Genomic DNA, 72,089 nt, shown 5'->3' with positions numbered 1-72,089 from the left:
ACAATTAGATTACAGAAACACACTGGACACTATATAAAACAGTAATAGAGTGGATTTTAGGAATTTACAAACACTTTTAGTAGGTTCACACAGGGGATTCCTGACAGGCAGGGAGGGAGATAAGACCTACCCTGAAAATAAGCCCTACTGTGTCTTTTGGTGCCAAAATTAATATAAGACCCGGGCTTATTTTCGGGGAAACACGGTATCTATCTAAAGTTTCTTTGAAGTCAAATCTTGATTGAAGTGTGGAATAGTTGTTCACATAGGCTTGTTACTTCCAGTAGTTGTTTAGCTGAAGAGGTCTTCAAAGGCAGAGATAGAAATCTTGCAACTGAAGAGGTGGGAAACTGATATCTTCATTTTGACCATCTGCTTTATTACCAATATATTTTTATATTAAAAATATATTTTATTTATAACTAAAATGGCTGTTCTCTTTTCCCTTTCAGTAGCTAAATACATATTGGCCTAAATATATGAACAAATTTGATTCTTTAAATTTTTTTGTTGGATGTTTTATAGCAGAAAGTAAAAAATATATATATATTTTATTTACCCACTTTAAGACCGGAAGATTTGCCCCCTTAATGACCAGGCCCTATTTTGTGATTCGGCACTGTGTTACTTTAACAGACAATTGCGCGGTCGTGGGACGCTGTCCCCAAATAAAATTGATGTCCTTTTTTTCCCACAAAAAGAGCTTTCTTTTGGGGGTATTTGATCACCTGTGCGATTTTTATTTTTTGTGCTATAAACAAAAAAAGAGCAACAATTTTGATTAAAAAAACAATATTTTTCACATTCTGCTATATGACATTCTCAATAAAAATTGAATTTAAAAATCAAATTTTTTTTTTAACATTTTAGGCCAATTTGTTTTCTGCTACATATTTTTGGTAAAAGAAAAATCGCAATAGGCGTGTTTTGATTGGTTTGCGCAAAAGTTATCGCGTCTACTAACTACGGGAAAGATTTATGTAATTTTTATTGTTTGTTTGTTTTTTTACTGGTAGTGGTGGCAATCTGCGATTTTTTGTGGGACTGCGACATTGCGGCGGACAGATTGGACCCCTGACTGATATTTTTGACACTTTTGGGGGGACCAGTGACATTACTACAGTATGCACTGTTACTGTAATAATGACACTGGCAGGGAAGGGGTTAACATTATGGGTGATAAAGGGGTTAAATGTGAGCCTAGGGGAGTGATTCTAACTTAGGGGGCGTGGCTTCTGAAATGACCATAGAGACATGTGATCCTATATAGAAGGATCACATGGGCTCTATAATTATTGAAATAAAATTATATATTGCTATATATAAAGTTGTGCTCAACCAAAATACACTTGAGTGAAACCAGATATTGGTCAAAAATAAATATAAAGTGCATGAGTGATTCAAATAGAATACATGTATCAAAATGTAGTGCAGATTAGGACAAAAAGTGCAGATGCAAATAAATATATAAATGTGGAATCAAGTGACAATCCACAATAAATATATATATATATATAGATGCAAATAAATAATTTAATAGATAAATGTGCAAACGGGTGATGGTCCACAATAATTATATAGTGACAGTCCACAGTGAATGACAGTCCAATAAATAAAGTCCAATACACAATTATATGGAAGGTCGATATAGTAGCAGCAAATTCAGCACTTCTTAATAATGAACTCCAGCACCTCCACCAAAAACACAGGATCACTCGGTGTGCACTAAAATGTTCACCAGATGAGGTAGACCCCTTATTACAGGGGGTCAATTCAGGCATGGAATCACAAGTAGAGACAATTACAAGTAGTAAATTTGCCAGTAACGACCAGTAGCCAAATATCCAATGGGCACCTCCAATACACCTCTAGATATCCACCTATGTATATCCTTATCACAGTGAATTTATCTCTCAAATGACGTGATTTGTGAAAATAAGGAGGACTCTCATAGTGAAGTAAGTATGGGAACAGATTTAATGTAAAAATCAGATGCACTTACAGTACATATATATGGCTTGTTTCTGGCACAAGAAATACAGAGTCGCGGATTCCAGGTGAGAACGCCGCTTCTGCGTTCCACCTAGGTTCCACCGGGAGCTGGAAATAGCGTGGTAGCGTGATTACGATCCAACGTCCCGACACGTTTCGACCGCACCTAACTGACGTCATCAGGGTCAGCGGGGGTAGGAGTGCGCCGCGGGCAGCGCGTGCTCGCCCCCTAGCCTCCTGAGAGCGAGCGACGTATACCTACGTTGCTTTGCCCAGGAGCGGCTGCCTGCCGCAGTATATCTGCGGTGGGCGGTCGTAAAGTAGTTAAATTGTTGATCTTTTTTTGTTTATAGCACAAAAAATAAAAAACACAGAGGTGATCAAATACCACCAAAAAATATCCTATTTGTGGTAGAAAAATGACATAAATTTCATTTGTGTACAGTGTTGCATGACTATGCAATTGTCAGTTAAAATAATGCAGTTCTGTAAAGCAAAAAATGGCCTGGTCATGAAGGGGGGTAAATCCTCCAGAGGTCAAGTGGATAAACAATACCTTTTGTATTTAGATAACTAGTACTATTGAAGGCTACTTATCTAAGATCTGTTCACACCATGCAGTGTGATGAAGCGTACGTGTTCCTGCGTGAAGGACAGTTCATTAATTTCAAAGGGCTGCCCTACGTGTGAGAAATCTGCAAAAAAGTCCCTGACACTTTTTCAAAATCACGCCGCACTTCAGCAAGAGCACGCATTGGCAGATGCGTGGGGGTGCCAAATAATGGCACTACTGCACTCCTGCTAAACGGCAGCTCCTTTCTATGCAAGTCAGGAAAGTGTGCGATTTTGTGCACCTAGCCTACAAGTTTTCTTGTTGTGGTTAAGATATATATATACTGTATATATATATTGATGTCATACATTGGTGCCAGTCCCCACTCATGACTGCAATCCCCTAAGTTAACCATTTCAGCTCCGGAAGGTTTACCCCCCTTTCTGACCAGGCCATTTTTTGCGATACGGCACTGCGTTGCTTTAACTGACAATTGTGCGGTTATGCAACGCTGTACCCAAATAAAATTGATGTCCTTTTTTTCCCACAAATAGAGATTTCTTTTGGTGGTATCTGGTTACCTCGACTGTTTTTAATTTTTGCGCTATAAAACAAAAAAATACCAATAATTTTGAAAAAAAAAAAAACAATATTTTTTACGTTCTGCTATAAAACGCACCCTATAAAATTTTTTAAAAAAATCAAATTTCTTCATCAGTTTAGGCCAATATGTATTGTGCTACATATTTTTGGCAACCAAATCCCAATAAGCGTAAATTTATTGGTTTGCGCAAAAGTTAAAGCATCTACAAACTATGGAGTAGATTTATGGACTTATGGAAATCTTGGAAGAAAACCTGTTAGAATCTGCAAAAGACCTGAGACTGGGGCGGAGGTTCCCCTCCCAGCAGGACAACGACCCTAAACATACAGCCAGAGCTACAATGGAATGGATTAGATCATGGGTGTCCAACCTTTTGGCTTCTCTAGGCCACATTGAGTGTAGAGAATTTTTCTCGGGCCGCATATAAAATATATACTATAGTTAAGGTGTATAAGTAATAAAACGCTGCAGCGTTACTGCTGGCAGGTAGTGCTGGCGGGTAGTGCTGGCGGTTACTGCTGGTGGATAATGCTGGCGGTTACTGCTGGCGATTACTGCTGGTAGGTTAATGCTGGCAAGTAGTGCTGCTGGCAGGTACATGCGGGTGGTTACTGCTGGCAGGTAGTGCTGGCGGGTACTGCTGGCGGTTACTTCTGGTGGGTAATGCTGGCAGGTACTGCTGACGGTTACTGCTGGCGATTACTGCTGGCAGTTACTGCTGGCGGGTAATGCTGGTGGGTAATGCTGGCGGGTAATGTTGGTGGGTAATGCTGGCGGGTAATGTTGGTGGGTACTGCTGAGAGAGAGAGAGGCCTGAGAGAGAGAGAGAGAGAGAGAGAAAGAGAAAGAGAGAGGGCTGAGAGGGGGGGCAGAGAGAGAGGGCTGAGAGAGGGGGGGATAGAGAGAGGTGGGGGAGAGAGAGGGAGCGGGTCTGCGAGAGGGAGGCGGGGGGCTAAGAGAGGGACAGAGGGGCTGAGAGTGGGTGGGAGGGGGGCTGAGAGTGGGGCTGAGAGTGGGGGGGAAGGGGGGCTGGGAGAGGGAGGGCTGAGAGGAGAGTGAGGGGGGAGATGAGAGAGACCCCTAGCCCTGTCCCTAGCTGCAGTCCCTCACCATTGTCCCAGAGTGTCTGTTTGCAGATCTGCAGGCCAGGTCTGTGTATAATAAAAGACAGTACCATCCATACCATGATGCCAGTCTGTCTCCTTAATCTTCCTCCACTTCCAGTGGCTCCCGCAGTAGCCTGCGCCTCCTGCCCGTCTTGTGTCACACGTTTGTGCCCCCAGTCATCCTGTCCTCCAGGCCTAAAGTTACAGTGAAGAGGAAGTTGAAGCAGTCCATGCTCTGGAAGCACAGGGTACGCTGCGCCCGCTCCTTCTCACCTCTTCAGGGGGCGGGGTCAATGAGGAGGCGGTGCCACGGTGGAGCTCTTCTCCTGAGTCCCAAGCTCTCAGGCTGCCCGCACGGTGCTGATTGCTGCTGCACCCCCACAGACAGCTAGACAGCCAGATAGAGGACGAGGTGCACTGCCTAGCGGTAGAGCTGGCCCTGGGTGGGCTGCATTGCCTGCGGCCCGCGGGCCACAGATTGGACATGCCTGGTTTAGATCAAAGCATATTCATGCTTTAGAATGGCCCAGTCAAAGTCCAGACCTAAATCCAATTGAGAATCTGTGGCAAGACTTGAAAATTGCTGTTCACAGACGCTCTCCATCCAATCTGACAGAGCTTGAGCTATTTTGCAAAGAAGAATGTGAAAAAATGTCTCTCTCTAGATGTGCAAAGCTGGTAGAGACATCCCCAAAAAGACTTGCAGTTGTAATTGCAGTAAAAGGCGGTTCTACAAAGTATTGACTCAGGGGGGTGAATACAAATGTACGCCACACTTTTTGCATATTTATTCATAAAAAAATTTGAAAACCATTTATCATTTTCCTTCCACTTCACAATTATGTGCCACTTTGTGTTGGTCTATCACATAAAATCCCAATAAAATACATTTACAGTTTTGGTTGTAACGTGACAAAATGTGGAAAACTTCAAGGAGTTTAAATACTTTTTCAAGGCACTGTATACTGTATATATATTATTGCAGCTCATTTGTGTAATGTGTGCTTTGACGTGTGTTATAGTATAGAGCAGGAGTCTCCAAACTATGGCCCTCCAATTGTGCAGGAACTACAATTCCCATCATGTCTAGTCATGTCTGTGAATGTCAGAGTTTCACAATGCTTCATGGGACCTGTAGTTCCCCAACAGCTGGAGGGCCGTAGTTTGGAGATCCCTGGTATAGAGCAACCTCTGCACTCCGGCAAGTCTCATGAGGCTTTGAAAGACTGACAGCCTCAGCCATGATCCCCACAGGCAGAGGCCTGATGGGATTTTTGTAGTTTAACCACAGTTGCCTAGCCCTGGCATGGGGTGTGCTGTCACCAAGCTCTAAGAATGAATGCCATTGCACGTATACAGTGCATTACTGCATGCGTTATGATGTGAGTGAACCCTCAGGGTCCATTTACATGTTTTGCAGTGTGTTAACACATGTTGCACATTAACATTAGCTGCATTATTGTGGAAATGAATGGGCTGACAACATGCAAAAATTAGACAGGACCCATTTTTTATAACGCAGTGCACTACTGTGTGTCGCCAAGCATTGTGGCAGTCTAATACAGGTGCATTGCCTTAGAACGATGGGGAGCCATTCAATATAAATGCAGAATTGTAGTTGTGCATGTTATAAGTGTTATCGTGCACACTGCAACCTCAATGCAAAAATTAAATTTGGCCCTAATAGCGTGTTCCCAGAATTCATTCTCACTTATCGCCAGATGGGGGTGACAATGATAATCATCCCTGCGAGTCAGTGCACTAGTAAAAGCAACAGATGGTGGTGCTTTGCTGCCACCTAGTGAATGAAACTGGTAACTCATTTGAGTTCAAGGCGATGAATAGCAGTAAACCTAGTGACCAACAATTAGGTGGAGTATATGATTGGTTTTGGAGCAGGTATCAGAGTGATAGGAAAGTATTTTAAGTGCATAAAAATGTATTCTCAATGAGAATTATTATTTACCCTTTTACAGAATTTGCTCTCATACAGTTATTAGTTCATTCAAATAGGAAAAAAAAAAATATATATATACATACTGTGTTTATCTATATATATATATATACAGTGCATTGCGAAAGTATTCTGCCCCCTTGAACTTTTTGACCTTTTGCCACATTTCAGGCTTTAAACATAAAGATATAAAACTGTAATTTTTTGTGAAGAATCAACAACAAGTGGGACACAATCATGAAGTGGAACGAAATTTATTGGATATTTCAAACTTTTTTAACAAATAAAAAACTGAAAAATTGGGCGTGCAAAATTATTCGGCCCCCTTAACTTAATACTTTGTAGCGCCACCTTTTGCTGAGATTACAGCTGTAAGTCGCTTGGGGTATGTCTCTATCAGTTTTGCACATCTAGAGACTGAAATTTTTGCCCATTCCTCCTTGCAAAACAGCTCGAGCTCAGTGAGGTTGGATGGAGAGCGTTTGTGAACAGCAGTTTTCAGTTCTTTCCACAGATTCTCGATTGGATTCAGGTCTGGATTTTGACTTGGCCATTCTAACACCTGGATATGTTTATTTGTGAACCATTCCATTGTAGATTTTGCTTTATGTTTTGGATCATTGTCTTGTTGGAAGACAAATCTCTGTCCCAGTCTCAGGTCTTTTGCAGACTCCATCAGGTTTTCTTCCAGAATGGTCCTGTATTTGGCTCCATCCATCTTCCCATCAATTTTAACCATCTTCCCTGTCCCTGCTGAAGAAAAGCAGGCCCAAACCATGATGCTGCCACCACCATGTTTGACAGTGGGGATGGTGTGTTCAGGGTGATGAGCTGTGTTGCTTTTACGCCAAACATAACGTTTTGCATTGTTGCCAAAAAGTTCGATTTTGGTTTCATCTGACCAGAGCACCTTCTTCCACATGTTTGGTGTCTCCCAGGTGGCTTGTGGCAAACTTTAAACAACACTTTTTATGAATATCTTTAAGAAATGGCTTTTTTCTTGCCACTCTTCCATAAAGGCCAGATTTGTGCAGTATACGACTGATTGTTGTCCTATGGACAGAGTCTCTCACCTCAGCTGTAGATCTCTGCAGTTCATCCAGAGTGATCATGGGCCTCTTGGCTGCATCTCTGATCAGTCTTCTCCTTGTATGAGCTGAAAGTTTAGAGGGACGGCCAGGTCTTCGTAGATTTGCAGTGGTCTGATACTCCTTCCATTTCAATATTATCGCTTGCACAGTGCTCCTTGGGATGTTTAAAGCTTGGGAAATCTTTTTGTATCCAAATCCGGCTTTAAACTTCTCCACAACAGTATCTCGGACCTGCCTGGTGTGTTCCTTGTTCTTCATGATGCTCTCTGCGCTTTAAACGGACCTCTGAGACTATCACAGTGCAGGTGCATTTATACGGAGACTTGATTACACACAGGTGGATTCTATTTATCATCATTAGTCATTTAGGCCAACATTGGATCATTCAGAGATCCTCACTGAACTTCTGGAGAGAGTTTGCTGCACTGAAAGTAAAGGGGCTGAATAATTTTGCACGCCCAATTTTTCAGTTTTTTATTTGTTAACAAAGTTTGAAATATCCAATAAATTTCGTTCTACTTCATGATTGTGTCCAACTTGTTGATTCTTCACAAAAATTACAGTTTTATATCTTTATGTTTGAAGCCTGAAATGTGTCAAAAGGTCGCAAAGTTCAAGGCATATATATATATATATATATATATATCCATGCATACAGTATACAGTATAGCAAAATTTGAAAACTGGGGGTTGCAGCATACATAAAGTTTAAATGTTTAAATGTCAATCGTCATAAATAAACTTTATGTATGCTGCAACCCCCAGTTTGGAACAATATACTGAGCCTGCAAGGCAGGGCTTTGGTTGCATGCATCAGCTATAATAGTTGCAAGATAAAAATATTTTGATCTAGCGCCAGGACAATCCAAGGCTGTATTAGAAAACAGTACTACACGGACCCTAGCAATCAGAATTGGAGAACACATAGAAAATATACGCAAAGGATTTAGACAACACAGCTTATTAAACCATTTTAGGCTGTGTCATAATCAAGATCCTTCTCTATTGTGGTTCTGCGGGATCAATAGAGTCCATAAACTTTGGAGAAGCTCGGACATGAGAAAGAGAATTTCGCAAAATGAAACGCAATGGATTCACCAGTTAAAAACATTAAAGCCACTAGGACTTAATGCAGACATAGACTTGAATTGTTTCCTAAACAATTTCTAAATAGAGGAAAGCCATAACATTACCATCTAATAATAGGTACACATCACACCAACTTCCCCCATACATGGCATTCATCTATATTTGTTTCCTCGTACAACAACACATGGGTGTAGAGTATCTCCACACATTCATTTCCCCACCATTAACAAAAACAGGAAATAAATACCCACTTATCATAGTATAATAAAAGATACATCTGATCGGAGATTCCTGGAAAAGAAAAAACAAATAATATATATATTTGGTTATTAACCACTTGCCGACCGCCGCAAGTACATATACTGCGGCGGTCAGCCCCTCACAGGCAAAGTGACGTACCAGTACGTCACTAGCCTGTGAGGCTCTGGGGAGCGAGCGCGCGCCGCAGGAGGCGCGCTCCCGCGCGGTCACGGACCCCCCCGCGCGTGTGAGCGGCGGACCCGATGTCCGCCGCTCACTCACGATCGTCCGTGACTAGTGTAAACAAGTCACCTGTCATTCTCCCCTGTGTAGGAACAGTGATCATACGGTTCTACTATGTAGGACCGTTGATCATTGTTCCTACACCACAAGCCACAGCCAATCACAGTAAGAATCACGCCCCTAGGGACACACACAGCCCCTCCCTCTCAAATAAAGTTAACCCCTTCACTACCAGTGTCATTTTACAGTAACAGTGCATATGTATAGCACTGATTACTTCAGTAATGTCACTGGTAACCCCAAAAGTGTCAAAAATGTCAGTCAAGGGTCCGATCTGTCCGCCCCAATGTCGCAGTACTGCAAAAAAAAAAAATCGCAGATCGCCGCCATTACGCGTTAAAAAAAACAACAACAAAAATGACAAAAATCTTTCCCTTTGTTAGTAAACGCTATAACTTTTGCGCAAACCAATCAAAATACGCTTTTTGCAATTTTTTTTACCAAACATAGGTAGCATAAAACAAATTGGCCGAAAATGTTAAAAAATTTTGATTTTTACATTTTTTTTTTGGGGGAATTTCATATAAAAATGTGAAAAATATTGTTATTTTTGCAAAATTGACGCTCGTTTTTTGTTTATAGCGCATGATCAAAAAAATCGCACAGGTGATCAAATACCACCAAAAGAAAGCTCTGTTTGTGGGAAAAAAAGGACGTCAAATTCGTTTAGGTACAGCGTCGCACGAACGTGCAATTGTACGTCACGCAGTGCCGAATCGCAAAATACCCCCTGGTCAGGAAGGGGGTAAAATCTTCTGGGGCTTAAGTGGTTAAAGGTACCAAAAGGCTGTAAATATTATAAGATGACACTTACCATTTAAGACACCCTTGTTCAACTGCATGTACCCCGTTGGGAGTCCATTCTAGCATATGGTACCTGCAAGGGAGTTTATTCTAAAGTAGCACCAGTTATAACCACTAGATGGGGACAATAAGATAATTAATATATAAATAAATAATAAATATATTGGGTTATTTAAGGTAACAACATGCTACATCCAGTATAAGTAGACATTTTTTGAATACCCTTATTCCATTGCATGTACCCCATAAGAAGTTAATTTAAACATGTAGTACCTGCAATGGAGTTTATTTTAAAGTAATACTAGTTACCACCACTAGATGGGGATATAAAGTTTTTTTTACACTTACAGCCTTTTGTGTATTAAATGAATCCATTGTAAATGTATTATAAATTATTTTAGACATATATTGTCAGAAATGTTATTGATTCACAAAAGGAGAACAGAAAATAATTTTTATGAAATTGATACAGAATATGATGTTCGTTGTTTGTAAGTGATGGTGCTGTTTGCTATTTTGAGGTAAAATTTAAAGCCATCTACCTGCATGATATATAGCATTTGTTGCTGTACATGAGGGTCACATTAATTCAAATGACAGGGTCATGTATATCCACATATTTTTAAGCAAATGATTGGTGTGTCACTTCAAAGGAATGCATATATGCTAGTCTCTAGCAGTACACCAGTGCCGGGTTTATATTCATACCCCGATTTTATATTGTTGTATTTTATTTTTGATCTTTTTTATAGATTTAGAGCTTAGTGTGTCACATACATGGGCATTATATTTTGCGGCTTAAAAAAGGCTTGGACTCGCCCCGCAGCGACCATACACATTAAGATGCTGCAACAAGATCCACACACAAATAGTTAAACCATTAGGAGGGATCGAAAGAATTACTCAACCAATAGCAGACGAGTAAGCCTTGTATCTAGCCGTCAGGACCGGTTTGATGTAGACTTCTTGATGACGCTGTAAAGCGAAATGCATTGTGATCTACGATACACCCGGAAAAACTGAGAGTCAGCGACGTCACTTCCGCTTTGTCTGGAACGCACGCCCACTGCAGCCACGCTACAAGGGCTGCATAGGAAATTCCATTACTGTGCAGAGGGACAAGGTGTGATTGTCACATACCCCTAATGTCAGGGTACAAACACCAGGAGAAGGGCTCTAGGACCCAGCAGCGCTATTAGCACTTTGGCAGGAGAAGGACTTTAGGACCCAGCAGCACTATCAGCAATTTACCTGGGCCTATATAAGATCAACCAGTGATTTTAGTTGCTGGTTGATCTTCGGCTCCTCCAGTGTGTTATCCTTGTGATATTCCAGTTCCTGTCTCTTGTTACCGACCCGGCTTGTCCTTGACCTGTCTCCTGATTGCTTCCTACCTCGGCTATCCACCTGACCACATCTGCTCTGATATCCACCTGGCTCCTGATCTTGGCTATCCACCTGACCACGTTTGCTCTGATATCCACCTGGCTCCTGATCTTGGCTATCCACCAGACCACGTTCCAGTCTCAGCATTATCCAAGTCCTGCAAACACCTCACGGGCGCCACCTGTCTGCGGATTGCAATCCAGCACTCCAGCTGTACTCTGGATCCTCCTGCACACAGTCTAGCAGGCGACCCGTGCTACTTTGGGCCTGACCTCTCCTGTTCTCATCTTCATGGGGGTCTGGAACTTAGCCACAAGGGAAGCCTTCTCTCTCCATTGGCCTCCAGCATCAGGTACGTGAAAGTATCAACCAGCCAAGATGTCCGGGGCTGAGAGAGGTGCTTCCGCATTAGAGGCCCTATGTCAGCAGACTCTTACACAAGCAGTCCAGAGCTTACAAGATAGCTACTATCAGCTAGAAGGACGCCTTCACTCCCTCACTACCTCTATGACTCCTGTGGATCCAAACAAGCTACTAGCTCCACTGCCTCCGCTCCAACGGCCAGTTGTTCTGCTACAGCTGCACCTGCTATGGGTTTACCCCTTCCGGAGCCCAGAGTCCCCACTCCTGCTCGCTTTTCTGGTGACCGATGGAAATTCAGGGCTTTCAAAAATGCTTGTGACCTTTACTTTGCCCTGCAACTAAGGACTTTTTCTCTTGAGACTGTCAAGGTGGGTTTCATCATCTCGCTTTTGTCAGATGAGCCACAGTCCTGTGCTCATAATCTCCTTGAGCAAAAGTCCTGGATTCAGTTGCCTCCTTCTTTGAAGCTATGGCTACCCAATTTGATGATCCACAACGGACTGCCACCGCAGAGTTGGCCCTTCATGCTTTGGTACAAGGTAGACGACCGGTGGAAGATTTCATTGTGGAATTTCAAAAGTGGTCAGCTGATACTGGGTGGAATGATGCTGCCCTAAAATACCAGTTCCGGCAAGGCTTATCTGAGTCTCTCAAGGACAGGTTGGCTAGGATTGAGGCTCCCGCCTCATTAGAAAGTCTCATCCAAGTCTCATCCAAGTCTCTATCCAACTAGACCAACGACTGCAGGAGTGAAGGTCCGAACGCACTCAGGCCCTCCGACCCCCATGGGTAATGCCAAAGGTTCCAGGACCAACAGTCCCAGTCTCTGTTCCCCAGTCCATGAATACGTCTGATGGGGAAGCCATGCAAATTGGCCTACTCCGCCCTGCTTTAACCCCTGAAGAGAGAGCACGCAGACGACAAGATAACTTGTGTCTCTACTGTGAGGCTTCGGGCCACTTCCTTCGCAGTTGTCCTGTTCACCCAAGTAAGTCCAGCCTTCCACGCCCCTTGTACCTCCTGTTGCCTGTGACTGTATCCGCTCATTTAATTCTTCCCATCTCTCTGCAGGTGGCTGGAAAGGAAGTAAAGCTGCGGGCGATCATTGACTCTGGAGCCTGTAGTTGCTTCCTGGACATCAACTTGGGCAAGAAATTGCGCATACCCCTGAAACTGAAGGAACAAAGACTTGATGTACATTTAGCAGATGGCACTGCTCCTAGCTCTGGACCAGTCTCTCAGGAGACTATCCCTGTCCTTGCCACAACAGAAGCAGGCCATCAGGAATTACTCCGCTTTGATGTAATCAGGTCTCCTATATTCCCAGCCATTCTAGGGATACCCTGGCTACGGGCCCACAACCCACAACTGGACCAAGGGGGAAATCATCTTCTCATCTTCCTACTGTCGCCAACTCTGTGGCGTCCCCACGCCTGTCAACTCTTCAGTGTGTCTCTCCGTTCAACCTACACCGGATCCCTGTCATGTTGTTCCTTCAGCCTACCTTGACTTCCTTAATGTTTTTGACAAAAAAGGTGCCGATGCCCTGCCCCCACATCGGTCCAACGACTGCCCAATTGAGTTGCTACCTTGTGCAGAAGTACCCTTCGGACGCTTCTTTCCTTTATCCGAGCTGGAGCTGGAGGCCCTCTGACAATATATAGATGAAAACCTTGCCAAAGGATTCATCCGCCCTTCCTCTTCACCTGTTGGAGCTGGCATTTTCTTCGTTGAGAAGAAGGATAGTTCTCTCAGACCATGCATTGATTATAGGGACCTTAATAAAATTACTATCAAGAACAGATACCCACTCCCTCTCGTCCCTGAGTTATTCCAAAGGTTCTGAACAGCCCAGGTTTTCACAAAGTTGGGCCTATAACCTGGTTCGTAATATGGAAGGTGATGAGTGGAAGACCGCCGAGTACCTTGCGATGCCCTTCGGGCTGAGTAACGCCCCTGCGACATTCCAACATTTTGTGAATGATATTTTCAGAGAATACCTTTACCTGTTCTTAATCGTCTATCTGGACGACATACTAATTTTCTCAGCCTCGCTTGAACTCCATCAAGAGCACGTCAGAAAAGTGTTAAAGAGCTTAAGAACCCATGGCCTATCTGCTAAAGCAGAAAAGTGTAAGTTCGAGAAACAATCTATCCAGTTCTTAGGATTCATAATCTCCATGAAAGGGATTTCCATGGATCCTCAGAAGGTATCGGCAATCTTGGAGTGGCCTGCACCTTCTGACAAGAAAGGGGTCCAGAGGTTCGTGGGCTTCGCTAATTTTTATAGGAAATTTATTCTGAATTTCTCAACTATTATTGCCCCGATCACCCAGCTCACTTGCCTGCACTCACACTTCTCCTGGAACCAAGATTCTTAAGCGGCTTTTGAAAAAAACGAAAGGCTCTCTTCACTTCTGCTCCCGTGTTGCAACACCCGGACCCAGCTCTTCCCTTTGTCCTTGAGGTGGACGCATCCGAAGTAGCTACGGGAGCCGTGCTCTCTCAGCGTCAAGGCCCAAAGGCCTTTTGCTCCAGGAAGCTGAATCAGGCCGAAAGAAACTATAACGTCGGTGACAGAGAACTCCTGGCAATTAAAGTCGCTCTCAAAGAATGGAGGTACCCGCTGGAGGGTGCTAACCATCCGATTATGATCTTCACAGATAACAAAAATTTTGAATATTTAAGATCTGCAAAACGCCTATGACCCCGACCAGCCAGGTGGGCCTTATTCTTTTCTAGATTTAATTTCCACTTGACATGCCACCCAGGTTCCAAAAATGGGAAGGCCGATGCCCTGTCCAAGATGTTTCCCGAATCTACTGAATGTGCTCCTCCAAGCACTATCTTATCTGGCCAAAATTTTTTGCTGATTCAACCCAACCCAAAGGCATCCATTGAACAAGCTTCTGTATCTTGCCCCGAATCCGAACATGACTCGTTAAGGAGGCAGGGTGGATTACTTTGGCACCAGGACAAAATCTTTGTACCTCAAGAAGCTAGGTCTCTGGTTCTCAGGACATTCTACAACCACCAACTTGCAGGGCACTTTGGGGCCCTTAAAACTAACTAGCTCATTCAGCGGTCCTTTTGGTGGCCTAACCTCAGTCGGGACTGTAGATCCTACGTCAAGTCATACACGATATGTCTACGTAGCAAAAGCGACAAAGTCAAAGCCTGGGGGTTATTAAGACCCTTGCTCATCCCTAATCGCCCCTGGGAAATGATTTCTATGGATTTTGTTTGTTGATCTTCCTCCCTCTGAAAGATTCACTACCATCCTGGTTGTGGTAGACCGATTATCTAAAATGGCCCACTTCATACCAATGATTGGTACACCCTCTGCAGCGGAAACCGCTCACACGTTTATCAAGGAGCTCATAAGACTTCATGGACTACCAAAGAACATTGTTTCGGATCGGGGGGTGCAATTCACCTCTAGGTTTTGGAGAGCCCTTTGTAAAGCCTTGGAAGTGGAACTCTGCCTATCATCTGCCTACCATCCCCAAAGTAATGGGCAAACGGAACGCAACTAACCAAACCCTCGAGCAATACCTCCGCTGCTTTTCAGCTTTTTCCTAAGATGATTGGGCATCCCTGCTTCCGCTGGCGGAATTCGCCTTTAATAACTCTGTGCATTCAGCTACAAACCAGTCCCCATTCTGGGCTAATTATGGATTCCTCCCTGCTGCCCTGCCTGAAATTATGCCTGAAACTTCTGTACCCACCTTGCAGGACAGACTTCTTTTCATTCAAAACAATTATCAGGTCCTCCGGGAATCCATACAGAAAGCCCAAGTGAATTACAAAAAACACTTTGATCGGAAACGGAGGGGAAATCCTTCCTTCAAGGTAGGGGACAAAGTATGGCTGTCTACTGCCAACCTGAAATTGGCCTGCCCTTTACGGAAGCTAGGGCCAAGGTATATTGGGCCCTTTCGGATCAAACAGGAATTTAACCCAGTGGCTTACGAACTATCTTTGCCTGACTCATATAGGATCCATCCGGTTTTTCACACCTCCTTGCTTAAACCAACTGTTCCAGATCCATTTCCAGAGAGCGGAGCCACCTCCGCCACCAGTGACTATTGGTGAGGATACAGAATTTGAGGTAGAAGCAATCCTGGACTGCAGGAAGCGAGGGAGACAAACCCAGTTCTTAATTAAATTGAAAGGGTATCCACCTGAAGAAAGCTCATGGGAACCAGAAGCCAATGTACACGCCCCCAGAAAATTGCCCAAATGGGCACCCGGAGGCTGCCCGTCAGGGGGGGCACTGTCACGGTACAAACACCAGGAGAAGGGCTCTAGGACCCAGCAGCGCTATTAGCACTTTGGCAGGAGAAGGACTTTACCTGGGCCTATATAAGGAAGCCTGCCAATGATTTTAGTTGCTGGTTGATCTTCGCCTCCTCCAGTGTGTTATCCTTGTGATATTCCAGTTCCTGTCTCTTGTTACCGACCCGGCTTGTCCTTGACCTGTCTCCTGATTGCTTCCTGTGTTCGACCTCGGCTATCCACCTGACCACGTCTGCTCTGATATCCACCTGGCTCCTGATCTTGGCTATCCACCTGACCACGTTCCAGTCTCAGCATTATCCAAGTGCTGCAAACACCTCACGGGCGCCACCTGTCTGCGGATTGCAATCCAGCACTCCAGCTGTACTCGGGATCCTCCTGCACACAGTCCTGCAGGTGACCCATGCTACTTTGGGCCTGACCTCTCCTCTATCCTCAGGGGGGTCTGGAACTTAGCTGCAAGGGAAGCCCTCTCTCTCCATTGGCCTCCAGCACCAGGTACATGATACCTAAACTAGCAGCTAGCGCTTTCACTGAGTGCCAGGAGGGCACTGCAGATTGTAAGCATCCACTTTTTATTTTGCTTTTATCAACTTTAAATAACTCTGTGGACCGTCTGACATTTATCAAAATTAATCAGTTCTGAAGCAACTCTGAAGCCCCTGATGGCGATGTCACTGCTTAGGTGTTTTTGGGATGTGGAATCTCTGTGTAATGGTGCTGGTGGCTGAGCCTGCGTGCAGAGGTAGCCTCGTGGGATCCGGTAAAACAGGAACACGGGTGGGTCACACTGGTGGTAGACACGGGCTAGCCCGAGGTGCGGAGTCTAAGCGACAGCAGGTCTTCACCAGAGTCTCTGATGGTGAGGATGGATTTTGCTGCGTGCTGAACACCAGGTGGAGGTCCTCAGGGTTGCCCCACCAGGAGGTGAACAAGTCCAGAACCGGAAGCAGATAAACCGATAAGGATAAGGCAGGAGAGTGGTCACAGGAATGAGCCAAGGTCAGGGCGGGCAGCGAGCAGACGAAGTAGTGGACAAGCCGGGAGGTCGATCACGAAGTCAACAGGTTCAGGATCAGAAGTACAGGTAAAGCTGCAGACAAGGCAGCAAAGACACAGTGCTGCTGAGGTGTTTAAATAAGGCAGCCTATTGCCAATTACTGCAATTAGTCTGCACTAGGTTAGCCCTTAGGTGGCAGACTCATGACAGAATTTCAGTGTGCACAGGGAGCGTTCCTAACATTCTGAAAGGCTTCTAGACTGCCTAGTGTTTTGGGTGTTGATTTTATCTGGAAGAATTTTTTTGGTGTAGGTTTTCATGGGCACAATTAACACCCAAAGACCAATTTGTTCTAATAAAAATTATAAGAAAAATTCTATTTTTTGGGGGGTTCTGGACATGCTACAGAGCTGAAACTTCACAGGTACACTTTTAGACCCCCCAGACACTAAATCCAAAGATTTTTTTTTTTTTTTTTTAATTTTTTCAATAATTGGCTCTCTATCAAAAATGACAATTTTTAAGAACTTTTTTTGTGTGATTTAGTGTCTGGGGGGGGGGGGGGGTCTAAAAGGTGTACCTGTGAAGTTTCAGCTCTGTAGCATGTCCAGAACCAGAAAAAAAAGATAATTTTTCAGTAGAGCAGGGATGGTGGGACCCTCCTTTTACACCTATATGATCTTTTTTTTCTGGTTCTGGACATGTTACAGAGCTGAAACTTCACAGGTACACTTTTTAGACCCCCCAGACGCTAAATCCAAAGACATTTTTTTTTTCATTTTTTCAATAATTGGCTCTCTATCAAAAATGACAATTTTTAAGAACTTTTTTTTTGTGTGTGATTTAGTGTCTGGAGGGTCTAAAAAGTGTACCTGTGAAGTTTCAGCTCTGTAGCATGTCCAGAACCAGAAAAAAAGATCATTTTTCAGTAGAGCAGGGATGGTGGTACCCTCCTTTTACACCTATATGATCTTTCTTTTCTCGTTCTGGACATGCTACAGAGCTGTACACTTTTTAGACCCCCCCGACACTAATCCAAAAAAAGTCATGCCTTCCTCCAAAAATGCCTGATAAATATATAGAAAATAAATAAATAAAAGCAGACTGATATACCAGCCCTAAAAAGGGCTTTTTGGGGTGCTGTCAGGATGCTGTCCTTACAGCAGGAGTGGACACATAACACTGGCCTAGCTAATGATTTCCCTATCAATTCAGCAGCAGCACTTTCCCTGCTCTCACTAACACTGCTTCAGAATGAATCTAGGATGGATGCTGCCTTTGCTTTTTTATAGGAGGTGGGATCATCTGGGAGGGAGGTATGCTGATTGGCTGGAATGTGCCTGCTGAATGTGAGGTACAGGGTCAAATTTTGCCTCAATGATGAAGTATAGGGGGCGGACCGAACATCTCATATGTTCGCCCGCCGAGGCGAACGTGAACATGCGAAGTTCGCCGGGAACTGTTCGCCGGCGAACAGTTCGGGACATCTCTATTCATCAAGTGTACCTCTATAGGGTTACAGTGTGAAGGAGCCACAGACACCCAAAGACCAATTTTGCCTCACCTGTTTGGCAGGTACATATCAGTTCAATTTTTTTACAGCAAGGCCAATTCTTGCTGTCATCAAGATTACCTCTATAGGCTTACGGTGTGAAGGCACTTTCAACACCCAAACACCAATTTTTCCACACCTGTTACTGATACAAAGGCTGCGGAAGTCACCAGAATGTAAATTCTGGAAAGTCACCGGAATTTATCCAAAAAATCTCTAATCTTTTTCCCAGTGCACAACATTGTGGCCTCATCATACAGACTGGCTCCCCAAGCCGTTGTTTACAAAATAAAGAAAGCTTGCAGGGAAAATTTCATTTTTTTTTTTTTTGGCTTTATAAATGCAATTATTTCTGCAGCAGCTTCTTTACACATTACAGATGTGCCACTTTACAGGTAGACTAAGGGGATCCCCCAGGCACTATATTGAAAGTAATTTTTCATTTTTATTGTTATTTCTTATTTTAATGCTTTCACTTTAAGCATCAGTAAATCACTGCTCATTTAAAAATGAAGTTTTTACAACCTTTTTTTATTTTTATTATTGATACATGTTCTCCAGCGCAGTATCCGGACCCCTATAACCATTGTATGCCCAATTACTTGCATATAAACCTTCAAAATGGGCACTTTAAATTTTTCACATTTTCAGAGGGGTTCGTTATTCGGCTCCAAACTTTCGTTCGTTCAAAAGTTTTGGTGGGAACCGAACAGGGGGTCATTCTGCCCATCCCTACTCATGTCCAGCATATCAGAGATGTCAGTGGTGGAGGCGGGCAGAGCACATCTGCGAATGAGATCCCAGCAGGGCGGGCACTGACAACAAATTCTTCTGGGTGTGTCACATAGAGGGAATCAGCCAATTTATATATTACAGTAAAAAATAAAATGGAGATCTGAATAGCAAAGTTAATGTTCTTGAGTTTATACATTAAAATGCTTGACAGAGTATGAGCATATCTACAGTATATCTTTCAATCTATCTATATTTAATAATTATATATATATGAAATGAATTTTATATATGCTCTAAGTCAGCCCTCAAATTTTCCACTCGCCTGCTCTCATTTTGCGAGTGGAAAATTATGTAGGGCGAGCTCCGGGAGCCGCTCAGGGGAAGAGAGGAGAGGAAAGCCGACCTGCCGACGGATTGGATAATGTCAGAGCGGCGGATCATCCCACTGTAACAGCTTTAATTGTAATTGCCGGGCGCTCGCCGACACACACAATCCCGCCTCCTAGCCCGGCTTCTTTGATAGACAGAACACCTGGCCAACCAGGACGTGTGACGTCTATCAAAGAAGCCGGGCTGGGAGGCGGGACTGTGTGTGTCAGCGAGCGCCCGGAAATTACAATTAAAGCTGTTACAGCGGGATGATCTGCCGCTCTGACATTATCCAGCCAGCAGTGTCAAGCCGGTACTCGCACCGATCATCTCATGTTAAGGCAGCTGCTCCCTCGGTCTGTGCTGCGCTGCTCGCGGGGGCTGGAAGAAGGTGAGTGTCCAAGGATTTAGCAGCCTCCCTGTGTGACTGGATAGGAGGAGCGGTAGGGCGGCTGCATATAGAGGAATTGATCTTTCCATATTACTCCTGCAGCTGCTGGATGCTTGATTCTCCTCTCTGCAGGCATTCAGAAGCTGCAGGAGGAATATGGAAAGATCAATTCCTCTATATGCAGCTGCCCCACCGTTCCTCCTATCCAACTTTTTTTCTTTTGCTGGCCCCCCAGTGCTGTACAGCCCCCCCCCTCTCCAGCCCCTTAGTGCTCTTCAGCCCTCCCAGTGCTCGTCAGCCCCCCTCTCTAGCCCCCCAGTGCTCTTCAGCCCCCCCTCCAGCCCCTTAGTGCTCTTCAGCCCTCCCAGTGCTCTTCAGCCCCCCCTTCCAGGGGGTATGGAGTTTTACCAGCGCTATGGAGTTTCAATACATATGAATCAAATTCAGCCCCCCCTTCCAGCCCCCCAAATGCTCTTCAGCCCCCCCTCTCTAGCCCCCCAATGCTCTTAAGCCCCCCTCCCCTCCAGCCCCCCAGTGCTCTTCAGCCCCCCCTCCAGCCCCCAGTGCTCTTTAGCCCCCCCCCCCTCCAGCCCCCCAGTGCTCTTCGGCCCCCCCTCCAGTGCCTTAGTGCTCTTCAGCACCCCCCTCCAGCCCCCCAGTGCTCTTCAGCCCCCCCCTCTCCAGCCCCCCCAGTGCTATTAGCCCCCCCCAGCCCCTTAGTGCTCTTCAGCCCCCCCCCCCCCTCCAGACACTTGATGGACACTGATGAGGCTGCACTGATGGGCAGTGAAAACGTTGTTATTAATATTTCTTTTTGTAACTTCTGCATTAATGCAAAAACATTTAACAGCGTAATTTTATGAGATAATTTATGAGGGCGTGTTTAGGGGCAGAATTAGGGGCGGGGCAGGGTAGGAGTTGGGTGAGGCAACTGGTGGTGAGTAACCCTTAAGGCCTGGCTAGTAGTTCAGGACTTTAAATTTTGAGCCCTGCCCTAAGTTATATACTATGATATATATATATATATATATATATATATACTGTATATACCAAATTATATTTTATACAATTAAAAAAAAATATTTATATAATTATATATGTATATATATACTGCTCAAAAAAATTAAAGGAACACTTTGAAAACACATTAGATCTCAGTGGGGAAAAATCTCATGCTGGATATCTATACTGATATGGACTGGGTAATGTGTTAGAAATTAAAGGATGCCCCATTGTGTGATGGAAATGGAAATTATCACCCTACAGAGAGCTGAATTCAAAGACACCCTGAAAATCAAAGTGAAAAAATGATGCAGCAGGCTAGTCCATTTTGCTGAAATTTAATTACAGCAACTCAGAAAGTAACTCAGTAGTTTGTATGGCCCCCACGTGCTTGTATGCATGTCTGACAACGTCGGGACATGCTCCTAATGAGGCGACGAAGGTGTCCTGAGGTATTTCCTCCCAGATCTGGACCAGGGCATCACTGAGCTGCTGAACAGACTGAGATGCAACCTGGCGGCGTTGGATGGACCGAAACATAATGTCCCAGAAGTGTTCTATTGGATTTAGGTCATCCTTCATCCTCCAGGTTCTGGCTGCATACTCTCACCACATGAGGCCGAGCATTGTTGTGAACCAGGAGGAACCCAGGACCCACAGCATGAGCGTAGGGTCTGACAATGGGTCCAAGGATTTCATCCCGATACCTAATCGCAGTCAGGGTGCCATTGTCCAGCCTGTAGAGGTCTGTGCATTCCTCCATGGATATGCCTCCCCAGACCATCACTGACCCACCACCAAACCAGTCATGCTGAACAATGTTACAGGTACCATAACATTCTATACAGGCTTCTCCAGACCTTTTCAAATCTGTCACATGTGCTCAGGGTGAACCTGCTCTCATCTGTGAAAAGCACAGGGAGTCAGTGGTGGAACTGCGACATCTGATGTTCAAAGGCAAATGCCAATCGAGCTCCATGGTACTGGGCAATGAGCACAGGGCCCACTAGAGGACGTTGGGCCTTCAGATCACCCTCATGAAGTCTGTTCTGTAAGTTTGGTCAGAGACATTCACACCAGTGACCTGCTGGAGGTCATTTTGTAGGGCTCTGGCAGTGCTCATCCTGTTCCTCCTTGCACAAAGGAGCAGATACCGGTCCTGCTGATGGGTTAAGGCCCTTCTACACCCTGTCCATTCTCCTAGAGTTACTGCCTGTCTCCTGGAATCTCCTCCATGCTCTTGGGCTGTGCTGGGAGACACAGCAAATCTTCTGGCAATGGCACGTATTGATGTGTCATCCTGGAGGAGTTGGACTGCCTGTGCAACCTCTATAGGGTCCAGGTATTGTCTCATACTACCAGTAGTCACCCTAGCCAAATGAAAAACTAGTGAAAAACAGTCAGAAAAGATAAGTAGGGAAAAAAATGTCAGTGGCCTCCACCTGTAAAACTATTCCTGTTTTGGAGGTTGTCTCATTGTTGCCCATCTAGTGCACCTGTTGTTAATTTCAATAACACCAAAGCAGCTGAAACTGATTAACAACCCCCTCTGCTATTTAACTGACCAGATCAATATTCCAGGAGTTTAATTGACGTGATGCTATAATACTGATTAAAATGTGTTCCCTTAATTTTTTTGAGCAGTATATATATATATATATATATATATATAATTTGTAATATTTATAATAATAGGATAATTATACGTAATATTTATAATACATATTTATGGAATATATATATATATATATATATATATATATATATAGATATATATATATATATATATATATATATATATATAGATATTTATTTATTAATAGCAATACATGTTTGCAATTGTATACATTTTATATACAGTACATAGTTTTTTTTTTTTTTAAGTAATTTTTATTGGAATTTTAAGTTAACAATTTCAACAATAACATTTACAATTATTTGTTACTTCTGACTCATTGCTTGGTACATGTAACAACAGTTAAGAAAATTATGAGAATTACAGGAGTACCAGGTAACAGTTAGATGAGAAAAGACTATTAACCACTTGCAGACTGCCTAACGCCGATCTACGTCGGCAGTCAGCCCCTCACAGGCAAAGTGACGTAGGGCTACGTCACTAGCTTGTGAGGGTCTAGGGAGCGAGCGCGCGCCCCCGGAGGCGCGCTCCCGCTCCCGCGTGGTCACGGACCCCCCCGCGCGTGTGACCAGCGGACCCGATGTCCGCCGGTCACTCGGCGATCGGCGGGGGAGAGGGAGAATGTCAGGCAGCTTGTGTAAACAAGCCACCTGTCATTCTCCTCGCTGTAAAGACACTGATAAAACGGATCTAGTATGTAGATCCGTTGATCAGTGTCCTTACAGCTCAAGCCACAGCCAATCACAGTAGAAAGCACGCCCCTAGGGACACACACACAGCCCCTCCCTCCCAAATAAAGTTAACCCCTTCACAACCAGTGTATTTTTACAGTAACAGTGCATATGTATAGCACTGATTACTGTAGAAATGTCACTGGTAACCCCAAAAGTGTCACAAATGTCAGTCAAGGGTCCGATCTGTCCGCCGCAATGTCGCAGTACCGCAAAAAAAATCGCAGATCGCCGCCATTACGCGTTAAAAAAAAAAACAACAAAAATGACAAAAATCTTTCCCTTTGTTAGTAAACGCGATAACTTTTGCGCAAACCAATTAAAATACGCTTTTTGCGATTTTTTTTACCAAACATATGTAGCATAAAACAAATTGGCCGAAAATTTTAAAAAATTTTGATTTTTACTTTTTTTTGGGGGGAATTTCATATAAAAAAATGTGAAAAATATTGTTGTTTTTGCAAAATTGTCGCTCTTTTTTTGTTTATAGCGCGTGATCATAAAATCGCACAGGTGATCAAATACCACCAAAAGAAAGCTCTGTTTGTGGGAAAAAAAGGACGTCAAATTCGTTTAGGTACAGCGTCGCACGACCGCGCAATTGTCCGTTAAAGTCACGCAGTGCCGAATCACAAAATAGGCCCTGGTCAGGAAGGGGGTAAAATCTTCCGGGGCTTAAGTGGTTAAAAGATATATATATATATAAAAAAGAAAAAAATGATTAAATAAAACACAGCATACCCAAACCACCTACCCCTAATGGGAACTATCTGTAAGCGGATTGGTTGCCGTGTACTAATGTTTATTAGGGATGTACAGTATATAGTTATCACACAGAGAGCCAAGCATAACATCTTCTCTCCTGCGCACATGACATTTGATCCCCGAGCACAGTCCATAAGATGGCTGCTCTCCTCCTCCTCCCCAATCCCTCCCAGTCCTCCTACCATCTGTCTCCGCTATCAGCCAGACAAATATGAACTCTATCCTACCTTCCCCAGTACATCTAGGCTCCGAAAACATGGCCGCCAGCCCTCCGATTTTGCGGACACTTTTCCTCCGTGGAGGGGCGTGCCTCCCATCACACAGCAATCTGATCAGCGAGTGGGCTTGCCTCTTGGGAGTTTCCTATTGGCCGAGCAAGGAGCATCAGGTGGGCGTGTCAGTCTCCTCCCGCAGTGTCAACCGTGTCCCCTTATAAGAGGCCGAGCCTGCTGCGCTCCTCCTGTCTCCTCCAGCTCCGGGCTTCATATTACACCTTCATTGTGGTCGTAGCCATGTCCCTCACCAGTGACCCCGTCTACCAGAAGCTCAGCAAGTTCTACGAGGCCAACCATGGCACCCTCAACCTCAGGAAACTGTTTGAAGCTGACAAGGACAGATTCAATAAATTCAGGTGAGACCTCCCAGCAGGGGGCGCCCTGGGTAGTGGAGGGGTAATAGTCAAGGTGCCATCTGCAGTGCCCTTTAATCCAGTGATGTCATCAGATCCTCCACCTGTCATTGGATGAGTCCCCTGCCAGGGAAGAGGGCAGCACTGCTCATGGTTAACCACCTGTGTGCCAGGGTGGGAGGGAAATGTATTGCATTAGCTGATTAAAGTCTTCCCCTGAAATTGTCCAAAGCTGGACTATGAAGAGCCCCTTTTAACCTGCACTTGGGGGTGGGGGTGTTTAGGTGGCGAGTGCCCACCTTTTTAATATTTTTGGGCTGTGGGTGAAAATTGTAACATGAGAAATGCAATTTTGCATGCAGATACAGTCCCTACTGAAAATTGATCCCAGAGACCCAGTGCTGCAAGGGTGGTTAAGTTCAGTTTGGCCCCCAGGCTTATGCCACATTTTAAAAGGGGGAGGGAATAATACTACATCTAAGGATTGCAACTTTACATCATTTATATAGAATATAATGATGAGGGAAAAAAATAATTATATATATATATTATGATTGCAGCATCTAGAATTTTAATTTATTGCTTGTATATGTGACATTTCAGGAATCCTGGTCTTTTTATTAGGCAATGATTACTCCACTATGAAGAGAAACCATTGGAAGTAAACATCCATTAATACAATGTAACAGTTGGCTCCTAAATATAAACATAATAGCAATTTGAAACTGGATCAGCAAAGGATCAGAAAAGTGTTTCTTATCACAGCCATACACATTCGATAAATGACCAATTTTTATTTTCCCGATCAATCTGTATCTTTGTACTGTGATGGGAATAACTGATCCATAGTCAACAACCTATTGGATCTCTGGGAAGTGAATTGTGATCACTTTCCCGGAAGATATAATACCATTGTCTCTGCTGTCACCATACAATCTCAAAATGTGATTTCTCAAATTCATCAGCAAAGCATCTCTGCGCTGCCGATCGACTAAATAATTGATATTTTCTGCCCTGACCAATCGACTCAAGTTTGAATCCGATTTAAGTTGATCAGAAGGAAGTTAGGCCTATATGATCATTTGCTGATTTGATTGACACAATTGAATACTGTCCACAATACACTTTTTTTTTTTTTTTTTTTTTGCACGATTATGGACATCAATTGTTTCAGTTAAACCATCAAATCCTCAAACCATCATATATGCATAACTTCTCTTCTGATCATCCTAAATCAGATTCAAACTCGATTGGTCTAGGGCAGAAAATATCAATTACATCAGTCGTTCGGCAGTGCAGAGATGCTTTGCTAATGAATTTGTGTGATCCCATTTTGAGATTGTATGGTGACAGCAGAGACAATGGTATATATCTTCTGGGAAATCAATCACAATTCACTTCCCAGAGATCTAATAGGTTGTCGACTATGGATCAGTTATTCCCATCACAGTGCAAAGCTGCAGATTGATTGGGAAAATTAAAAAATTGGTCATTTATGGAATGTGTATGGCTGTGATAAGAGAAGATCCAGTTTCATATTGCTATTATGTTTATGTTTAGGAGCCAACTGTTACTTTGTATTTTTGGATGCTATTTTCAGTTTGTTTCCCTTTATAGTGGAGTAATCATTGAGGGATTATTCAGCCTAATAAAGATGGGGATTCCTGAAATGTCATGTACACAAGCAATAAATGAAATGTCTAGATGCCACAACCCTGCTGATGTAAATAATACATTTTTTTTTTTTTTTAAGGATCATAACTTTTAATTTAATAGTGCAAATTTTTTTTTATCATGGACGGTATTCAATTGTTTGTCGCAAGTGCAGTAAAATCACCTCAAGCATTGTTTTGATTGGATCGCTCAGCGATCAGATAATGAAATCAAAGTTTCTATGGCTACCATTTAATCCATTAAGAGGTATCTGAAATGGATCAATAAATACAGATTATAGAAGTCCCAAATCCCAATTTCACTCTGGCGGTCTCCAGGCACACACCTGGTTGGTCCTGTAAAGCTGTGTGGACTGTCAGTGCTGCCCACCCTCATGCTTACCATGGGCCCCTGGGTGACCATTTTTGGGCCTCAAAATCTAACTACTGCCCACACAGACTTGTAAATGGGCCCCTATGCAGCTGCACCCTCTGTACCCGTGGTAGGTATTCCCCTTGTGTCATGTTTTCTTTCTCCATTGAGTAGTTGTAGGTAGTTGATGAGCTGCAGTCTGTATAGGATCCTTTGTAGGAAGGGTTAATATTTATGACTTTGCTGAATGCCTTCTATCAGCTGTCGTGTGTCGGATTAGTTAGCTGGGTAGGTGACCCCCCCCCAGTGTGGGAAGAAGGTAGGCCTTGAAGTGAATTTGCCATTGACCCCTGTGCTGTGCCCTTCATTCATCCTTGTGGTTTGGTACGTGCCTTGGGGCACACGTCTCTGCAGCTCTGTGATCACACTCAGCTTTCCTGTACACTCATCATAGGAGTGTGTGGGGGCTGTGCGCCGTCTCCTAAGCAGCATCCTGCGTCGTGATGGTGATGTGTAAGCAACGTCTATTCCATCACATGGCAAGCTCTGTGTTCCATCATGCAGCAAGCACCATCCACTTTCTATTAATGGCCGATCTCTCTTCATGCATTCTTCTATCTGATATTTTGCTGGGAGATCCAGCATTGGTGTCACTGATTGCAATAATAACCTCCCAGCATTTGGTGTCACTGAAAACAATAGCCCCCCCCAGCCTTTGGTGCCGGTGGGCTGCACTGATGGCCCCCCCAGCCTTTGGTGCCGGCGGGCTGCACTGATGGCCTTTGGTGCCGGCGGGCTGCACTGATATTAATTATTTATTCAGGATTTAGACCGTTTATGCAGCACTTTAAAAAAATAAGGGCAGACAGTACAATTACAATGCAGTTTAATACAGGAGGAATCGGATAGCCCTGCTCATTGGAGCTTACAATTTAAGAGGGAGGGTCAAGCGATACAAAAAGTAATAGCTGTGGGGGATGGGCTGACTGAGAAAATGTACAGTTGAGTGGCGGCCTGGATAGGCCAAGAGATGTTGTTTCAGGGCTCGTCTGAAAGTGGACAAAGTTGGGACAGATTGGGGTAGGGAGTTCCAGAGGATGGCAGAGGCTCTAAAGACGTCCTAGAGGCATGGGATGAAGTGACAAGGGTGCTAGAGAGCAGGAGATCTTGGCAGGAACAAAGAGGATGCTCTGGTTGGTTTTTTTGAGACTAGGTTAGTGATGTGGATGGCTTTGTAAGTTGTTAATATCTTGAATATTCGTTGGGTGAGCAGAAGTCAGTGGAGGGATTGGCAGAGACAGGTATCAGACACTGAGCACCTAGATTGGCGCCAACAGCCCCAAGGCATGGCCCACTGCACACTGGTGTTCCGTATCAGTGTTGTATAACCCCACGCACTGTTTACTTCAGATCACCCACTCACGCCCCTCTCTGCTTGATGGCGTCGGGCTGGTACTATACATCTACTGATGCCAGAGATCATTCCTTCTGATGGTTCCGGTGTTGATTTTAGTGCCAGGAGAGGTTACACATTCGTGTCCCAGTACCTGGAATCCCCCTGTCACTCTGCAAGGGGCCCAACGCCTTGGCATTCCACCTACAGAACCAACCGGCAACTTGTTGAACACCAGACCCTTCATCCAAACCGATATTTGGGCAACTAGGTCAGAATCGTCACTGGCTTCTTGGGGACTACTACAAACAGGAGTTTGTCTATGCTCAGTAGGGGAACGCTCCCTACATTTGTTCCACGAACTGTAGGGTTAAGGCAGCAAAAAGTAAAAAAGGAAAGTGGAATCTCCTTTTTGTTATGGTCGCAGAATACCGGGGAGTCCCCTCTGTCCTGGTGATCCCTACACCTCATTTTTCTATGTCCTGTGTCTGAAAAATGTGGCCAAACTGCATGTTTTTACTGCAGCATGTAGCATGTGACCCCGCACGTTGCATTGGATTGTGTGTGTATGTGTATGTGTGTATGTATGTGTATATATATATATATATATAATAAAAAAAAAAAAAAAAAAAAATTTTAAATGGGAAGGTGTCCCCACTAGGGGTGTGTGGGTTCACCATACACCCACAGAATCAAAAGATGCATTTTAAATAAATAAAAAAAAAAATATATATATAATTATTATTTATTTAAATGCATCTTTTGATTCTGTGGGTGTATGGTGAACCCACACACCCCTAGTGGGGACACCTTCCCATTTAAAAAAAAAAAAAAAAAAAAAAAATTGGCAACCTAGCATGACTCTGCAGTGTCGGGGGCTGGGCTCGGATTGCTTTCTTCATACAGATTGTTTGACACACACTTTGCTTCACATACCGGGGATTTGGAAACATGCAGTTTACTGTTCCACATTTTCTGACCACACAAACCCTTTCGTCATACCGGGCGGAGTCCCGTTAATGGTCTGGGGCCCTTCACTCCAAAATTTTCCCAGTAATATTCTATAACAAATGTGATGGCCATGTTATATTTTTATGCACCTCCTAAATTGTCCTTGAATTTAACAAGACCTAATGACACTAGGAGTCCATTTACACTGTAAATGACTGATCTTTATTTTTAAGGATGTGCATGCGGGTCCTCGATAAGCCCAAACACACATTGCACTATTTTTGGCCAGCACAAAAAATGGCCACAGTAGCATTCCTCTGTATATAAAGCATTCACAGCCACTGTATGTGGTGAGGGCAGGCATGTTTCCGTATACAGTACATGAACATTGGGGTACCATTTAAAAACGAATGGCAACACGCATACAGGGCATGTTCTATCCCTCGCAACCACTCAATATTATTCTTTTTTCATTGATTTAACCACTTAAGCCCCGGAAGATTTTACCCCCATTCCGACCAGGGGTTTTTTTTTGCGATTCGGCACTGCGTGACTTTAACAGACAATTGCGCGGTCGTGCGACGCTGTACCCAAATGAAATTGACGTTTTTTTTTTTTTTGATCATGCGCTATAAACAAGAGCGTCAATTTTGCAAAAATAACAATATTTTTCACATTTTTTTATATGAAATTCCCCCCCAAAAATGTAAAAATCAAATTTTTTAACATTTTCGGCCAATTTGTTTTATGCTACATATGTTTGGTAAAAAAAATCGCAAAAAGCATATTTTGGTTGGTTTGCGCAAAAGTTCTCGCGTTTACTAACAAAGGGAAAGATTTTTGTTTTTTTTTTTAACGCGTAATGGCGGCGATCTGCGATTTTTTTTTTTTTTTTTTTTTTTTTTATTGCGGCGGACAGATCGGACCCTTGACTGACATTTTTGACACTTTTGGGGTTACCAGTGACATTTCTGCAGTAATCAGGGCTATACATATTCACTGTTACTGTAATAATGACACTGGTAGTGAAGGGGTTAACTTTATTTGAGAGGGAGGGGTGGTGTGTGTCCCTAGGGGTGTGATTCTAACTGTGATTGTCTGTGGCTTGAGCTGTAGAAACAGTGATCAACGGTCCTACATAGTAGAATCGTATGATCACTGTTTCTACACAGGGGAGAATGACAGGCGGCTTGTTTACACTAGCCGCCTGCCTTTCTCCCTCTCCACTGACAATCGCCGAGTGACCGGCGGACATCGGGTCCGCCTGTCACACGCGCGGGGAGGGGTCCGTGACTGCGCGGGAGCGCGCCTCCGTCGGTGCGTGCTCGCTCCCCAGAGCCTCACAGGCTAGTGACGTGTGTGTGTGTATATATAGGTCACTTTGCCTGTGAGGGGCTGACCGCCGCAGTATATGTACTTGCGGCGGTCGGCAAGTGGTTAACTCTTGATGTATACCACAGTGATGTACAGAGAGCACTGAGCCAATCATATTAGTCTTTGCACCAGGGGAGCTTACACTCTAATGTCCCCCAACAGTTTATTATTAGTTTAAAAAGCTCTGACCTACAGTATCTCTCAAAAGTGAGTACACCCCTCACATTTTTGTAAATATTTTATTCTATCTTTTCATGTGACACTGAAGAAATGACCCTTTGCTACAATGTAAAGTAGTGAGTGTACAGCTTGTATAACAGTGTACATTTGCTGTCCCCTCTAAATAACTCAACACAAAGCCATTAATGTCTAAACTGCTGGCAACAAAAGTTAGTATACCCCTAAGTGATATGTCCAAATTGGGCCCAATTAGCTATTTTCCCTTTCTCTGTGTCACGTGACTCATTAGTGTTACAAGGTCTCAGGTGTGAATGGGGAGCAGGTGTGTTAAATTTGGTGTTATCGCTCTCACTCTTATACTGGTCACTGGAAGTTCAACATGGCACCTCATGGCAAAGAACTCTCTGAGTATCTGAAGAAAAGAATTGTTGCTCTACCTAAAGATGGCCTAGGCTATGAGATGATTGCAGAGACCCTAAAACTGAGCTGCAACACGGTGGCCAAGACCATACAGTGGTTTACAGGACAGGTTCCACTCAGAACAGGCCTCGCCATGGTCGGCCAAAGAAGTTGAGTGCATGTGCTCAGCGTCATATCCAGAGGTTGTCTCTGGGAAATAGATGTATGAGTGCTGCCAACTTTGCTGCAGAGGTTGAAGGGAGTCAGCCTGTCAGTGCTCAGACCATACGCCGCACACTGCATCAAATTGGTCTGCATGGCTGTCATCCCAGATGGAAGCCTCTTCTAAAGATAATGCAGAAGAGAGCCCGCAAACAGTTTGCTGAAGACAGCAGACTAAGGACATGGATTACTGGAATCGTGTCCTGTGGTCGGTTGAGGCCAAGAAACATATTTAGTTCAGATGGCGGCAACCAGGTGAGGAGTACAGACAAGTGTGTCTTGCCTACAGTCAAGCATGGTGGTGGGAGTGTCATGGTCTGGGTTTGCATGAGTGCTGCTGGCACTGGGGAGCAACAGTTTGAGGGAACCATGAACCGCTTCGGAAAGTGGGCTGCAGGTCAGTATTCCAACATAATGACCCCAAACATCTCCAAGACGACTGTCGCCTTGGTAAAGAAGCTGAGGGTAAAGGTGATGAACCGGCCAAGCATGTCTCCAGACCTAAACACTATTGATCATCTGTGGGGCATCCTCAAAGCGGAAGGTGGAGCGCAAGGTCTCTAAAAACCACCAGCTCTGTGATGTCGTCATGGAGGAATGGAAGAGGACAGCAGTGGCAACCTGTGAAGCTCTGGTAAACTCCATGCCCGAGGGTTAAGGCCATGCTGGAAAATAATGGTGGCCACACAATATTGACACCCAATATTGGGCCCAATTTGGACATTTTCACTGTACTGACTTTGGTTGCCAGAGGTTTAGACATTAATAGCTGTGTGTTTTATTTGGAGGGGACAGTAAATTTACACTGTTATACAAGCTGTACACTCACTACTTTACTTTGTAGCAAAGTGTCATTTCTTCAGTGTTGTCACATGAAAAGAGATGGAGAGAGATGGAGAGAGAGAGACATACAAAAATGTGAGGGGTATACTCACTTTTGTCAAAGAACAGAGTCCTAAAGTGCTCACTTGAATGTGCAGTCCTGTCCTGGTGACATTGTAGAGATTCCATCCTTTTTTTACTCTTTGCCCTGGTACTGGAAACCAAGGTACATCTCACCAATTGGGACACTTATTGACGAAAAAAACATTTTGCTTTTATATTATAAGACCAAACCATTTGAGGTGCCTATTAGCAGACCTCAATCTGGACAGGCAAAATGTTGTGTGGGTTTTTAAAGTGCAATGCTTCTTTTTAGAGACTTCTAAGAGAATCGATTTTTACTTAATGTCTAAATATGAGGTCTGATTCTGGTCCCTGCACTGTACATAGCCCTCGCCCTCACATTTCACCATGTCTATCTATATATATATATATATAGCCGACCTTCAGATATGTTGTATAACCTCGACTGCCCTCTGGTTGTTGGCAGAAGAAGCAGCTGTGATCTCCGGGCAGAAGTGAGTTGGCAAACTGCATCCCCTTTCATAACCGAGGACCGCTTGAGCAAAGTTCATCAGTCAACATTTTGGGCAATGCAAATTGTTCTGCAATTTTCGTGTGGTTTTTTTTTTTTTTTTTTTACCTTGTGTGCTCATAAAGCTGAGTCTGTTGCATGTGGAGAAAGCGAGTCCGAACCGATGTTCAGTCAGACACGACCAAAAAATAAAATGGCACTCTTATTGGAATAAAATAGCAAATCTGAAAACCAGTTTCAGTCTTCTCAGGCCTGGTTCACACAAGTGTGATTCCCAGATGCAACTTCAGTCACACAGAATGGCACAACAATGGAAATCACATTTCAGTGGTGCCCATTCTCATCAATGCAGCACGTTTTTTGGAAACGGTACTACTTTTGCAGTTGCAGTTTGATTTTGGTCCAATAGACTATAATGGGAATGCACTAAAAATGTGTGTAAATAGGACTCGTGGCTACTCAATGAACTGGGGAAGAGAAGCGGTTTAGTCTTAAACTCCATAAGGGGTTCTTTACTGTCTGAGCGGTAAGGATGTGGAACTCCCTTACACATTTGGTGTCAGGGGTGAGTCTCGCTAATTTAAAAAAATGTAGGCATACTAACCTATGCAATATACAGGGATAGGGGAAATGGTATTGCCATAAACCAACACTCCCACAAGTTGAACTGGGTGAAATGGCCTCTTTATTCAGCCTTACCAGCGATGCAGTTGTGTATAAAATCCAGTCTCCTCCTCCAAAAAAAAAAAATGTGACGCACAAACACTACAAAATCATACTGAAAATCCATTCATGCTGCACTAGTGTGAGCCTAGCCTTCTGGCTTCAGAGCTACTAGGGCACTAACTATAAAAAGGTTTTTTTTTTTTTTTTTTTTTTTTTTTTTTTTTTTTTTTTTTTGTAATGCATTTGGTAACTCTGTAACAGATCTGCATGGATGTCGCAATATACAGCAACTATTAATCTTCATAAAATCTCTATAGTGGTCATGTTTAGCACTTCTGCCTTGCAGCACTGGGGTGCCAGGTACTAATTGTGGTCGGGCATCGAGGATTTCTGGTTATAATTATGGTCAGGGCACTATCTGCATGTTCTTGTGCTTGCATTGATTCCCTCTAGGCAGTCCAGTCTCCTGCAATGCTCCAAAGGCAAGCTAGTAGGTTAACGGTCTCCTGTCTATTGGCCCTGGTATAGTTTCGCTTGTATGCATGTGAGACAGGAGTCATTGGATTGTAAGCTCCTGAGGGTAAGGACTGATGTGACTACAGTGCATAAATTGTTGACTTGCTTTAAAGTCCAGTCAGTGACTTTGCCAAGGCTGAGATGCTCAGCAATCTGCTGCAGGCAAAAGGAAGCATTTACTCAGTCTACCAACACCCTAAGTGCTCAGGCTGCAAAAGTCAGTCTAGTGTTCTGTACACTGCAAATACCAGCCCGGAATGCGTCTACTTATTATAGTAGGGATAGACCGATATCAGTTTTTCGTTGCCAAGCCCTATATTTTGGCTATCGCATATTGATAGGGCCGATTATTTTGTGCATTTAAAGTTTTGAAAAATAGACAATTTTTGACACATCTGGTACTGACATGTTAATATTTGTTTAATGGCTGGCACCCTGTGGTGGGTGGCTGGCTGGTACAGGGCCTGTGGCTGGCTGGCTGGTACAGGGCTGGTGGGTGGGTGGCTGGCTGGTACAGTGCATGTGGCTGGCTGGTACAGGGCCTGGGGATGTGGGTGGCTGGCACCAGGCTGCTGTGGGTGTATGGCTGTAATACACACCCACGAGACTAGTCCCAACTCAAGACGAGGCTGTCCAAGATGAGGGAGGCGGCCTAAGAAGGCAGAATGACATCACAAAAATATCGATAACTTCCAGGGCCGATTCCGATATAATCAGGGAAAGTGCATATCGGCCTTGCCGATAATCGGTCGATTCCCTAATTCATAGTACTTGCCATGTCAAGCCTTAATCGGTCAGTTTAACCAGGTGACTGCGCTGACAAATAAGCACTACTTTCTTCTAGCACACCTTATTGGAGGAAGCCATAAATGTATTTCTCTTTGGTCATCACGGTTGTATGACTGTCAGCAATGTGTGCTTGCTATTATATTAAAAAAGAATGGCGCACACATGCAAAAGAAATGACTATTAAATATGGAGACAATCCATAAATAAAAATGGGGTTTTAGTCCCACCATATGGCCATATCGTGCTCAAGCCCACCACTGCGTCAAAGTATGGTGGGACTAAATCCCCATTTTTATTTATGGATTGTCTCCATATTTGATAGTCATTTCTTTTGCATGTGTGCGCTATTCTTTTTTAATATACATGTTGCTTGGGTCATAGCTGCACTGGCTTTAGATATACATGTTCAGGGTTTGCTCCCCCAATTTTTTGCTTGTTTATTGTGCTTGCTATTGCAAGCAATATGGATACTCACTCTGGGGCTGTTACAGCGTATGCACTGCTACATCTTCGGCACAAGGCATCACAGCCACTATGTGCAATGCGATCTGGAGGGATGGTCAGGATATCTGGAGCTAGTTCATCGTTTTCTCTTTTTCAGGAAAAGGTGACTAACCTTTAACCTTAATTTTTTTTTTTTTTTTTTTTTTTTTGGGGGTTTTAAAAAAAATTCTACTTGCCTAGGTAGAAGCAGAATCAGTCCAATGGTACATCTGTCCCCCTTACCCCCCCCCCCCCCACCAGATTTGCAATAACTGAGCATTCAAACACTGCTGATCACTTAATACTCCTCTCTCCGCTCTGAGCAAGAGAGCAGTGCTTGTCAGTCAGCGGCTCTCTGCTCTCCCCTCCAGCGCTCACTGGAGTGCTGGGCTGTGGAGGGGCTGGCTGAGAGCCTGAGCCAGCTGCTGGTCCAGGCTTCTAGGTGGATATGGTTGGTATCTTTTCAGAGCCTGGACCGGCTCTGTGATGTCGGCTGACAGCGGACTTTAGCCTGCTTGACGGCTGAAAATGTACGAACTGCACTCCTCTGATTCATAGGCGCTATAACTAAAAAAGCTTTGGCCATACTTCTCATTTAAAAAAAAAAAAATGGTATAGATGGTTCTCCATTCATTGCCTTGACCTGCTGCAGGACAGGAGATATGAGCTGGATCGTGATTTGAGTTGAGATTTGTTTTAAACTTGGGCTTTTTTCAACCTTTCTACCCCAGAGGAACCCTTTTCAGGTCTCGGAACACTTGCTAAAAAAAAAATCTATAGCTTGATACTTTAGCGTGAAGTTGTAGATACACCAATAAAGAATGTGGAATGTTTAGTCACCTAATCCTCACAGCATATTGACTCTTTCCACAATTATCAGAATAATCTCCATTGTGGCCCTTTGGAGAATTGACCCCTAACATTGGTTATGTTAAGTAGTCCTCTTTACATTGGTCTTCAGTGGGGGACGAGGAGCCCCTTAACCCAGCCATAGGTGGATCGAATCTCAGCCAGTTCAGCAGGGACCGGCCAAGATTCGATCCATCCATGGTAGGTTGGTTGTACCAGCCTGTTGTATTTTTCCCATGTGAACACTGCTAGTAGCTATAGCTGCCAGCAGTGATCATTGTGTTTGGCCCACAGGGAACACTGCTCACTGGCAGAATATAATAGCTCTGCAGAGATATTTCCTCAACAATGGTGACAGTGGTGATGGTGAAATCCAGCAGTTTTTATTTTTTTTTTTTTTTTTTTCCCACCAAGGAAAGGAATCTCAAATAGGTGCTGGTTGCTTTAGATTAGTAGAAAACAACAAGAGAAGGGCGCACCGACCTTGTGCATTACCACTTAAAAGTTTATTAAAATCAAAGAAGGGTAACGTACAATATACTCACAAACGTAGCATATAGGAAATGGGCACCGCTTGCTTCCAGGACACTTCTCTACTGCTGGATAGCGTGATGGCGTCCTCAAAACCTGATGCGGCTTACGTGTTTCGAGGGAGGACCCTCTTCCTCAGACAAAATCGCCAATCGAGTGGTGATTTTGGCTCTGAGGAAGAGGGTCCTCCCTCGAAACACGTAAGCCACATCAGGTTTTGAGGACGCTATCTAGCAGTAGAGAAGTGTCCTGGAAGCGAGCGGTGCCCATTTCCTATATGCTACGTTTGTGAGTATATTGTACGCTACCCTTCTTTGATTTTAATAAACTTTTAAGTGGTAATGCACAAAGGCGGTGCGCCCTTCTCGTTTTCTTGTAGTGCTTTTTGGATACCCTTGGTCCTGAGGGGGGCAGCAAGACCACTTCATTTGTGTCATAAAACCGCCTAGAACATTCACCTTCCCGCATACCACTCGAGCGCAGGAGAGATAATGTTGCTTTAGATTAGTGGTTGGTGTCAATGTAGTGTCCTTTTACCCAGTGGTCAAGTAGAAGATAAAGACCCCCCCCCCCCCCCCCCCGGCAACTTCTCGAGGGAAACCTGATTGAGACAGGCTGATGTAATCTGATGGTCAGATGAAATTGATGTATGGAGACGTTATGCAATATATTCTATTCAACCCGTTTCTTTCCTGTGTTCGCTTTCCAGTAAAACTCTGCAGACCGGCAATGGAGACATCTTGGTGGATTACTCTAAGAATCTCATCACTGAAGAGGTCTTCAAGCTGCTCATAGAACTGGTAAGTAGTCCATTCTTGTTAGTGTTTTCTGAGAGTTGTAGTCCTTTAGCAGCAGAGGCTGTGTGTTCTAAAGAATAGATAACAGTTTTTGGGGTTCAGCATGGGATAATTTCCTGTTAATTGCTATCGTTTTATTTGTCCAATGAATCCAAAAGCCTACATTGGGGTAATGGTTTAGGTCGCAGGATAGGGGCTTGCAACATCTCCATTGTGGGATAATGTACAGAATATGACTGTTCATTGAACATACACAGGGTCAAGACCAGTTGTAGATGTCATGGAGCACCGAATCTAATACAATGTATCATGGGGGAACATGTTATACACCAAGCTACCTGACCAATATTATAGGGCCTGTTCATATTTCCATGTACTAGAATTGCTTGTTGTGTGGGAGCAATGAGGGCCCTCATTGCTTGCTATTTGGAAATGGCTTTTTCCTCAGTGCTGGATGGGGTGAAGTCTTCTTCATTGCTTGCTATTCGGTAGTACACTGTTCCTCATCACTCACTGTGTGGGGAAATGGGAGGGTCATTGCTCGCCGGGGGGGGGGGTAGTATCTCTTTTTTGCTTGCTGTGTAGAGGATCAGGAGGGCCCACATTGCATGCTGTTGAAGAGGTTCCCCCACAGCATGCAATGAGGGTCCAACATTGCATGTTGTAGGAGTTGCTACATTGCTGTTGGGGAGCGGCGCATGGTTTGCTTATTGCTCGTCATATGAATGTCTAAATTTTTATTTTTTTTTTTTTTCTTTTCAGGCCCAATCAAGAGGTATTGAGGCAGCTAGAAAGCGCATGTTCACTGCAGAGAAGATCAACTTCACTGAGGTACGAACCTTCCTTTTACAACAAAATATCTTCTGTATATCAATTTTTATTTATATTATCTATAGGCACAAGGGACATTTGGTTACATTTAGTCCAAAGTGTCCTTTGTGCTGTTGCCAGTTGACATCCTCTGCCCCCTCCCATAGCCTGTAGTTGTAATATTCTGGTGCTGTGGGGGTTAATGGAGCCGAAGGGACCTGTCGCAGGCAAAGTACGCCTGCCCTTTGCACCCCAGTTCCAATATTCCGAGAAGCTGTTGTATAACTTCTATTTAAAAAAAAAAAAAAAAAAAAAGCACTCTTTGAATGGAGGACGGGTGGATGAGTGTGAAGGGTCCACCTTCTCTATTCATAGAGGCTATAGTACATCTTCCATGCTTGCAGGAAGGGAGCGCAAACCTTGCATCTTAAAGATAACTGTAGAAGTTATTTACCAATAACTACTGATGATACTTTTCCTCTAATCCAAGTTTAAAGTGATACTAAAGTCTTTGTGTTTAGATTAAAAAAGTCATACTTGCCTGCTCTGTACGGTTTTGCACGGAGCAGCCTGGATCGTCCTCTTCTTGGGTCCTTCAAAGGCCCTCCTGGGCCCCATCCCTCCTGAGTGCCCCCACAGCAAGCCGCTTGCTATGGGGGCACCCGAGCCAAGCCGCTGCTCAGTCTGTCCATTCAGACACAGAGCTGCAGTGTAGCTCCGCCCGCTTTCTCCTCATTGGCTCACTGACTTTGACAGCAGCAGGAGCCAATGGTGCCAATGTGGGAGAGTCTGGGCAGCCTAGTCTTTTGTGCACATTGCTGAATTAAGGGGGGGCTGCTGCACACTTAAGGTTTTTATCTTGATGCATTAAGATGAAGAAAAATCCTTCTGGCTTTAGAACCACTTTAAGGGGGGGGGGGGGAGAATGCTTTACCACACAGGATATTAAGTGTATTAGCACTTTTAGACACATAGCTCTGAATGAACAGGGCTCTCGCCAAAGCGAGTAAAGATGAGGGCTGGAGAACAAAAAGGACTTTTAAGGGTACCAAGATAGAGAAAAGATAATCGCCAAAAAATATCCTCTGCCGGTTCTTCCTCCCAGTTCTTCTCCCGATGCTAGCTTCCGCTGTAGTTTTGGCTCCAGTGCGGGACATTACTTATTTAGTGATGGAGTGGCCATCCGCATCCGGTGACTTCATCAGGAGGCCCTGCTCCTTGTAAAGTCACCGTCTGGGGCATGATGGAGCGGTGACATCACAAGGGGTGGTGCCTCCGAAAGAGTACAAGTTGCATGCCAAAGTCGGATCAGTTAAGATTTTGATGCAACTTCAACTATCTTGAAGTTGGACCAAGTAGTGCGTGAACCTTTTTCAAAGTCTGAGTGACTTGTCGGACCAGTTGAGATGGCTCTCATAGGGAACCATTAGTTTATACACCAAATCAATAAAAACAATAGTATGTCAGCGCCTTAATTGCCACAAAACAAAAAGCAGCATGCAAACGGTGTGAATATACAGACACCAACCGAATAGAAATAGGGTTGCTGCACTTAAATTGTGACTTATAGTGATGATATGATCAAAACCCGTGAGTGAGAAATGTATAAATGAATATAATCCACAAAAACGAGTCCATAAAAGTGGACCATATAGTGGTCCACGAAAATGAATCCAGTAACCTTTTTTATTTATATTTTATTATAATTTATACACGTCATGTGACATGTGCTCCCAAAGTCAGAGCGTATGTTGCACCAGTGTAAACTGGGTCTTGGAAAACATTGGAGCTTGGGGGGGGGGGGGGGTTTACATTGAGAATTTTCTTTATGTGCTGGCCTTTGTAGAGAAGTGGGGAATGTTGGACTGTAGGGGGTTGTGTTGCCTTTGTAAGATGCATTGGTGTTCATAGAGAAACGAGGAGAATGTTGCCAAGCATGGAGCAGTTTTGTCAATTGTTTGTTATAGTCCTTGGCACATCTCCACTCCTACAGCATTGCCGCCCTCCACAGTCCCGTTCAATCCTATCAGATAAAACTGTCTATTTGTAATGACTCTGCAATAATCTTTATAGTATGACAGGGAGTGGCTCACACAGCAATTGGCAGCAAGCGGCGGGTTCACCTGAGGGTTCTTTTTTTTGTGCATTGTATGGAAGAGAATTCCTCTGCCCTTTTCTGGGTGTGTTTTGGTTTGTACTGGCGGTTTATCCTCAAATACATTCTCACTAGAAAGCAAATATATTCAGGGATCAATAGCATACTAGTAGAAGTGAATTGTTTTACTTGTCCAATATGTGCACATCAGCCCTACTGGGTTCTCTCTGAACTGCAGAACACCTCCCACTATGGTATGGAGCTGGGAATGCGTTCTGAAGTCTTAACACATTCCTGTCCTACAGTGGCAGCTCAGCTTCTTCATAGACACAGTATCCGATAAGGCAGGGATCGCCAAACTACTGCCCTCCACTCTGACATTCACATGACTAGGCGTGATGAATTGTAGTTCCTGAACAACTGGAGGGCCATCATTTGGAGACCCCTGGTTTTAATCGATCATGCACGCTAATCATTAAAAACCCTGCTAAAGTTCCCAGCTGTCAATGAACTACAGAACCCTACTCTGTTATCAAGAGGGGTGGATGTGTTACGTAGTCCTGTCCCAGGATGACAATGCTGCTACAAAGAGTACAGTGAGTGTTGTCAACGCATTGCAGGAAGTGTTGCTGGCCGGATCAGATGGAAATAAAAGGAATAAATATCGGAGTGTGGGGGGGGGGGGTATACTCTTGGCTACTAATCTGCTAGATGTTCTGGCTCTTTCAATCTACCTGAGACCTTTGTGTTCCAGCAACTCCTGTTTCTCAATTTATACCAAATACATATACACCAGGTATGGTTGGAACCCCCCTCATAATGGACACAGCTGATGTACAGACTCAGGAACTCAGCACAGGGATGGTGGAAACCCATTATAATGAACACAGCAGATGTGCAGGGTTGATGGGTGCTCCTTATAATGGACACCTAGGAACTCAGAGCATGCAAGGTGGGGGGCCCCTCATAGGCACAGCAGGTGCAGAGAGCCAGGTACTCGTTGTAGGGATGGTGGAAAAAAGCCTCAATGTGCAGACCCTGATCTTGGCACAGGGATGGTGGGACTTTCTTAATGGGCACAGGTGTACGACCAGGGAACTGAATGCAGAGATGGTGGGAACCCCTCATAATGGGCACAGAAGGTGTACCGACCAGAGATCTCAGTGCAGGGATGGTGGGAACTCCTCGTAATTGGCATAGCAGGTGTACAGAGATCCCACCAATAGTCTTTGAGAGATGGCAGAGACAACCAGTTTTTGGCTTTTCCTTTACTTCTGGCCATTGCTGGAGCCTCCAACACTATAGTTGCCTTAAGGGAATTGAAGGACCACCAATGTTTGCCTGAAGAGAAGGGGGTTTAGCACCCTTTTTACATTCCCAGCACTGGGACATGACTGTTGCAGGTCACCCCATAACCCCATTGTATACCCATCAGACCTCTTAATCCTGTGTTTACCATTCCAGAACCGTGCCGTGCTTCATATCGCTCTGCGAAATCGCTCCAACACTCCCATTAAAGTGGATGGTAAAGATGTCATGCCAGAGGTCAATGCGGTCTTGGAGAAAATGAAAGTGTTTTGCCAGGTATGGAGTCAGCTGTTCAGATTAGATGGTTATACCACTTGTGCAAAAATAACTGGACTGGGACTAATGGTTCTTCTTTTTAGAAAGTCCGCAGTGGAGATTGGAAGGGATACACTGGAAAAGCCATCACTGATGTGGTAAATGTTGGAATCGGCGGCTCTGATCTGGTAAGTTTGGCTTTTTTATTTATTTTTTTTTCTCTTTAGTAAAATCTATATATTTACTGATTTTATCTTGTGGAACTTGTGCTTGTGACATGTGTCCCTCTATCTAATGAATTTGCTGATGATGCTGTTTTCCAGGGTCCATTGATGGTAACAGAAGCCCTGAAGCCATACTCCAAAGGCGGCCCCCGTGTTTGGTTTGTGTCAAACATTGATGGCACGCACATGGCCAAAACACTGGCTGAGTTGAACCCGGAGACCACCCTCTTCATTGTTGCATCCAAGGTAATCCTATTACCCTGCTTTCTTCTGAATCTGGTTTTCAGCATCCACTAGAATCATCCCTGAATTTTGTAGCCGTCCTATCACAGGCCTATTATATAAAGGGTTGCTGTGCATATAGAACAGTGTAGCACAGATTCTAAAGTGGTTGCAAAGTCACGAATCGCAAATCCTGGAGTCCCCTCTGTTACATTGTTTGTATATTATGAGCAAAATTATTTAATTTAGAAAGCTGTTGTGACCTCCCGACACTCGGCTTCCTTGATCTGAGGACTATAGTGAGAGGGGCTGGGATTCCCTATTAAAGAGGAAGTAAACCCTCCTCTGCAACTTGTACCTATAGGTAAGCCTATGATGAGGCTTACCTATAGGTACTGTAAATATCTCCCAAACATGTACCGTTTAGGAGATATTTACCTTAAATGCAGCCAGTGACATCACTGGCGCATGCGCTCTGAAGGAACAGCCGCTGGTGCCGTTCCTACCAAGCCCTGTGCCGTGACCGTCGGCTCCCACGCGCATGTGCGGAAGTGACGTAATCGTGGGTCCGGCCAATCAGATGGCCGGAAGACGGGCGACTGAACATGTCGCCCCTCATACAGGTAAGTTGCAGCACAGCGGGGGCTCGTTCTAAGGTAAGTATTTCATAATGAGCTAGTATGCAATGAATACTAGCTCATTATGTGTTTCTTTCAGGTTGGAAAAAAAAAAATTTTGAATGAGTTTACAACCTCTTTAATGTCAGCCAGGAGGTCACGTGAGCGCACAGCGGGGCTCTGAAATACAATCTTTCACTGCTTACTCTTTAAAACCGATACTGCACAGTATATCTTTCTGTAATGGGGGCTTCCAGGCTTTGGATTGGTGATTTTACAGCCATAGCAGTGGGAGGGGAGGAAGGAGATGTCTGACAGACTCCTGAGCTGACTGGGAGAGACTGCGGGCTCACAATTGCATGTAAACTGACCACAGTATCATGAAGCAGTGGCCAGGATTACTGTGGTCAGCACACTAAGGGGGCACAGGAACAAGCAGGATCAACCAGGTATTTTGCAGTATAGAGGGACAAATGACACCGCACAAGCACTATGCTGTGTATCCTGCTTTTATGTTCGAATATGTCCAGGACCTAGCAAGGATTTTAATGTTAGCATTATGGCAAATCTCACTTCTCCATAGCAGATCTCTTTTGTCATTGGGATGCTGTTTGTCTTGTTGCTTCCTAAGCTCAGTGGTCCTCAACCCTGGCCTACAGGGCCCACTAACAGGCCAGATTTTAGGTATTACCTTGGGGAGATGCAGACTAGAGTACTGCAATCAACTGAGCAGCAAATTATATCACCTGGAATGTAATTCAGTTATCTTGCAAATCTGGCCTGTTAGTGGGCCCTGTAGGCCAGGGTTGAGGACCACTGCTAAGCTTTTTGCTATAGAGGCATTGTATTTTGCACGAACGAGAGGTAACTTGACTCAACCATTCCTTACAAGTTAAATAGGCTCTATATTTAAGATAGATTTGGCCTATAACCCAGAGGCTTTGAATGTACAGTTGGATAAATGGCTCGAAGGATGTATATGGTCTATAACCCAATGGCTATGAATGAACAGTTGGTTACCTGTTACAGATGGCATAAATGAATAACCAGCAAAAAGAGGCGCGGCACCCTCGTTTGTTGGATGAGTGATGGAAATTGACAGATGTGCTTCCTGCTTGCTTATTGAATTTTTGGCAGATGTTCTCAATTCATATATTCTGGAAATCATCAAGAAGGGATCTGATATAATCCTCCTCTGTCCCTTTTCTCCTTGGGGAACAGGGTGGGGCTCTTGGCATGGAATCCAAGAACAAAGCCAGAATATTGACTTTCCTTGATCCCTTTCAGAGTCCTTTGCTCCTTTTTTTAAAGGAAAAAAAAGTGGAAATTTATAGTTTACGAAGGCTGGATTCACATATGTGCGGCCATGGTTCACAGCAGGGGGTCCATTGCTTCCCTGTTTACTGGTTCAGGTGTGACTCGGGTCTAAATTTTTGCCTGAATTCCCATCTGAATGTGGACCGTGGCCGCCCCAGACCTGTGACATCGGCTCCATTGCAAGCCGGGCACAATTGCCTGTCATGCAAAGGAAAAATCCGCATTTTTTTTTTTTTTTTTTTTTTTTTTTTTTTTTTTTTTTCACATGCAGTATGTGAACCCCAGCCTAACACTAACACTTTACAAATACAGCACACACTGCTTTTGGCATGAAAAAAATGGGACTCTTGTTGGGAGGTTATAAAAAAAAAAAAAAAAAATATAGGTGTGATGCACTTGACTCTACTTCTTGCCCATCAAAGGAAAGTTGGCAGTGAGACTTGATGGAATGACCTTAGCAGGTTTACAACAAGGTGGGGAGTCCCTAAGGGGTAAAGAATAAAAGGGCACCAACCATTCATATTAACAGTCTACAAGACAAAGTAGCTAACCTGTATTTAGTGGCCAAGGAATCCCACTTCATCAGGGCTTAGGACAAGTAGCAACAGTGTAAATTGGACTCTGCCATCAATCTTTTCTGTATCTTTGAAATCCATTATTAGAATTTGGTTAATTTCTCCAGCTGTCTGAGTGTAAATGTCATACTATTTTATTTTTTTCCCCCCAGACTTTCACCACCCAGGAAACAATCACCAATGCTGAGACGGCCAAGGAATGGTTCCTGCAGTCCGCCAAAGATGTAAGTCCAAGCAGTGCTTCTAGTTTGGTGACCGCTGTCATAGAAAGTGTTTGTCTTGAACTGATGATCAGGAAAGCAAACTTGTTGGCTCAGTGATATGGTAGAAAAACCGACTTCAGAATAAAAAGCTGCTTTTGTGTAAGCCCTGGTTCACACCAGTGTGATTTGTAATGCAATTTGACATTTCAAAATCGCATGGCAGATCACACCTCACTTCTGGCAGTGGACCTGTTCAAATTGTTGCGACTTTGAAAGGTTCCTGCACTATTTTGCGATTTCCTTGCAACTTGCATTGGCTTCTTTTGTTTAAATGAAGCCGAAATGAAATCGGAGATCTAAATTACAATGATCTGCGGCTTTGAAATTGCGCTGAAGTAGCGTGATTTCAAATCCACCCTGGCATGAACCAGGGCTAAAGGGGCAAAAAGTGTTTCCACCTTCATGGAGTTCGGTGGAATTCTAAATCGAATGAATAGTACATCCCATAGCTTAGTTGCAGGATAATGCGCTCTGCGCGCCCCCTGGAGGTGCGCAAAGCGGCGATCGGTGATGCACACCCTATCTCCGTAAAGAGCTGATGTAGGCTCTTTACCATGTGACCAGCTGTGTCCATTCACAGCTGGTCACATAGTAAATAGGAAGTGCCGTTGATCGTCTTTCCTTAGTTCGTGCCTGACAGGCATGAGTAGAGGAGAGCTGATCTGCGGCTCTCCTGATGGGGGGGGGGGGGGGGTCTGCACTGGTAATCGGAACATTGATTAGCAGTGCAGACCCTTGGGGGGGGGGGGGGTTCCCCAGGGGTTCCCACCCATGACCCCAGGGATGCCCACCATGGCCACCAGGGATGGCAATCGGAGCCTGCCACTGCCACCCACCAGTGCCCATTATTGCCTATCAGTGCTGCATATTAGTGCCACCCCATCAGTGCAGGAAAAACTTTATCTATTTACAAAATTTTATAACATAAACAAAACTTTTTCTTTTTTTATTTGTTTAGCAAAAAAGAAACCTTGTGATGATCAAATACCACCAAAAAGCTCTTTGTGGGGGAAAAAATGACCTAAATTTGTCATGTACAGTGTTGCATGACCGTGCAATTGTCATTCAAAATGCAACAGCGCTAAAAGCTATAAATTGGCCTGGGAGGGAAGGGGGAAAAGTGCCCGGTATTAAGTGGTTAAACTGTGTGTGCGCATTGTGTCCTCTCCTTGCTTCATCTAACCTTTAGTAGTGGCTGTTCAAACTACAAACCTGCACTGAGCTAGAGAGAGTTGGCACTGCTCAAACTCCGTGTTTGGAAGGCCTGGAGTGCTGCTATTAGGTGCAGTATGGGGAATCTCAGCCAGTCACTGGCATATCATTCCAGGGATTTCCTTTGCGCAGCCTGCCAAGCAACCATCCCAGCTTGCTCCTCACACCAGAGAATACATTCCTAGGAGTGAGCTGTACTAATGGCAGCTTCCATAGAATTTCGGCTCAACATAGTAGGGCATGGAGGCCACCATGCACATGCGGAGTCAGAAGGGTCTGGTCAGAAACCTTTTTTTTCTTTGCTAAGTTGAGGCATGGCCACACAGGGATGATCAGCAAAACAAGGAGGAAATGTATTTAAGGCGGGCGGTCTGGCTGCCCTTGTGGGTAAGGGGGATCGCTTAAGATGGCTTGGCTAAAGGTAAAGCGGTCTTCTAAAAACAGACGTCCTACCAGCCCATAGCACCAGATGCAGGTTCTGGTATCTTGTGACAATGAGAATTAGGTTGTTTTGGTTGAAAAATTGTATAACCAAAATTAAGAACTTCAATGTAAATACCAACTCGACACCCATGGATCCAACTCTGCTAATCCTAATCTTACTAGTCATTGAATATCAGTCGCTTAAAACATTCACCACGTTAAGTCTAGTGACTTTTTTTAGCGCATGTGCCCCGATAGCTGTAATAGTTGATGGCTTCACTGACCTTCTTGCCCAAATAGCAGTCAAGTTTGGCTTGCTGTTTCTGCCAGATGTAATATACGTTGGCATGTAAAATATATATTTTTTTTTTTTCAAAACTAGATTAGTGGAGCATCTGCATACAGTATGGTGCATTTTTAATGAGGTTATTACTGTACTGTTCCATAAATAAGTGTGTGGATTCCTGCGCTGGGTCAGGAGGAAAACCTCAGCTATTCATAGACTGAATTCTGCAGGAGTGACCTTGCCTCAGTTTGCTTTCCCCAGTCTACAAAGCAAGATGAGAGAAGATGGGTATGTCAGATTCATTTTCGAAGGTACCCACCACACAATACAATTCTTGAAATTATTCATTTTTATTAAACCTGATCTATCAGAAAATGGTCATATGATCTAAAATAAAAAATGTCTAATGTAGAATTCTATTTTAGACATCCCTGCCATCCTCCTGAAGCAGTAACGTTTGACTGCAAAACGTGTTGCGCATTCTCCATACTTTCCACCTGCTGAATACAACTATAGGCTTTCAATTTTGCTGCTAATCTATTGATTTTAATACAAATGTATGATTTTAAGAATTGTGGGGTGGGTGCCTCAATAGCCCATCTGGCATACCGATCCTATAAATATTTTTGTATGAGCTAGTAGAATGCATTAAAAAAACCTTACAACCACTTTAACCACACCAGTGATGTCTGTGTTCACCTACAGCTGGAAAGAAACTGCCACACCCAAATGTAAGTTTTGGTGCCAATAGCAAGATGAGAAAATGGTTTTAGTTCAGCGTTGGGCAGCCTCTGCATTCCTGTATTACAAGTCCCATGAGGCATTGCAAGACTGGCTGTCCTAGGCATGATGGGATTCCTAGTTTACGACTAAGTGCCAAGGTTGCCTACCCCTGCTTTAGTGGTCTGTAAAATCTGTCTATGGTGACCATTTTTCAAAAATGTACAACTTCAGTAGTTTGCGCCAAATGTGTCTGTAAGCTTTGTGACAGTTGCTCAGCAGGGGCTGGCCTAAATGGAGTGTGTGGGATCTTTAGGTCCCAGCCTCTGAGGAACTCCTTTGCAACTACAGCCTAGCTAATCTGTAAAAGCAGGACAAAGCATACTCTATCACCATGGCCACTGTTGGAGCTCTAGAGTGCAGGTCTTTAGGAAAACATTTTAGGAGTGTTGAACACTGGATGTCCTTTTGGGAAAGTATGTCTAGGCTATGGCAGACTTGCATGACCTGGATGGGTATAGGGCATCCTTAAGATATTCAGAGCAGTGCTCTTGGACGGTTATCTACCTTGGTTGCACTCTCTGCTGCATATTTGTGGGAGTGCCCAATGTTAGGCATTGCCTATAAACTGCACCACTAATTGGTTGCCTTTGGTTAATGCCTACCAAATCACAGTCCCCCCCCCCCCCCCCCCCCAAAAAAAAAAAAAAAAAAAAATTGTTACTCTTCCTTCTTATCGTGATTTTTTTTTTTTTCTCAAACTGACTTGAGGGTTGATAACCCCAGTTCCACAATGTGAGCTGTTTACCTACCACCTGGCCAGATCCCATAATTGTACTATTTCATATAGCTGGTATTTAATACAGATGGTGCACTGACCCTTCTCCTTCCTCTATTCCAGGCATCCACTGTGGCCAAGCACTTTGTTGCTCTGTCTACCAATGCAGTAAGTAGTTTCTTCCACAATTTGCCTATGCCATGTAGAAGACCTTTTATTTTCTCACATTGTTCTAATTTTTTTTTTTTACTTTTCTCATTACAGCCAAAAGTGAAGGATTTTGGAATCGACACCGCAAACATGTTTGAATTCTGGGATGTAAGTCCTCTTCACGTTGTCTTTGGTTGGGCAAAAGCTCTGAACCTCTAAAGTATTAGTCCACATTTTCATTAAGAAGATTATTTTAAAGGGAATATAAACCCTAACAATGAACTTGTCTTTTCTGCCCTTTATACTGTTTAATATATTTCTTAACAGATGTACAACAAAAGCACTTTTAGGTGCCCCAAAAATTCTTTGGATCCTGTCAGAAGTTGAGTTGCCCCATGTCTCTGCACATTACCTGACTTTGTTAAAGAGCCCGCCTAGTCCTTCTCTTTGGATTACAAAATGATCATCCTTTGTAGAGAATGGAGTGTTTTAGGAGTTTAGCAAAAGACATTGGGCAGGGCTGACACCACTAGTCAATAAGTGTTTTGTCATTGCACAACAGGACTTGGGAGCTGATTGCATTTCTGGCAGACTAACGGGTATTTTTTCTCTGTACTTGTAGGGTCTTAAAAGGGATATAACATGAGGAAATGTGCATGTATTGCCAGTGTACTGCATATGTTTTTATTATGCCAGAGGCATGGTGGAAATTTTAGTTTCACCACAGTGGCAGTGCCAAGGTTGCCTACCCTGGTTCTATATGAAAGCCCAGTTGCATCTCTGCTCTGTTGCAGCCACTATCATTCTTTCTCACCCAATTCTAGGTCAGTTTGCAGCCTGCTTAACCTCTCCAGCGGTATTCCAGATTGTGGCTCGGGGTTAACTTTCAGTACCAAAAGCGGTAACCCCGAGCCACACTCAGGATTATCCCAGAATGTTACTCACCTTTCCTGCGATTCCTCCCCGGCATCCTCACTCTCTCCCCGCTCTGTGCACAGCCGATTGCCGGAAATTTCCTTCCAGTTCCCTTCCCTGCGAGCATTGCGACACGGGGGGTAGAACTGGCGGCAAATTCAAGTGTAAATACACAAATGACATGATAGAAAGCTGTGATCCTAACGGATTACACTGTATCCCATTTCACCGCAGGATTGCATCTGGTGGCTTTTGCAGTGCCTTGCCTGTGCTTTGTGCCTGGAAAATTTAAAGGACCATGGCGTCCAAAAAGCGTTCTTTTTGGGCAAAAGCGCTTTTACACTAACTGGAAAGCAGCGGCAACAAGAGTTACTTGAAGAACTGAGCGATAGCGATTCGTGGGAAAATTTGTCGCCAGGTACGGAAAGTGACAACAGTGATGGTTCTGATGGCTTTCTGGCACATCTAAGAATCATTTAATATAAATTCCACAAGCAATGTGCCAGAAAGACATCAGAACCGTCGCTGTCACTTTTCCGTACCTGATGACGAAATTTCCCATGAATCGATATCGCTCAGTTCTTAAGTAACTCAATTTTGCTCTCGCTGTATTCCAGTTTGTCTAAAAGCTTTTTGGACGCCATGGTCTTAATTTTCCAGGCACAAAGAACTGGAGAAGTCACCAGGTGAAATCCTGTGGTGAAATGTCATGATACAGTGTAATCCGTTAGGATCACCGCTTTGTATCATGACATTTAGTGTATTTAAATTTTTGAAACCCCCCCTCTGCACTGCAACGCTCCCAGGGAAGGGAAACCGAAGACAGGTGCTGGAAGGGGAGTTTATTTAAAAAAATAAATTTCCATGCAAAATGTACCGCTTTTAGCACAGAAATCTGGTCTGGACATAATCAGACCGCCAGGGAGGTTAAAGCTGACCTGTTGCTTTTGGCTTGCATGGGCAAAGTACAGGTTTGCTTTGTGTATTATTGGAAGATAACCTCAAGGCAGGTCTGTTACTGCCATCAGATGTGTAGGAAATGCTAGTAGCAGGGTACAAAGAATATGCAGTGTTTCTTTACCTGACAACAAGCAAAAAACAATTTCACATAACTCGTACTGCTTCCTCTGTGGGAATCTCCTCTTCTGCACCCCGGTAGCCCCCAGTCTGAAGATCCCAGGTTAGACAGCTGTCGGGTAACATGACCTCCTTGCTCTCTGCTAGTTATTCTCAGGTCTGACCTTTTTTATGCTTCTTGGGGCTGACTGTCTACTCTATGCATGAAAGGTCAGAGAGCGTTTCAATGTCAAGGCAATCTATTCTGAGAGCTGACCTTTTTAAATGGATCATGTGTTTAATATGTACAAAAATGTATTAATTTTTAACTAAACAACCATATTTTTCAGTGGGTCGGAGGCCGTTATTCTCTCTGGTCTGCAATTGGTCTCTCAATTGCCCTTCATATTGGTAAGTATAAGTTGGTATATAAAAAGACAGTGCAGCGCTCAAATTCTACATGCATATATAAAATGCTGGAATTCATAGTCTTCAAATTAAACTAAATGTATTTATCACTAGGTGACCATCCTTAAGTGCTAAGTCTCAAACGTAAGGGCAAAAATGAATATCACTACTGCGTCAAAGTACCCCATTATCAGTGGGTCCTACACTATCCATGAAAAAGAGATGAATCCAGCCTTTCTAACCCTTGGAGATAATACTCCTTGTTGGGAAAGCTGTGCAAATGCCCATTTTTATTTATGGATTGTCTTCAGATTTGGTAGTAGTTTCTTTTGCATGTGCGCGCTATTCTTTTTTAATATACATGTCTTTTGGTTCATAGCTGCAGCAGCTTTAGAAATACATGGGTATGCTCCCCCAAAAAAAAATTTTTTGCCTGTTTAAAAATGAATATCAATCTTCCACAATAAATGCATATGCAGTGTCCCCAAGTGCATAAATCCACTTTGTCACCAACCCTGCACTGCACCACCACTTCTGCAGTGCACTCACCAAATAGATGAAATGTATAGGCAAATACACATCCATATATCGCTTGATATTCATCAGACTCCTATAGCTCAGGTGTCAGTGAGTCTTTCTTTGCATATAATGCCCACACAAAGTATATAGTGTAGTATTGTATTAAAATATGACTAATCATGCATACAATAAGCAATCCACGTAGCAAGTATATAAAATTGCAATAAACTCACTCCAGAGGCTGCCAATTGGACTTGTCGGCGTGATGTGAGCACATACAGACCCCACCAAATGCATTTCGTGCGCACACACGTCCTCAGGGAATCCTAAATTGACCTCAATGTGTGTCCCTTTAAATAGCCTGCTAGCGTGGGAAAGATGCAATATAGATGGGCGCCATTTTACTGTTGGCCAGTAGTCCTTTACTACTTCCCCCCCCCCCCCCCCCCCATAGGCCTTTTCTAGACCTAGAATTTCTTTCTTTTTCTTTCTTTCTTTTTTCTTTCTTTCTTTCTTCCTGTCCACAATCCAAGGCAGCATTTTCCTACTTCTGTTTAATATGGAGGAACCCTTGAAATTACTCCGGTAGCCTACAACGTTGCTTAATATAGTTACAACTCTGGTTACATTAAAATGGTCAGTGGGGGAAAATGCCCCTTTTGTAGTCGGTTGGAAAAATGTCCATTCTTGTATTGGTTAGTGGGGAAAAATGCTACTTGCATTGGTGGTTAGTGGGAAGATGGCTAAAAAGATAATTGGGGTCACTGGTCTTGTATCTGAGAGGCAGAAACTGACTAGTTGAGGAAACCCTAGCAACCTCCTGGAGAACCCTGGTTGGTTTAAGGCAGAGGTCTCCAAACTGTGGCCCTGGGGCCAGATATGGCACTTTACTTGCTTGTCTGGTCCTTGTGGCACTATTCCATCCACTGATCCCCAATGATGGGGAGTCCTTTTTGTTTGACACCGAAATTGGGGCACTTCCTCCAACTGACACCATCAAAAGGCACAATTCTTTCCAGAACGCCAATGATGTGGCGCTAGTCCTCACTGATACCAAAGATATGGTATTCTCACTGGACATTGTCTGCTCCCAATAGCCCTAGACCGGCCCGGCTAAAGTCTGAAGGTCTGTAAACTGGCCCTTTGTTTAGAAAGTTTGGAGACCCCTGGTCTAAGAAAAAATTGCATTTTATTTTATGTATTAACAGCTATTTTTGTTTCCAGGTTATGATAACTTTGAGAAACTTCTGGCGGGAGCTCACTGGATGGTAGGTACCCACTATGCTGATTAGACCACCTTCCCTCACTGACGTTTTTTTCTCAGCCTGGAAAAACCTGGTTGCATGTGTGTGTCTCTTAGGATTCTCGTATTTTGCATTGTACATGGCTGGGAGTTTTATAGCCTGCAATCTATCTCCCCCTGACCCTCCTTACCAGGTGGACAGAGGTTGGCACAGGGAGCAGTTAGCACTGAGAGCCATTGTGTGGCTATCAAAAAATACATATACAACATATACATAAGAATTTTTTTTTTTTTTTTTTTTTTTTTTTTTTTGCCATGTCACGATTATATAAGCTACCTCTGCTCTGCTAGCCTTCTCTTGGGAGGTGAAGCTACCAAATGCATTTCCCTTTTTTTTTTTTTCTGCATATTAGATGCAGATCTTATAATTAAAGCATATTGCTAAGCAATGTCTGCTGCTAAACTAGCCCCAGTCTGCATATTGGCCCTTTCTGGCTTCTGAATTACAAGGTTTTGGTGTTTCTTGGGCTCAGCTACTAGAAACTAGAGAAGCCTCCTTTTTTAAAGGGTGTGTTTTTTTTTTTTTTTATTGTATTTTAAGTGTATCTAGAGCCAAAACCGTAAGAGGGGTGATCTTTCATTCGTGACCTCTGTCTAAGGAGTGTTTTTCACACTTCCTGTTTGGGTATGAGACAGGAAGTGAGGGGAAATCTCCCCAATAGGAGGCACAGGGCTAAAAAATATTATGTCGTTGTTTTATTCAAAAGATTTTGCTATAAATGTTACTTGTCTCCCAGGACAATCACTTCTACAATTCTCCTCTGGAAAACAACATCCCGGTAATCCTGGCCATGCTGGGCGTCTGGTACATCAACTTCTACGGGTGTGAGACCCAGGCCCTGCTCCCCTATGACCAGTACATGCACCGCTTTGCTGCCTACTTCCAGCAGGTCTGTAAGCCAATGATCAGCAGTTTCCTGATTTTGTTGATCATGGCAATCAGTTGAATTGGAATGTTTTTTTAATGTGTTTTTTATTTATTACCCCCTCCCCCCTCTTAAAGGGTGACATGGAATCCAATGGGAAATACATCACCAAGTCAGGGGCTCGTGTCAACTACAGCACCGGGCCTGTAGTGTGGGGGGAACCTGGAACTAATGGACAGCACGCCTTCTATCAGCTCATACATCAAGGTTTGTATGTGTGCCATATGGACATGGCTTTAATGGGAAACCAACCATGAGTGGGATTAAAGTCTTAATTTATTTTTTGAGTTATTTTTTGAGCTAGTAGTATCTTATGAGTTGTAGCCTAATGCTAAAGACCAATATATTGATCATGACTTCCATTGGTATTGGGTGAGGGGGTGTGGCTATTGCACTCGCATCCCCCCCCCCAAGACCTAGCAAACGGTGCCATATATCTTTTGTACAGCTATAAATCTGTACTGGTTAATTTGTGCACCAGTATTGGCCTATATAACAAGTGTTATATGTTCTCCATGGGGTGTTCACATTTTATGCACTTAAATCTTTAGGTGCTCCTTAAAAGCACAGTTTGTTTTTACCTTTATGTTAGTATAGATATTCAAGTACCATTGGTGTGATTATTCTGTATGCAAAATTTTCAACAAATTTTGTGTTCCACACAAATTCTTAGAGTTGGGGTGCAAATTCCTATTAACACTAATGTTGACCGTCACCTTTAAAGTCTGTTTTCTTTGCACATCTTATAATGGAGGCAGCGATGTTAGACCACCCTAGGGTACGCCAACATGTAATGCTGAGCCCCCGTGATTGAAAACTGAAATCCAATAAATGAAAGGGGTGGGCCAGGGACAGTCAGGCTAGGGAAGGAGGTAGATGACACTGGACATCGTCCTGAAAGGGGTGCGCCAGGGAAAGTCAGGCTGGGGAAGGAGAGAGCTAGATGACACTGGACAACGTCCAGACAGGAAATGAGACCGGCTCGATCTGACTTGCTAAAGCTTCTAGTGCACATTGTGAGAAGTTGACAGTATGCAGTTGAAAAGTTAGTACAGGAGAGGAGCTTGTACAACTGTGAAAGACTGAAGGAAAGGCTAGAGGTCCGCTTTAGTTTTAACCATTCTAATGTCTCTATAGGTACTCGCAAGATTCCATGTGACTTCCTGATTCCGGTTAAGAGTCAAAATCCAATCAGGAACGAGCTGCACCACAAGGTGAGACAACGGTACTCCCATTTGCACCCATTTCTGTACTCTCACCCCCTGTTTAGAAATTTTCTGACCACCTCTGAATCCTGCAAGCTCCTTGTCTTGTATTGTGATAACGTGTGCCAAAATAACATACGACGTACAATATTCGTGCCAAAATGCCCATGGCCAAAACCACCCCCAACCATATGTACAGCTATTGAGACTCTTGTTGGACAGACTCTTGTTGGACATGAGCCCCGTACACACGTACCGATTGTCGGCCGTAAATATTCGGCCGACGGCCGATTGTAGGCTTGTTAGTATGATGCTTCCGACAGCTGACAGCGCACTTTCGGCCGAAAGGAATCTGATGTGCATGCTTTAAAATTTTTGTAGGCCAACACCAGAACGGCTGATTGTTCGCCAGTCAGTACAGAATTCGGCCGACAATCAGCAGATTTGCAAGACTGGGCATGCTCAGAAAAGACAAAACACACGGAAAGTTAACCATCACATGACATCACTTCTGCAGTCGGCTGTTGTTGGCCGACAAAATTCATGTGCAGTCTTTTGCAGTTTTCAACAGACACGACAGCCCTGGACAAAAGACGGCCGATCGTTCGGCCGACAATCGGTACGTGTGTACGGGGCAATACTCTTGTTGTTTTTTTTTTCCCAAGAATCTTTCAAATGGCAGCAGAACTCTGCTCAGATCTGGCTCTTTAATTTCTATATTGGAAAAGACTGTAGTACTTTAGTGTCAGATTCTGCTTCACCTATAACTAATCTTCTGTTTTCCATTAGATCCTGTTGGCTAACTTCCTTGCCCAGACAGAGGCTCTGATGAAGGGAAAGTCTACGGAAGAAGCCAAAGCGGAACTGCAGGCCTCTGGACTGAGCGGAGAGACACTGGAGAAGCTGCTTCCACATAAGGTGCTTTTCATCTATTTAATTTTTTATAGCCTTTAACCCTTTTGTGACAGAAGGTTGTTGCCTAGAATGTCTGACCAAATTTTAAGCAGCTTAAGTTAAGGTGATATTAAAGGCAGATTAAAAAAAAAAAAACAAATGTCAAACATACTTGCTCTCTGTAATGGTTTTGCACTGAGCATCCCCGATCTTCCACTGCCGTCAGTCATAGCTGCACCATGTGTCCATTCACACACTGAGTGGCTCGGCCCTGCCCCGCCCCCGCTCTCTCCTCCACTGGCTCGCTGATTGACCGTAGTGGGGGTCCAATGTCTCCCACTGATGTGTCAGCCAAGGAGGAAAGACCTGGGTGAGCTGCTGCTCTCTTGCACATCGCTGGATCGAGAGGGGCCTCGGGTAGGTGTTAAGGGCTGTGTTTTTTTTTTTTTTTTTTTTTTTTTTTTTTTTAACCTCCTGTGTAGAGCCTCCTGCTCAATTATATAGCACTGCAGAGGAAGGGATTAAGGCATGTTCTCAATCCCTTTCTACCTCCTCAAAAGTGAGCCTTTTTTAAACCCCCTGATAGCTCACCATGGGGGGGGGCACAGCAAAAAAAACTCACTGTTGAGCCATGTCTTTGCCACCCACCAACCGACTCCCCTTGAAGCTGCAGTTGGATGGGGATTTCTGCATGCCATGGGACGATACTTGGCTTTGTGTTCCAGTGAAAAGGTGACCTGACTTGTAGCAATCCCGGCTGGGATAATGCTGCTGCAAGGGAGAATGTTTCCAGGTACTGATGAAAGCATTGTGAATAGAGGACAGAATGATGACACAAAGTGCATAAACTTGCCATTTTTTTTTTTTTTTTTTTTTTTGTAGGTTTTTGAGGGGAACCGACCAACCAATTCCATCGTGTTCGACAAACTGGACCCATTCACCTTGGGCGTTTTAATCGGTAATCATTGTGTGATTTGTGGTGTATGTACAGTATGTATGGATCCTGCACACTTCTGACTGTGATTTTCCTTCACCCCTAGCCATGTATGAACACAAAATCTTTGTCCAAGGCGTTGTGTGGGATATCAACAGCTACGACCAATGGGGGTAAGTATCCGTCCACCCACCTTTCCCCTCCCACCCATGTAAAATCCTAAAAATTGGCCATATCCTTTACCGCTTCCATCTGTATACAGTGAGGGGGGAAGTATTTGATCCCCTGCTGATTTTGTACATTCTGCCCACTGACTAAAATGATTAGTCTATAATTTTAATGGTATGTTTTTAACAGTGAGAGAATAACCACAAAAATAGCCAGAAAAACTAATTTCAAAAAATGTATAAATTTGATTTGCATTTTAATGAGTGAAATAAGTATTTGACCCCCTTCTCAAAACATAACTTGGTAATTGGTGGCTAAACTCTTGTTGGCAATCGGAGATCAGGTTTCTTGTAGTTGGCCACCAGGTTTGCACACATCTCAGGAGGGATTGTGTCCCACTCCTCTTTGCAGATCCTCTCCAAGTCATTAAGGTTTTGAGGCTGACTCCACTAATTTTCTATGGGATTAAGGTCTGGAGACTGGCTAGGCCATTCCAGGACCTTAATGTGCTTCTTGAGCCATGCCTTTGTTGCCTTGACCGTGTGTTTTGGGTCATTGTCATGCTGGAATACCCACCCACGACCCATTTTTAATGCCCTGGCTGAGGGAAGGAGGTTCTCAGCCAAGATTGGACAGTACATGGCCATGTCCATCGTTCGTTTGATGCGGTGAAGTTGCCCTGTCCCCTTAGCAGAAAACACCCCCGAAGCCTAATGTTTCCACCTCCATGTTTGACGGTGTTCTTGGGGTCATAGGCCGCATTCCTCCTCCAACACAGTGAGTTGAGTGGATGCCATCGCTCCCCAAGTTCTCGATTTTGGTCTCCTCTGCCCACAACACCTTCACCCAGTTCTCCCTGGAATCATTCAGCTGTTAGCAAACTTCAGACTGGCCTGTACATGTGCTTTCTTAAACAGGGGGACCTTGTGGTGGCTGCAGGATTTCAGTCCTTTGTGGTGTAGTGTTACCAATTGTTTTCTTGGGGACTATGGTCCCAGCTGCCTTGAGATCATTGACCTGTGTAGTTCTGGGCTGATTCCTCACCATTCTCATGATCATTGAAACTCCACAAGGTTGAGGTCTTGCATGGAGCCCCAAAACGAGGGAGATTGACAGTTGGTGTTTCTTCCATTTGCCAATAATCACACCAACTGTGGTCACTCTCTCACCAAGCGGTTTGGCGATATCTTGTAGTCCATGCCAGCCTTGTGTAGGTCTACAATCTTGCCCCTGACATCCTTGGACAGCTTTGGTCTTGGCCATGGTGGAGATGTTGGAGTTGGCTTGCTTCTGTGGACCGTTTTTTTATATATATATATATATATATATATATATATATATATATATATATATATATATATATATATATATATATATATATATATATATATATATATATATATATATATATATATATATATATATATATATATATATATATATATATATATATATATATATATATATATATATATATATCACACACACACACACACAACAAGCTGAGATCAGGAGCACTCTTAAAGGGAGTGCTCCTAATCTTGGCTCTATACCTGTATAGTAGACACCTGGGAGCTGAAAATCTTTCTGATAGGGGATCATATACTTATTTCACTCATTAAAATGCAAATCCAATTTATAACTTTATTTTATTTTTTTGTTTAAATGCACTTCTAGATATTTTTGTTCCGTCTCTCGCTCACTGTTAAAATAAAATAAACCAACTTTTAAAATTAGACTGATAATTTCTTTGTCAGTGGACGGACAAGTGTACAAAATCAGCAGGGGATCAAATACTTTTTCCCTCACTGTATATGTGGAAAGCATGCAGCACCGCCTCCGCAGAGGAGGGTCCTTCAGACATGTGGGGGGGGGGGGGAGAGAGGGGTGTCTCTTTATAAATGTGTTTTCCACCACTTTAACCTCCCCTACTTGTTTTTTTTTTTTTTTTTTTTTGTCAATAAAATAATAAAAAAAAAAGTGAAAACCCAATTAGATTTTTACCAAAAAACTGCAAAGATTAAGTGCTGGTTAACACTAGGGGATGAATGTGGAGCAATACCTTAGTTTTCTGTGTGTGTGTGTGTGGGGGGGGGGGGGGGTTCTTCTGGCAGGCTCACTCAATCTGTGCAACCAATTCCCCAAAGCCTGTTCTATAAGGCTATGTCCCGATTGCACAATTATGACAAAGTACAATGTAGGATCAATAGCAAAGCTTTGTACATGAAGACAGTAAGGGACCAGAGCAAAGGATGGTGGCATGAGTAAGGCAAAAACTTTAACCCAAGTATAACATCACCTGGTATAGAGCTACTCGGATCTGCTTTGTACACCTGTGAACTAAGCCATCTGAGACAGTTCACATCACAACCATTGGTGAGCCACCCATGCAGTAGGGTTTATAGTAGGCTGTCATGCTAAAATACATGGGGTGTTTACAATAACCGAAACTCAACTCAACTGATTTATATTCCAACACGTTTGTCTGAATAGGGTGGAGCTCGGGAAACAGCTGGCCAAGAAGATTGAACCGGAACTCGAGGGCGACGCAGCCGTCACCTCCCACGACTCTTCCACAAATGGCCTTATTAGCTTCATCAAGAAGCATCGGCACTGACTCGGAGGAGCCCTTCCAGATGGCTGCACTTGTGGTGCCCCTCTGTCCCGTTCTTGGCTTTAGCATAAAGGCACTTTTCTTCTACTGTAGTCTGTTTTTTTTGTGACCTTTCTGTCGTCCTTTGTTGGTCAGTACACGGCGAAAAAAAAACACAAATGACGGCTTTTGTCCTGTATGTCAATTAAAGGTTTATGTATATGTTGCTGCACTGTTCAGATTGCAGGGATCCGAGGACCACAGAGTCTGCACCTGGCACCTTGGGCACCCACAAACATGTCTTGCATCATGCACTGTCCTGTTTTGTGCAAACTGGAGTTTACAGAATAAAAACAATCACAAAACAATACATGAGAATTTGGCTTTATTCCTGGGATCTGACTGGGATTTAAATAAAAAAAAAAAAAAAAAAAAAAAAAATTGAACACCTTTAAGCATTCATGTTACATTAAGAGCTGGTTCACACTGCCACGACCTCTCTAAGTCGCCTCATAAGGGGCGACTTGTTAGCGAGACTTTGCGCTTATTCAGCGCGACTTGTATGATAGACGACTTTGCTACTAAAAATTCTAAGAAAAATTATATATTTTTTTTCTGGTTCTGGACATGCTACAGAACTTCACAGGTACACTTTTTAGACCCCCCCCCCCAGACACTAAATCCAAAAAGTCATGCCTGCCCCAAAAAAATGCCCGATAAATGCCTGCAACAAAAACACCCAGGTGGAGAGGAGCCACAACCCTGCTCTATTAATAATTATAAGAAAAATTTTATCTTTTTTTTTTTTTTTTTTTTTCTGGTTCAGGACCATTTTAATGGAAAGTCGGATCACAAGTCGCTTCAAATAAAATAAGGAGGTGACTCCCCATTGAAGTCTATGGGACAAGTCGCCTCAAAGTAGTACAGGACCCTTTTTTTCAGAAGTCGGAGCGACTTCAGTAGTGCCAATTAAGATGGCACTCATTGATTAACATTGCTTTTGTTATGTCAAGCGACTTGAGGGCACAAGTCGCGGCAGTGTGAATGGACTCTAACAGTCAAAGAATGCAAAGTTGTAATGTACAAAACAATAGAAAACAAATGGGCAATTAAAGGTTTCAACTGCTTAGAGTTCACTAAAGGGAGCATACATCCCCCACCTAGTGGCTAAAAGCTGAAATAACAGTGCCAAAGTCAGATAGTAAAAACCAGCATTGAGTAACCAACAGTTTACCCCAATATCCTATCTACACTGCTAATAAAAATTGAAAGGGACACTTTTAATCAGAGTATAGCACCAATTCATGTAAACCCCTGGGATATAGATCTGGTCAGTTAAGTAGCAGAGGGGGTCATTAATCAGTTTCAGCTGCTTTGGCATTAATGAAATGAACAGGTGCGCTAGATGGGCAACAATGAGACCATCTCCTAAACAGGAATGTTTTTACAGGTTGAGGCCACTGACTCCCCGCCCCCCCCCCCCCACACTTTTTTTTTTTGACTGTCTTTTACTAGTTTTGCATTTTGGTTAGGGTCAGTGTCACTACTGGTAGCATGAGGTGACACCTGGACCCTATGGAGATTGCACAGGCAGTCTAACTTCTCCAGGATGGCACATAAATACATGCCATTGCCAGGTTTCCTGGAATTTCCTCAATGCTTGGACTGTGCTGAGCCACAGTAGGCAGGCAGTTACTCTAGGAGAACTGGACAGGGCCGTAGAATGTTCTAAACCCATCAGCAGGAACGGTATCTGCTACTTTGTGCAAGGAGGAACAGAATGAGCACTGCCAGAGCCCTACAAAATGACCTCCAGCAGGCCACAGGTGTGAATGTCTGACCAAACAATCAGAAACAGACTTCATGAGGGTGGCCTGAGGGCCCGACGTCCTCTAGTGGGCCCTGTGCTCGCTGCCCAGCACCATGGAACTCAATTGGTATTTGCCATTGAACACCAGAAATGGCAGGTCTGCCACTGGTGTCCTGTTTTCACAGAGGAGAGCAGGTACACTCTCAGCACTTGTGAAAGGGTCTGGAGAAGCCATGGAGAACATTATGCTGCTTGTAACATCGTTCAGCTTGACCATTTGGTGGTGGGTCAGTGATGGTCTGGGGAGGCATATCCATGGAGGGACGCACAGACCTACAGGCTAGACAATGACACCCTGACTGCCATTAGGTATCGGGATGACATCTATGGACCCATTGTCGGACCCTACACTGGTGCAGTGGGTCCTGGGTTCCTCCTGGTGCACAACAATGCCCGGCCTCATGTGGGGAGAGTATGCAGCCAATTCCTGGAGGATGAAGGAATTGATGCCATTGAATGGCCCCCAGGTTCGCCTAAGCGAAATTCAATAGAACACCTCTGGGACATTGTTTGCTTCCATCCGACGCCACCAGGTTGCATCTCAGTCTGTTCAGGAGCTCCCTAATTTCCTGGTCCAGATCTGGGAGGAAATACCCCAGGGCACCATCCGTCGTCTCAATAGGAGCATGCCCCGAGGTCAGGCATGCATACAACCATGTGGGGGCCATAAAAACGGAGTACCATTTTTGTGAGTTGCTGCAATGAAATTTCCGCAAAATGGACTGTCTGCTGCATCATAATTTTCACTTTGATTTTCGGGGTGTCTTTTGAAATCGGCCCTCTGTAGGTTGTGGTGTGTGTGTTTTTTTTTTTTTTTTTTTTTTTTTTGAGCAGTGTAATCGGCTCTACTGAGGCCAAGCCTGGTGCATCAAACACACTCAGATTTAGCGGGGCATCCATGGTGCTGATAAATAACCTTTTTGTATCCTAAAGTAGTACCCATTTGGCATTCTTAGGGATGGAGGGGGAAGTTTATTAATTTATTTCCTTTATTTTTTTTGTTTGAACCACCATTTTACATGCTTGAAACAAGGCTGTGGAAACGGCTTCCTCTGGCTTACAATTCATGCTTAAAAAAAAAAAAAAGCATCTGCTTATAACTTGCCTTCTCTGGTTCATATATTTTATAGTTTTTGGAAAATAAATTTTTAAAGTAAATATGCTAAATTATTGATTGCTCGGTACTTGGAGCCTGGGAAAAGAGCTGGGGAGGGGAGTTTACACAATTTTCAGGTTCCACATTTTTTGCTTTTTATTTCTGGTGACCTACAGCACTCCTAACAGCAAAATCTGCTTCCCGGCTCCTGAAGATACTGTGGCTCAAACAGCAAACTGCTGGTTGAATTGCATGCTCTTACCTTTATGCAACTTGTATACCACAAGGGGGCGCCACACACGGCACATCGGCCAACAGTCCTCAGGAAGGATGTGCTGGAGCTGGAGAGAGTCCAGAGCAGGGCAACTAAATTAATAAGGTGGACTGGAGGACCTCAATTACAAGGAACGGCTATTTAGGGGCGGCCTCTCAGGCACTGGACCACCCAGGGGGGAGAGGAGGGCCGTGACCAACAAATCCGTCACAACTGCAAAAATAAAATACTGAATCCACCTACACATCAATAAATATCACCAGGGCGTAACTACAGGGGTTGCAATTGCAACCGGGCCCCATACTCCAGAGGGCATGTGCGGCTTCCCTGTACACCTGGATAGGAGGGGCGGCGGGGGCAGCATGTAGAGAAATCACTGTCCTCCTGTAGCTGCAGGAGGGGATTGGTTTCTCTGTATGCCCCCGCCACTCCTCCTATTCAGTTCACTTGTGTTCTGCTGTCTCTGGGCCCCTGTGCGCTCCCCTGGTCCCCAACTGTGCTTCCTTCCCTCTCCTGCCAGCTGCTACAAAGGATGTGTCACAATAGAGAACCAGGAAGGGGTCGGTAACGATGTAATTTACCAGCTCCTTCCTTTTTCTGAATGGACAGAGTCATAGTCAGTAATAAACAAGCAAAAAATTGGGGAGCAAACCCTGAACATGTATATCTAAAGCCGGTGCAGCTATGGACCAAGCAACATGTATATTAAAAAAAGAATAGCGCAACCATGCAAAAGAAATGACTATTAAATATGGAGACAATCCATAAATAAAAATGGGGTTTTAGTCCCACCATATGGCCATATCGTGCTCAAGCCCACCACTGCGTCAAAGTACCCCATTATCAGTGGGTCCTACACTATCCATAGAAAAGGGGTGAATCCAGCCTCTCCAACCCTTGGAGACAACACTCCTTGCTGGGATGGATGTGCTAATGCACTACAGAGGACTACTCCTGTATCTACTTGATGGTGGACTCTGATAGAGTACAGGTGTGTGTGGGGGGTGGGATGCTCAACCACAGAAGTCTGGTCAGACTGAATACATAATAAACAAGCAAAAAATTGGGGGAGCAAACCCTGAACATGTATATCTAAAGCCGGTGCAGCTATGGACCAAGCAACATGTATATTAAAAAAGAAATTTCTTTTGCATGGTTGCGCTATTCTTTTTTAATATACATGTTGCTTGGTCCATAGCTGCACCGACTTTAGATATACATGTTCAGGGTTTGCTCCCCCAATTTTTTGCTTGTTTATTATGTATTCAGTCTGACCAGACTTCTGTGGTTGAGCATCCCACCCCCCACACACACCTGTACTCTATCAGAGTCCACCATCAAGTAGATACAGGAGGAGTCCTCTGTAGTGCAGTTGCACATCCATCCCAGCAAGAAGTGTTGTCTCCAAGGGTTGGAGAGGCTGGATTCACCCCTTTTCTATGGATAGTGTAGGACCCACTGATAATGGGGTAATTTGACGCAGTGGTGGGCTTGAGCACGATATGGCCATATGGTGGGACTAAACCCCCATTTTTATTTATGGATTGTCTCCATATTTAATAGTCATTTCTTTTGCATGGTTGCGCTATTCTTTTTTAAGAGTCATAGTCAGTGACATTGTAAAAAAATAAAATGATAAAAAAAATACACATAAAATACCAAAAAATAAAAACTACTGACACCAGTGGGTGAACTTCCAGGATTGCAAAGGTCACACTTGCGACCGGGCCCCGGCATTCCACCACCGTGGGGATGCCCCAAGATAGCAGGAAGGGGGGTCCACTGCAGAACTTGTGAAAGGGTCCCGCAACGAGAGTAAAGGGCCCCAGGATCAGTGGGAAGAGCCCCAGGCTTGAAGGGAAGGGCCCCGGCCAGGGGTCCGGGGGGCCCCTTATGGTTTCTTGCTCCACGGCCCTGAAGGTTCTAGTTATGCCTCTGAATATCACTATGGTGGGGGCAGGGACTACCAATAGCTACTTCCACTCACAGCCTAAATAACATACAACAACCAAACTATTTTATCAATCCAAATCCTTACGTTGGAAATGGGTTTTCCTTTTTGTTGCTTTGAGATTCCTTGCTCTGGCATGCTCCCTCCATCTGTGCAAGGGAATTTTTTTTCATCCCGGAGTTGCACTTTAATTCATCTAGTGATGGCGATTGTAGCGTAGTTTAGGAGTTGTGTTTTTTTTTTTTTTTTTTTTACCAGTTATAATTGCAGATTAGACAATGGGAGTGTTTTTGTATGAGAGATTTATTTGCATTTTTATACAAATTGCAACTATTACAAAAAATAAGACATCAAAAAGGACAGCTGCACATTGTAGTAGTTAACACAGAAATATAAAATATTGTCTCACCAAAACACTTTATAATTAGGCGAGAAAATATAAATAGGTTTATGGTGAGAAGGAATAAAAAGAACGAAAAAAAATTGTATAGTTCCTCCCCTATCCTAAAATGAGTATTTATTTTCTTTTTTCTTTTTAATTCCAGGACATGCAATACCAAATATGGCCACTAGGTGGCACTCATGTTACAAGGAACTGCAGGAGTCACTGTTAGGTCTTTGAACTACAGTACTTATATTAGAGATCAGGTTGGATTGAAATCTCCCAAATTCATTGTATAATGCACAATGTGCTCTTACATTCATTATTATGATTATTATTATTATGCAGAATTTATATAGTGCTTTACAATGTGAGGGAAGACAATACAGTTACAATACAATTCAATACAGGAGGATAATTAGAGGGCCCTGCCCGTTACATCCACATGCATTCAGTTTTGCTTGTTTTTGGAAAAATAGAAGCTAGTCATCCAGGGTGGATTAGATACTCTGAACATATCTAGATGCATGTACATTTAATCGCAGGAGAGATTGATATGAAAAATTTGTTTGTACTTCCCAAATCAATTCTTTTTGCATTTAAAGCAAATCACAGAAGGCCCATGTGATTGAGGGCTAAAAAACTCAATATTATAGGTAGTCTATGATTGAAGTTTAGGAATAAAATGTAATATGGGCCGCCAACCCCAGCCAAAACAAGCATTGCAGGTTTTGGTTGGTACTAATTGAGTATTTTCCCCCCTCCACAATACTTAGATCCACCTCAGTAGTTTGTGTCTCTGCCTCTCCCACTAAGGTGGGATTTTCCTGGTTTAGTTTGTGTCTCTATCCCTCCCCTAATAGTTAGAGCCCCTCTTACAATGGTGAGATTTTCTAGTCCTAGTTTGTGTCTCTGCCCCTCCCACAATAGTAAGATTTCCTCCAGTAGCTAGTGCATCTGCCCCTCCCGCAATGGTGAGATTTCCCTGCAATAGTTTGTTTCTATGCCCCTCCCACAATAGTAAGATTTCCTTTCAGTAGTTTGTGTCTCTGCCCCTCCCACAATGGTCAGATTTCCTTCCAGTAGTTTGTGTCCCTGCCCCTCCCACAATGGTGAGATTTCCCTGCAGTTGCTTGTGTCCCTGTCCCTCCCACAATGATGAGATTGTCCTGCAGTAGTTTGTGTCTCTGCCCCTCCCACAATGATGAGATTTCCTGCAGTAGTTTGTGTCTCTGTCCCTCCCACAATGGTGAGATTTCCCTGGAGTTATTTGTGTCTCTGCCCCTCCCACAATGGTGAGGTTTCTCTGCAGTATTTTGTGTACCTGCCCCTCCCACAATGGTTAGATTTCCCCAGTAGTTTGTGTCTCCGCCCCTCCCTCAATGGTGAGATTTCCCTGCAGTAGTTTGTGTTTCCCTGCCCCTCCCACAATAGTGAGATTTCCCTGCAGTAGTTTGTGTTTCTGCCCCTCCCACAATGGTAACATTTCCCTGCAGTATTTTGTGTCCCTGTCCCTCCCACAATGGTGAGATTTCCCTGCAGTAGTTTGTGTCCCTGCCCCTCCCACAATGATGAGATCGCATGCAGTAGTTTGTGTCCCTGCCCCTCCCACAATGTTGAGATTTCCCTGCAGTAGTTTGTGTCCCTGCCCCTCCCACAATGGTAAAATTTCCCTGCAGTAGTTTGTGTCCCTGCCCCTCCCACAATGGTGAGATTTCCCTGCAGTAGTTTGTGTCCCTGCCCCTCCCACAATGGTAAAATTTCCCTGCAGTAGTTTGTGTCTCTGCCCCTCCCACAGTGGTGAAATCGCTTTCTCCCAGTAGTTTGTGTCCCTGCCCTCCCAAATTAATGAGATTTCCCCCAGTAGTTTGTGTCCCTGCCACTCCCACAAAAGCAACATTTTCTCCATAGTATTCTCCGCTGCTGCCAGGGTGGAGGTGTCTCCCAGCGTGACACTGAAGTCATGTAGACTGCGATAACTTCATTTCGATTACAATGGCCTCAGTAATTGGACAGGACCTGCAGTTCTACTTTGAATATCTGAACACTGAGATATGAAATGTGGGTGGGATTTGATAACAGCTTGGCAACAACCAAATTAATGGCACATCAATTATGGGTGGAGATTTCCTTTAAATGGACAGTCAACCCAAAACTTGCACTTCGTTCACAGCTTTGCAGTCCTTCTATTCTCATTCTGTACTCCGCTTCCTCCCTGCTCCTTCTACTATACTATTATAGCCATATTAGGCAGGGCCTGTGTCACCCACATCCCGCCGAGAACCCACACACATCCCCTCTGATTCATACACCTTGTGCTGAGGACACCAGCGAGCTCACCTATAGCGTGACGCTGTTTATGGGATGACCATATATGGTAAAAATACTACAGGGGTGAATCAGCAGCTGAATTCTCGTCTGCCGGCTTCCTGATTGAGGAAACACGTGCTCACTCAGTTACGAAACATCAAACTGCTTTGTTCTGCCGGAAGGAGATTGGTAGAGGGTATGATACGACCTAAAGTGGTGTCCTACACTACCTCCATCAAGGGTGCTGCCGGAATGATGACAGGAACCCATCACCGATGAGACGCTTGGACAAGCAGCAGTTCACTAATTAGTTAAAGTGTATCAGTAGGCAAAACTTTTTTTTTTAAGTTTTGGATACAGCCGGGAACATTTAGACTAGGGATAGACTGATATGATTTTTCCAGAGCTGATAACGATATTTTGGTCACAAAGTATCGGTATCAGCCTATATGGGCCGATATTCTGCACATTCAATCAAACATCCAATGCAGAGTGACCAGTACCCCCATCAATGCAGAGTGACCAGTGCCTCCATCCAATGCAGAGTGACCAGTGCCCCCATCAATGCAGAGTGACCAGTGCCCCCATCAATGCAGAGTGACCAGTGCCCCCATCAATGCAGAGTGACCAGTGCCTCCATCCAATGCAGTGACCAGTGCCCCCATCAATGCAGAGTAACCAGTGCCCCCATCCAATACAGAGTTACCAGTGCCCCCATCAATGCAGAGTGACCAGTGCCCCCAAGAATGCAGAGTAACCAGTGCCCCTATCCAATGCAGAGTGACCAGTGCCCCCAACAATGCAGAGTGACCAGTGCCCCCAACAATGCAGAATAACCAGTGCCCCCATCCAATGCAGAGTGACCAGTGACCCCAACAATGCAGAGTGATCAGTGCCCCCATCCAATGCAGAGTGACCAGTGCCCCCATCCAATGCAGAGTGACCAGTGCCCCCAGCAATGCAGAGTGACCAGTGCCCCCATCCAATGCAGAGTGACCAGTGCCCCCATCCAATGCAGAGTGACCAGTGCCCCCATCCAATGTAGAGTTGCGCTGTAATTAAAAAAGAAAACTGCATGCTCCAATCACCATTGATCAAATGGATCCAAGTGTGAAGTATGTATTACTTAGCGATATCCACACCATTTACCATTTAATATGTGATACTTCAGATGACACCGCCACCATAGATAAAGTGCTCGCTTACCAGCTTGCACAGACCTCCTATCACAGAAGGTCAGTGAGGTTTGTGGCTTTAAACCCAGCCAGGGCCTTTAGATCCTCTGGAGATCTCCCTTGTGGAATCAAGGACCACCTATCTGGGAAGCGATAAGGCTTCCAAGATGGAAAAGGCACACCATAGTATAAAATCCTTAAAACGTTTATTACCGTATACAAAGTGTTGCACTTACAGCAAACGTATGATATATACAAGATATGCCGGCTAGCCATAATAGCAGCACCCGTCCTTCTGGGACTCGAAAGACTGCAGTGACGTCAGCACGTCGCTCCGCCCGAAGCATTTCGTCATACGCTGACGTCGTCTAGGGCACCATTCCCTTGAATAGGCTGCCTTATAAACGTTTGTCACCTGAAAAGAAGCTCCTGCTTCTTTTTGGGTGACAAGCTTCACGTGATTTTTAAAAGCATGGTTTGCCGCAATTGCAGTGTGATCCTGTTGCGTGACAATTGCGGCAAAATTGCATTGTGTTTGGGGTGCCATTAAAGGATAATGGCACCAAAACGTGCGCTGCAGGCTGTGCTGCAATTGTCACCTTATTTGGAATCACAGGCAGAATTGTGGTGATTCTGCCCTTGATTTCCAAATTGGGAAGTGGGAATGCAGCCTACGTTTACACTAGCTTCAAAGGCTGGCGTTTCATGAGCTGCAGCACAGTGGCTAAGTGGTTAGCACTCACCTGGCAGCACTTGGGTTGCCAGTTTGAATACCATACACGGCACTACCTGCCTGGAGTTTGCATGTTCTCCCTGTGCCTGTGTGGGTTTCCTCCGGGTACTCCGGTTTCCTCCCACACTCCAAAGACATGCTGATAGGTTAATTGGCTCCTGTCTAAAATGGCCCTAGTATGTGTATGTATAAACGTGAGTTTGGGTCCTTAGCAGTGGCGGCCCATCCATTGGCGATGCAAGGGCGCGGCCCCCCCATCCATGCGTCTGGCCCCCTAATCTACATGCAGGGCGCCAGACGCATGGATTCCAATAGGGGACTTTTTTTTTTTTTTAAGTATGTGATTGGAGCCAGAGGCTCTAATAGGCTTCAAGAAAGGGTGGGCTCGGAGTGCAGAGTACTGCGCCCTGAGCCCACCCAGCTGTGTGACAATAGCTAATGAATATTTGCTATTGTCACACGGATTCTCCTCCTGGCCAATCAGGAAGCGGGTCCTGAGACCCGTTTCCCAATTGGCCGAAAGGAGAAGCTATGCCATTGGCCAAGGAGGAGGAGGGAGGAGACGCAGGAGATTGAGGGGGGGGGTATGGTGTGTGGGTTGGTGTGGTCCAGGGGGGGGGGGTATGGTGTGTGGGCTGGTGTGGTCCAGGGGGTTTATGGTGTGGTACATATGCCGCCCCCCCCCGGCCCATGGAGCACCAGCCGCCACTGGTTCTTAGATTATAAGCTCCCCGGGGGCAGGGACTGATGTGAATGTATAATATATATGTGAAGGGCTGCGTAAATTGATGGTGCTATATAAGTTCCTGTAATAAATAAAATACAAGTATTTTTGAAGTTCCAGGAATATGCAAACAAAAAGTGCTGCCCTAATCTAAAATAAATGATATATAACAAAATGAAAATGCAAGTGCATACAGTGAATTCAGTGACCAAAGGTCAATAATAAAATTATGTGCCACACAAGTAAAATAAACACAGTGATAATAGTGTCCAAATAACATTTTAAAAAAAGTGAAAAAGTTTCATGTATAAAGAAAGTCCTTAGGGAAAAAATAATTGAGGTAATTCTTCCAGAGGTGATTTGCAAAAAACATAAAACCAAAGGAACATGCGAGAAACAGAAAAGTTCTAATTTACCAAGAATGTTCTGTGAATCCACACTAATAAAGGAATGGCAGCTTACCAGAATAAATTGGCCTCCAAATTAATGAATAAGCCAAAAAGGCCTCAGGGATAAAGATCCCAAACAGCACCACATGATGATGCAGGTCTCCGCCGCACGTACTCCTGGATAGGCTGTCACTCTCGATGATTATATGTATATGAATATAAAAGACTCATAACGTGATACTGTATAAACGGCTTTATTAAAAAGAGCAAGTGCACTTACGTATTACAGGATAAAAGTGAGCGAATCGCTAAAATGGTCCTGGAATCAAAAACATCCAAACACAGGATGAAGCGGCCATGGAGCGTGCTGACGCCGCGTCTGACACAACCCAACGCGTTTTGTCATACATTTGACGTCGTCAGGGGCGTCAAACTTTATCCTGTGTTTGGATGTTTTTGATTCCAGTACTACTGCTGCAGCCATTTTAGCGATTCGCTTGCTTTTATCTTCTAATATGTAGGAACACTTGCAGAAAAAAGCACGTCACACCAAGCCTCACGGTGCTGCAGAACTATGTGATTTGGTGCTTGCGAAAAGGCGTGCATTTGCAGATGTGTGGGGGCAGGGTGGATTTGATTTAAATCACTAGTAAAAAGGCCTGATTTAAATCATAATTGTTAAATCGCAACTGTCATCTCTGTCCCGCAGCTCCTTCTCCTCTGACCCGCTGTTGACTCGCCAACATTTCCATTCACTTTAATGGGACGGCTGGTGATGTGGCAGTGACGCAACAAGGTGAGGGACGTGACAGCAGCAGGTGAGTGGATGCCCGCTAACAGGGGCTGCCATAATAGATCTGAAATGACAGGTGCTCTTTAAATGTAAGGACTCATTCTTTCTGGTTGTTAGTATGAAATTGTGTGACTGCATCAATGCAGTTCATGTTATCTCAGCTTGCAGAGCTTGAATTCATTGAATGAGTTTACCAAAAAATTTAAATATTACTATATAATATATAATATAAAGTACATATATGCAGAATATATATATATGTATGTATATATATATATATATATATATATATATATGCTACAAAACTAAGCTACATTTCATGCTGAATAAATGAATAATGTATCTTAAATAGAAAACTATCTTTAGATAGATTTTTTTTTACTCCAAAAGCATTTAATTAAAATAAATGTGACAAAAAAAATTCCAATTTAAATAAAAAAAAATCTTATATAAATAAAACAAGTCTGATTTTTACATTTTTTTTTTTTTTTTTAAATAATTCATTTTTGTCCACCCTGTGTGGGGGTGCCATTAGGGCAGTGCATTTATCTGCATATCGGGAAAGCTAGGGCCAGATGTAGACCTTGAGGGGCCCTTTTGATTTGGGGGGGCCCCTCGTACACGGAGCTAGTTTACATTCTCAACGACAGTCACACATTGTTAAAATGCACGATACATGACTCTGAGGTCACATGTGCACACACACGCAGTCATATCTCTCTATGTGGGGTTTTGCTTGAGCTGCCAAAATTCGTTTTTGAAAATGATACGATATACCAGTCCAGAGTAAAAACTTTTACAGGTGATAACCAGCAAAATATTACCTCCCAAGACACATTTAATAAAATAAATATATTTTTATTACTATACATTTTATATTATTTTATAACTTTTTTTTTTTACATGTGATAACCAGCAACATATTACTTCCCAAGATACATTTAATAAAAGAAAGTCATTTTTATTAATATATCTTTTATATGATTTTATTACTATTTTTTTTACAGGCGATAACCAGCAAAATATTACTT

At 43.9% G+C, this 72,089-nt stretch overlaps 1 protein-coding gene across 1 annotated transcript; it reads left to right on the top strand.

Annotated features, from left to right (window-relative positions):
- The first annotated feature begins 24,372 nt into the window (after window positions 1-24,372).
- GPI (glucose-6-phosphate isomerase) lies at window positions 24,373-59,729 on the top strand. The gene is made up of 18 exons (XM_082270413.1): window positions 24,373-24,596; window positions 37,098-37,188; window positions 37,948-38,016; window positions 41,555-41,674; window positions 41,758-41,841; window positions 41,977-42,123; window positions 44,761-44,832; window positions 48,414-48,458; window positions 48,555-48,608; window positions 50,762-50,822; window positions 52,563-52,606; window positions 53,379-53,531; window positions 53,645-53,774; window positions 54,705-54,781; window positions 55,562-55,690; window positions 56,549-56,624; window positions 56,707-56,773; window positions 59,262-59,729. Exons 1-18 carry the CDS (start codon window positions 24,478-24,480, stop codon window positions 59,383-59,385), a joined length of 1,662 nt encoding a protein of 553 aa, XP_082126539.1. The 5' UTR covers window positions 24,373-24,477; the 3' UTR covers window positions 59,386-59,729.
- The last annotated feature ends 12,360 nt before the right edge of the window (window positions 59,730-72,089 follow it).

This window comes from Pelophylax lessonae, assembly GCF_965119305.1.
Source record: "Pelophylax lessonae genome assembly, chromosome: 10".
NCBI classification, from domain to species: Eukaryota; Metazoa; Chordata; class Amphibia; order Anura; family Ranidae; genus Pelophylax; species Pelophylax lessonae.
Note: the sequence above shows the minus strand (reverse complement) of the source record. Positions and strands in the feature narration are given on the sequence as shown.

Bases quoted from the DNA above. Each gene is read 5' to 3' on its own strand.
- GPI (XM_082270413.1), top strand. From the start codon at position 24,478: ATGTCCCTCACCAGTGACCCCGTCTACCAGAAGCTCAGCAAGTTCTAC. The intron at 50,823-52,562 runs GTAAGTATAAGT...TTTTGTTTCCAG, and splicing joins CTCAATTGCCCTTCATATTG to GTTATGATAACTTTGAGAAA. The intron at 52,607-53,378 runs GTAGGTACCCAC...CTTGTCTCCCAG, and splicing joins TGGCGGGAGCTCACTGGATG to GACAATCACTTCTACAATTC.